Below are 72,089 nucleotides of genomic sequence, written 5' to 3'. Positions count from 1 at the left end.
AGATGATATGCATCCAGGAATTTATCCATCTCCTCCACATTTTCCAGTTTTGTGGAGTAGAGGTTTTTGAAATAAGTCCTGATGATTCTGCCAATTTCACTGATGTCTGTTGTGATCTCTCCTTTTTCATTTTGAATTTTGTTAATTTGGAGTCTCTCCTTTTTTTGCTTGATCAAATTGGCCAGAGGTTTGTCAATCTTGTTTATTTTTTCAAAGAACCAGCTCTTTGTTTTGTCAATTGCCTTAATTGTTTCCTTGGTTTCCAATTCATTAATTTCTGCTCTGATTTTAATTATTTCTTTCCTTCTGGAGCTCTTTGGGTTGGATTTTTCTTGTTTTTCCCCATGCCTTTAGGTGGATGGTTAGGCTATTGATTTGAGATCTTTCTGTCTTTTTTATTAAGGCATTGAGTGCTATGAATTTTTCCCCTGAGGACTGCCTTCATTGTGTCCCACAGGTTTTGGTATGATGTGTTCTCATTGTCATTCAATTCCAGGAATTTTGCAATTTCATTTTTTATTTCATCCACTATCCATTTATTGTTTAAGAGTGTGCTATTCAGTTTCCAGTTGCCGTTGGGGCTCTTGTTGGTTTTTTTGTTGTTGATTTCTAGGAATATAGCATTGTGATCTGATATCATGCAGGGAATTATGTCGATTTTCCTAAATATGTGGAGGCTATCTTTGTGACTCAGTATATGGTCTATTTTAGAGAATGTTCCATGGGCTGCTGAGAAGAATGTGTAGTCTGTGGATTTGGGATGGAAAGTTCTGTAGATGTCTGTTAGGTCTAAGTGCTCTATGGTTTTGTTGAGCTCTCTTACTTCCCTGTTGAGCTTCTGTTTGGATGATCTGTCTATTACTGATAATGGTGTGTTAAAGTCCCCAGCTATGATGGTGTTGGTGATTATTTCTGTTTTATTGTCAAGTAGGTTTTGTTTTATGAACTGTGGTGCTCCTGTGTTTGGTGCATACAGATTTATGATTGTAACATCCTCTTGATGGATTGTTCCCTTTACAAGTACGAAGTAGCCTTCTTTGTCTTTTTTGATTGTTTTTGGTTTGAAGTCAACTTTATCTGATGTTAATATAGCTACACCTGCTTGTTTCTTATTCCCATTTGCTTGGAATATTGTTTTCCATCCTTTCACCCTGAGGAGGTTTCTGTCTTTAGTGGTAAGGTGGGTTTCTTGAAGGCAGCAGATTGAGTGGTCTAATTTTTTGATCCACCCTGTTAGCCTGTGTCTCTTGATGGGTGAATCAAGGCCATTAATGTTTAGGGTGATGACTGTGAGATTTGATTTGATCCCTGTCATGTTGTGGTGGTAGAGGTGTGTTGGCATTTCCATGGAATTTAAATTTTTTTTTTTTTCTATCTACTCTGGGTTTGGTTGCTGTGATCTGCTTCTTGTAGGCATTTGTGTTTGGTTATTTGTTTCTTCTCTGTGGAGAATTTCCTGGAGTACTTTCTGTAGGTTTGGTTTTGTGTTCATATAATTTTAAAGCTGAGTTTTGTCATGGAAAGTTTTCCTTTCACCATCTATTATAAGGGAGACTTTTGCCGGGTAGAGTAGTTTGGTTTGGAAGCCATAGTTTCTTAGAGTTTGGAGAGTATCATTCCAGGCCCTTTTAGCTTTCAGAGTTTCCATTGAGAAGTCTGAAGTAATTCTGATGGGGTTTCCTTTGAAAGTGGTGTGCTGTTTTTCCCTAGCTGCTTTTAGGATTTTTTCCTTGGTGTCAATGTTTAGAGTCTTAATGATAATATGCCTTGGGGAGTTTCTCCTTTGGTCTAGTCGGTTAGGAGTTCTGTTTGCTTCTTGAATCTTGATGGGCCTTTCTTTTAATAGACGGGGGAAGTTTTCTTCAATTATTGTGTTAAATAAGTTCTCCATGCCTTTGGTCTGAAATTCTTCTCCTTCTGGTATTCCAATGATTCTGATATTAGGACGTTTAAGTGTATCCCAGAATTCTCTCATGTTCTGTTCACAGGAACTTTTGAACTTACTGAAATTTTTGTACTCTTGAACTGTTTCTTCCATCCTGTCTTCCAGATCAGAATTTCTATCTTCCACTTCGCTGACTCTATTCTTGAGAGCCTCTAGTTAATTTTGGACTTGTTCAATTAAGTTTGCATTTTCTACTACTTTCCTATGTATCACTTCCATCGCTTTGTCCAGCTCCCTTTTTGTCTCATTTTCTGATTTTCTTGCTGATTCTTGGAAGTCATCCTTGCATTTCTTTATGTTTTCATTTAGTGTGGCCAGCTGATTTTTAAGGTCCTCTTTTTTTTTTTTCACTCTCCCTCAACTCTCTTAGCTCTCTTTGAATTCCTTCCAGTGTCTTATCATATTGCTCTAGCTTAGTGATGGTAGCATCCATACGATTATCTATCCTTTGTAGCTTTCCTGTCAGTTCTAGCAGTAGTTTGGTCAGGGTTGCATTGTTCATTGCTTCCACTTGATGTTCTGATCCTAAACACTCTTCTATGTTTTGGTTAGTTGTGATCCTTATTGGACTGGGTGATCTGTCTGGATTTTCTTCCATTTTATTTTTCGTGTTATTTCTTTTGCGCTGTGGTCTACCCATGTCAGTGTATGGGCAGGTAGGTGGGTGGAGCAGCCTGGGATCTAGCTTAATGCGAATCCAAGGCAGCCTGGGGCAGTTGTAAGCAGCCTGGGTTTTTGCTCACTCTTGCTAAAGCCGCCTTCCTATAGCCTAACAGGGGCACCAAAGTTGCCTGAATTCTCACCCAGTAATGCACCTAAGCTGCCTGCCTTTGAGCTTGAAAGGGGACTGAGGTAGCAAGCCCTGAAGGTGCCTAGATTCTGGCTGGGTACACTGGGGTCTGTAAACAGTCTGTGCTCTTCCGCCTCAGGGGACTGGGGGATGGGTGGCGATGTACAGGTAGGGGATGGCAGCTGCGCTGGCGCTAGTGACTCAGTGTGGACTTATGTGGCTCTTCGTCTGGGGTGGGTCCGCTGCACGTGCAATTGTAGTGCAGAGGCAGATGATGTGGGTACGGTATCAGAACACAGCAGAAACTGACCAGCAGCAAGTGATGTGAGCACAGCAGCAGGGGATCTGGCAGCCACCTATTCATGGCAGGGGTGGCCCCCACAGGCCTGCGAACCGAGCACCATGTGGCTGGTCTACTTGCAGGATCAGAGAACAAGGGCGAGGTAGGAGGTCTCAGCTTCAGTGCAGCAGGCTGGCAGGCGTGACTGGTGGGTGCCCGATCAGAGCACAGCCATGTGGGATGTGCAGAGGGTGCGTGGGCGGGTGGGCGGAAGGGGGCGCAGGGTGCGATGGTGTGTATGGAGCGAGTGGGGCATGCGGCGGGGGGATCGGGGTGCGCCGGGGCACCGGGCAATCCGGGTGGGGTGTGCGGGAGGCAGCAGGGCTCAGGGGGCTCGGGGTAGGGTGCCCTGGAGGGGCGGGGGGTATAGGGTGCTCTGATCAGTCAGAGGGCGAGGGGCACGCTGTTGGTTTGGGGGGGTGCTCATGCAGGGGGGGGTGTGCGGGGCGCGGTGGGGTGTGTGGGGCGTGCAGGGGGTCACGGGGTGCACAGGGGGGCGTGGGGAAGCGTGCGAGAGGCGCGGGGGCTAGGGGCACAGGGCACGTGGGGGGTGCGCAGAGTGCGCGCGGGGGGGGCAGGGAGTGCTTCAGGGCGCAGGGGCTCAGGGCGTGGATGCTCCGGGGCGCGTGGGGGTGGGGGTGAAGGGCGCGCGGGGAGGGGGGGCGGCTTGGAGCGCGGGGCGCTCAGGTGGGCGCGGGGGGTGCGCAGGACGCTGCGGGACGCCGCGGGGTGCTCTGGACTCGCGGGGGGGCAGGGGGGCGGGTCGCGCAGGGGAGGGGGTCAAGGTGGTCACGGGTCACGCAGGGGGCATGGAGCACGCTGAGCTAAGATGGAGTGCGGGAAGCTGCGGGACTCTGCGGGACGCCACTGGGCACTCTGGACGCGCGGCGGGGGTGGGGCGCACGGGGGGGGGGGGGCTTGAGGAGCGCAAGGGTGGGGCGCGGGGGTCTCCGGCCACGCAGGGGGCGCGGGGCACACCTGGGCTCCTGGGCACGGGACGTTGCGGGGCGCTTGGAGCGCGCCTGCCGCGTGTGGGTAGGGAGCGTTGGGTGGGGTGGGGCGCGCGCGGGGGTCTCGAGGTGTGTGGGTGTGGGGCATGGGGGTCTCGGGTCGCGCAGGGGGTGCGGGTGTGTGGGGCACGCCTGGGAGCCTGGGGCGCGGGGCGCTTGGGGCGTGCCTGCCATGTGTGGATAGGGAGCGTGGGGCGCGCAGGGTGTGGCACACGCAGGGGGTGGGGCTCGCGCGGGGGGGTGGGGCCGGCGGGGGGTCTCGAGGCACGCGTGGGTGGGTCGCGGGGGTCTGGGGCACGAGGGGGGCACGGGGGTCGCGGGGCAGGCCTGGGCGCCTGGGGCGCGGGAAGCCTCGGTTTGCTTTGGCCAGGCCTGCCGCGTGTGGATAGGGAGCGTGGGGCATGCTGGGGAGGAGGGGCGCCCTGGGGGGGGAGCGGGGGGTGTGCGGGCGTGGGGAGCGGGGGTTGTGGGGCGCCCGGGGCCACTGGGGTGCGTGGGGCTGCACGGGGCGCCGGGCCGGTGGGGCGTCCGGCCGCGCCCGATGGGGCGATTCACAGCGGGCGGGGTGGCGGGGCGTGGGTCGCGGGGGTGTATGCTTCCCTCTTTTACCCCAATCTGTGCCCTCTCTCTTCAAAAAGTTCCTAATTTCCCTTAATACTTGCCTTTTTTCCCCCTTGTTTTTTGTAGTGCAGCTAGGCGGTCGCCATCTTGACCGGAAGTCCATCTATTTATTTTAAAGCAATCATTTAGTTTAAGAATATCTTGTGAAAACTATACATATTTAAAATTTATTATGTTTTTCCCTACTTGAGATTCTTTTTCTTTCAACATGATTACTGGATAAATTTTGTATTTACTTTTGTTATTGACAGCTTTAATATCATGCTTTTCTTAATCACATTTTTTCTTTTTCTTTGAAACCTTTTTGGTATACTTACTGATCTCATTGTTTCATTAGAATTTTGATAATTACATATACTATTTATGCTCATTGATTGGTTACCTATAAATTTTATTACACATTTGAATATATATGTTTCTATAATCAGTATCCCAATACTGTTATTATAATAATTTCAGTTATAGAAAAATTAGAAATATTTTAATAATATATTTTAACTGAATATTATGTATGAAATCATTTTTTAATATATTTCATAATTATGTTATTAGATTTTCAATTTTCTACTGAGTTGTTATAATATGAAATTCTAGCTGTATTAAATCTATTCTAATGTATTTATCATTTTATGTTCCACATTTTAGGTTATTTTTGATTATTTAAATGATATGATAGAAATGCTATAATGAATATTTGTATAACTTTATATTTTGTATTTAACTGCATTATTTTAGCACTACTTATTTGTGTTATGTTTATTTACCAGGACAACCTTCTTGTTAAGACTATTGAACATTTTAGCTTTCATGGATACCATTGCTTTCAGTACATAGAATAAAAAGTCAATGCAGATAATTCTGTGATTTGTATAAGGTGATAGAGTATGATAGATGAATGACAGGTATAAAGCAAAAAAGGCCTCAGAATGAGATCCAGAGAGATCAACAGGGGAAAATTCAATTAGAACGCATTCAGAAACATCAGGGGTATCAAGTAGAAACAGAAATGAGTACAAGATGTTAACAGATAAGTGAAGTCTTTTCTTCATTTATTTCTAGATGCCAAATAATAACACTATCAGTAGCTGTAAAAACTACTGAATTAATAAAAGGGTTATAGAACCTATCATCACAAATAGTATGCTAGTGTCTGGAGTCCATATAAACTGAAAGTTGAATTGAATTTCTTCCTGTATAAGTTAAAACAGAATATTTAAACAGATTGCATTAGATTATAGGATAAAATAAATTGGCTAGTGAGCAATGTGACATACTTACATACTTGTTTTTAAGTGTTTATTATATATATAACTTCCAATTTTAAAGTTTGTTTTAGGTCAGGTGTTTAACAGTATACACATAGAAGTCATGCATAGTGGCACATGCATATACTCCCAGCATTGGGAGACTAAGGTAAGGATATTGCAAGTTAAAGGCCAGTCTGGAGTACATGGGACCCTGTCTTAAAAAGTATATATGAATGTGTGCACACATATATACACACAATTTTCTTCAGATAACTACTTTTAACATAAAACTGTTGCAGGTTAAATTGTTCTGCTGTTAGTGTCACAGAATATAGACTTGTTTTGGATTCATTACTGATTTAATATGTTAATATGAGTTTATGCAAGAGTAGTATGGATCTTTAATCTAATATGACTGGTGTCTTTATTTGAGAAGAGACCCAGGCATAGACACATGAGTGGAGAGTAAACATGTGACAATTGAGGTAGATATTGAAGTGTTATACCTGAGAGTCAAAGATCTTCAAGGATTGATAGTCACCACCATAAGCCAAGAGGAGGAAAGGAGATAAACTCTCAAACCTTAAGAGTGTTGTCCTATGCGCACTTTGATTTCAGTCTTAAAACGTCAGAATTATGAGATAATAAATTTCTGTTACTTTAAGTATTGGTTAAATATTGTTAGTTTCATGTGGTTCACCACTTAAGAAAACATTATACTTAAAATTTCTTCTAGTATCTTCAGCACTTGTGGTTTTACATAAAGGGTTTTGACAGCTTTCAAATTGATCTTTGTGGAAGGTAAGAGATGAGGGTCTAATTTCATTTATTCTGCAGGTGGTTATCCACTTTTGCCAGCACCATCTATTGAACAGGCTTGCTTTTGTCCATTGTAAGTTTTTGATGCTGTTCTAGTCAGCTTTGTGTTGCTGGGACAAACACCTGACAATTTATTGGAGGGAAAGATTTATCTCAGTGTTATAAATCCAGGGGAACATCATAAATGGTGAAAGAAGCTAGCTTCTTTTCATAGATCCAAGCAGGGAGACACTATCAACACCCTGTACTATAAAACTTTCAGAACTCCAACTTTCTCTCTGCTCATATTAGGAGAAATAGACTTAAGACCTTCCACCAAACATACTTTAGGGATGGCCTCCAAGATCTATCCCCAGACATACCCTCTGTAGCAGGAATCTCCCTGCTATAGGCTCATGTTGTAATCTCAATGTTAATAAAACATCTGACTCTATGGGATCACACATTGAAACTATCACATTCAAACTACCATAGATGCCTTTGTCAAAATCAGATGCCCATAATTTTGTGAGTTTATTTCTGAGTTGGCTATTACATTTCATTTGGTATACATATCTGTTTTTGTGGTGGTGCTATGCTGTCTTGGACACTATGGCTCTATATTATAATTGAAATCAGGAATTGTGATACATCCAGCATATAGGCAAGACCTTTCTTAACAGAACACCAATAACACAGGAAGTAGTCACTAGGTCAAAAAAGGGAATGCATGAAATCAAAGTGTTTCTTCACAGCAAAGGAAACTATCAGCAGAATGAACAGAATTGGAGAATTACTTCAACCTGAAGGATGGAGATGATTCAGGAAGAGCCTGGCAATGAGTGGATACTGGGAAATGGATAATAAATGGACCAATTTCAATGAAAATGTAGGTCCACATGTTGGGTACTTTCAGGAGAGAAATTATAGAAGGGACCCTTGCAACTGTGATGATTTGAATGTAAAATGCCCCCACAGCCTCAGGTATTTGGATTAGGTTTTCTACTTATTCCTCTGCTTAGAACATTCGGGAGGTAGAGACCTGCTGGAAGAAGTATGTCACTAGGAGTGGAACTTGAGGTGGAGTCGAGCCCTGTGTGTGTTCAGAGTTAGTTAGTGTTTTCTGCATCGTGATGATGTCTCTGCTATGGATGTGTGATGGAGTGAATGCCTTCTGCCACTGATCCCCTGGAAGCTGTAAGTCTGAAATAAACCCTTTACTCCTGTAAGCTTTTTCTGTAGCAATGAGAAGGTAACTGTAGTAGAAACATATTAATAGGCTATTTTGTACCTGAAGACCCTCAGAGGAACAGTGAAAGGTTGTCTGAATAGACAAAATTGATGATTTAGGAAAATTACCCTGGCATGCATTTATTTAGAAAATATTTATTGAAGCTAATTTTTTATACAGGCAGGTTGGAAAGTTGCAACAGAGTAGGACTAGAAAGTAATTGTTGCAGTCCAGTTCGCATTGCTGGTAGAAATCACCCAACCAAGAGCAGCTCCTGGGAAAAAGATTTATTTTGGCTTACAGGCTCGAGGGGAAGCTCCATGATGGCAGGGAAAAACGATGGCATGAGCAGAGGGTGGACATCACCCCCTGGCCAACATAAGGTGGACCACAACAACAGGAGGGTGTGCCAAACACTGGCATAGGGAAACTGGCTATAAAGCCAATAAGCCCGTCCCCAACAATACACTCCCTCCAGGAGGCATTAATTCCCAAATCTCCATCAGCTGGGAACCTAGCATTCAGAACACCTAAGTTTATGGGGGACACCTGAATCAAACCACCACATTCTGCCCCTGGTCCCCATAAACTGATATCCATACATGATGTAAAATACAATGCATTCAGTCTAACTTTAAAAGTACCCATAGTTTTATCAATTCCAATGATGTTCATACATCCCCATAGTCCAAGATCTTTTAACTGAGCCATAATACCAAAAAATAACCTCCAAAATCCCCATAATGGGGCTGGAGAGATGGCTTAGTGGTTAAGCGCTTGCCTGTGAAGCCTAAGGACCCCGGTTCAAGGCTCGTTTCCCCAGGTCCCACGTTAGCCTGAAGACCCTCAGTTAGCCAGATGCACAAGGGGGCGCACGTGTCTGGAGTTCGTTTGCAGAGGCTGGAAGCCCTGGCGTGCCCATTCTCTCTTTCTCTCTGCCTCTTTCTCTCTCTGTCACTCTCAAATAAATAAATAAAAATTTAAAAAAAAAACCATAATGGCACAGAATAAATATTCACACTGCAAAAGATGGCATTGGGCAAAGCAAAGAAACATTCAACCAATACAAGATTTAAAACAACCAGAGCAAACATCAAACTATGTAGCTTCAAGTCCAAGAACTCTAGCCAGTGACAAATCTTCAAGTCCGATCATTCCAACCAGCAACAAGTCTCTGGCATTCCAATTCCGCCCCTCCAGCTAGGCTACTCACAGTGCTGGGAAACTTCATTGGGGCCGGCAGCTCTCCTTGGCAGCCATCTCATGGTCCCAGCCTCTCCACTGGGTCTCCACTGCAAGCCATGGTTCATCCTCATGGCCCCATGGGGTCTCTATGCAGGCAACCAGCAAACCTGTTTCACACTGCCCATGGCCGTTTCCAAAACACAAGACCGTGTTGCAAACTCAATGACCTCTTTCCAGCATTTCTTATACTCCACGATACCAGGTAGGATGCCAATTTGTTAATGTAGGGGGGAATAAAGCAGACTTTGAAGAACAGGACACTCCTTGAGTACTCAGGCCCCTTCAAAAGAGTTTATATTCTTCTTGTTGCCCCAGTGCAGGTCAGCTAGCCCAGTCTCAAAGGTTGTAATCTCTCAGTTGCAGCTGAATGGGCAACAGTTCAAAAGATTTTTCTTTCTGTGCCATATCCCTCTGCTCACACCAGTTCATTTCTATGCAAAGCAACCCTGCACAACTTCTCAGGACACGGGCATAAGAGCAAGCTTCTCACACAACCTGCTAGCCCAGTCCAAGCAAAGCTCTTTCTCACCCTCATAAGCCAAACCTCACAGTCCAGAGTTATTCCTGCACTTAGGTCTTGCAGCTCAGACCAGAACAGTCCATCAAGCTATACTTACAGCACTGCAAGGCATCTCTTAGGCTAAGGTTTCAACTCCTTCCACATTCCTCTTGAAAATCAGCTACAAAAGGCTGAAGCCACATAGTCCGGTGTCTAGCAGCAACCCCACTCCTCGGTACCACTTTACTGTTGCAGTCTAGTTCGCATTGCTGGTAGAAATCACCCAACCAAGAGCAGCTCCTGGGGAAAAGAGGTTTATTTTGGGTTACAGGCTCAAGGGGAAGCTCCACGATGGCAGGGGAAAATGATGGCATGAGCAGAGGGTGGACATCACCCCCTGGCCAACATAAGGTGGACCACAGCAACAGGAGGGTGTGCCAAACACTGGCATGGGGAAACTGACTATAAAGCCCATAAGCCCGCCCCCAACAATACACTCCCTCCAGGAGGCATTAATTCCCAAATCTCCATCAGCTGGGAACCTAGCATTCAGAATACCTAAGTTTATGGGGGACACCTGGCTCAAACCACCACCATAATCGAAAGATTAATGCATTATAATTATGACTTTTGTGCTTGAGCTATAGGGGCAGAAAGGGCAAAAGTGACTTACAGACAATTTGAGGAAATTTGGTAATTTTTAATTTTATAGATTGAAAGAGTCAAAGATATTTCCACGGTTTTGCATTTGTATGAAATTAAGAATGACATTTTCAGGGCTGGAGACATCTCATTGGTTAAGGCACTTGCCTTCAAAGCTGGGTTTGATACCCTAGTACCTACATATAGCCAGATGCACAAGGTGGCACATGTGTCTGAAATTCGTTTGCAGTGGCTAGAGGCCCTGGCATACTCATTCTTTCTCTTACTCTATCTGCCTCATTCCCCCCCCCCTCTCTAATTAACAAATAATAGTATATAAAATAAATAATAAATAAATTATCATAACAAAACTGGAATAGGCAAGAGAGAGCTACTTTAGAGATTCAGGTGAAACCTTTTTATTATTCTATGTCTGACTAATGGTAGGACATCTTAGTAGAATTATCTAACATAGCATAGAAAATAAGTGCTGTGGTTTGAGTATGGTTTCACCTATCAATACTGATAGTTAAATTTAATTTCTGCTGTTGTGATATGAGAGATGAGGCTGCTTATATGGTAGCTAAGATTTATTTTTGTGGGATTAGATTAATTCTAGGGAGAATGCAAAACCTATTGCTGTTACAGGATGGATTGGATGCCATATGAGTGGGTCATGATAAAACAAATATTTTCCTTGTGTGTTGTCTCTTGGCACATATCCACTTTCCCTTCTACTTTTCCATGATATTATGATGCTATATGGGTCCTTCCTGCATCCAGAGCTGTTACCTTTTCCTTTATAAATTACTACACCAAGTATTCTGCTTTAGCTACAGCTGAGGAACTGAGCCAATAAGGTTAATTCATAGCTCCTGAGAAAGAGTGTTGACATCATGAAAATGGAACAAATCTCTGAAGGAAAAATCTTATCAGAGTAAAACAGTAAGCAACATTTTTCAGAATGATAATGATTAGCCCAATGGAAAAGAATTGAAGACCAGACTTTAGGTTAAGTAACTACAGCTGCTTGATCATTGACAAAGGTGCCAATAATGTAGACTGGAGAAAAGGCAGCATCTTCAACAAATGGTGTTGGACGAATTGGATGACCATATGTAAAAAATGAAATTAGACTCACTTATTTTGCCATACACAAAAATCAAGTCCAGGCTGGGTGTGGTGGTGCACCCCTTTAATCCCAGCACTTGGGAGGCAGAGGTAGGAGGACCGCTGTGAGTTCGAGGCCACCCTGAGACTACATAGTGAATTCCAGGTCAGCCTGGACCAGAGTGAGACCCTACCTTGAAAAAAAAATCAAGTTCAAATAGATTAAAGACCTCAATATAAGACCTAAAACTCCTTAACTACTGGAAGAAAAAGCAGGAGGCACTCTCCATGATATAGGACTTGGAAAAGACTCCCTGAAAAAAATCCCCAGTAGTACAGGAAATTAAATAAGCACTCAACCAATGGGATCTCATGAAGCTAAAAAACTTTTGCACAAACATACCATAAGCAGAGCCAATAGATTACCCAATGAATGGGAGAAAGTCTTTGCCAGCTATACCACTGACAGAAGCCAACTATCTAGAATCTACTAAGAACACAAAAAGCTAAACAATAAAAAAATCAAACAAAGCTGGGCATGGTGGTGGACACTATTAATCCCAGCACTTGGAAGGCAGAGGTACGAGGATTGCTGTGAGTTCAAGGCTGCCTTGAGACTACATAGTGAAATCCAGGTCAGTCTGAACTATAGTAAGACCCTACCTCAAAAAAAAAAAAAAAAAATCAAACAACCCTCTCCAAAAGTGGGGCAGAGAACTAACTAGGGAGTTCTCAGAGGAAGAATTACAAATGGCTAACACACACCTAAGAAAATGTTTAGCTTCTCTAACCATTAGGAAAATGCAAATTAAAACAACTATGAGATTCTACCTTCCCACAGTAAGAATAACAAACATTAAAAAAAAAATGAAAACAAATGTTGGCAAGAATGTGGAGAAATAGAAACACTCATTCACTGTTGGTGGAAATGTAAGTTGGTACAACCACTGTGGAAAGCAATTTGGAGACTCCTGAAAAGGATGAATATAGAGTTACCAACAGACCCTGTTATTCTATTACTGGGAATACCCTCAAAGCTCCACATCTCAGTTAAGAGATATTTGCTCAACCATGTTTATAGTTGCTCAATTCATAATAGCTAAGAACTGGAATCAACCCAGGGGCCCATCATTGGATGAATGGGTTACCAAGATATCTACATGATGGAATTATACTCAGCAGTAAGAAAAACGGACACATTGATATTTGTAGAAAAAATGATTGAACTTGGAACAGATCATTCTAAGTGAACTCACACAATCACAGAAAGACAATTGTTACATGGTCTCACTCATCTTCCATTCCTAACCTGGATCAGTGAGTTGCTAACAGACTTGAATGGCATCTCAAGGCTTGGACAATAGGGTGGGTAGGGCCTGGGGGAAGGGTAAAGTTGGGGGATAGCACAAAACTGAACCAAAATTGTATTGGTACCATAGAATCTTATATCCTGGAAGTTAGACTTAAAGTTGGAACCCTCAAGAGGACCTTAGGGGGAGCACCTGAATCAAAAGGCCCTGGAGAGGGTGAGACTGAAAATTCATACTGGTTTCCATCTTATATCAAATGATATCTTCATACCATTCTGGAAGTCACATTAAATATTTTTCTATTATCATCACATGATTTTATACAAGGAAATACTAGTATTTGTAGTTTCATTCCTAAAACCTTTATATTCCAGAAACCTTAGGCTTATGAAGGGGGAAGTTTATCTTAACTCTGTGTTTTCAGCATTCAGCACAGCACTTACTACAGAGTAGATAGTTAATCCATGTTTCTCACACCAATAGAGTTTGGAGAAACCATAAAAGCAAGAATGCAAAATGAATTGAAATGCTTAGTAAGTGAAAGCAGTTGGCTCAAACATCTGAAATTCAGATTTTTTTTTTTTTCATTCTGGTGAGTCATAGCTTTTATCAAGTGAAAACCAGAGGGCTAAATGCACATGTAAAGTTTTGAGAGAACATCTTTATATTTCATACATTACACATTGTTTAATAATAGATTATCTGTTAAGCTTTAATTGTCAGGATAAGTTTTCAGGATTCCTCTTCCATCTCAGTAAAGTATATTGGGCCTGCTTTAAAGTTTCCAATATATATGCTTTTATTTTTCAACAGGGTTAGATACCTTTTTTTTCCCCTAGCACTTCAGTCACTAGAGACAAGGACAAATTGGGTCCTTTCACAAGGGTTCAGAGTGCTCTGCTTTAGGCAGCAGCAGGGAACATCAGGTAGTCTGATTGAATTCATTTCTTCTATGCACCAGCTGGCATCACATTCCAGATCTTGAAATTCCCAGGGTTTATTTATCTTTGCAATTTTTTTCTTGACAATGAAAAGAGCAGTGCCAAGCTGCTTCTGCATTTAATGTACCATAATGCCAATCTTGATACATTGTTTTATGAATTATAGCTAAAAGAGCTTTTATTGTGTTTGACAAAAAGACAATTCCCCACTTGTTTGTGAAGCTAGTTAATCATAAGAGCTAGGAATATGGAAAGCTATTTCCTTTCCATAAGCCAAATATGATTTTGGGATCACGTTCATAGAATTTGGATCTGCTAGAATCAAATTAGAAGTATTAATTAAAACTGGTGGAAGAAAATTAAATTATTTGCCTTTTCTCATTGTCACTTCTAAGGAACAGTGGAAAGACAGCCTTGTTTAGCAAATAAATTTTGAGTATTTACCTCATTATATTTTAGAATTAAATTTATTGTTTGATTTTATAATTAAATTTATAATTATACCTATTTGAATGTCAGAGTTTTGCTCTAAATAAAATATATATTAAAAAGTAAATAATGAGAGCTACAGAGGTGGCTTAGTGGTTAAGCGCTTGCCTGTGAAACCTAAGGACCCTGGTTCGAGGCTCAATTCCCCAGGACCCACGTTAGCCAGATGCACAAGGTGGTGCACATGTCTGGAGTTTGTTTGCAGTGGCTGGAGGCCCTGGCGTGCCCATTCTCTCTCTCTGCCTCTTTCTCTCTGCTGATAGCTCTCAAATAAATAAATAAAAATAAACAAAAAAGTAAATGACAGGTGAATCTGAATTATACTGGTAGATTGTCACCTTAAGTCTCATTTTAATGTCATTTGTCTGTAATGAGGACACTAACATTTGGGATAAAGTCATATCATTAACTAGTTGAGTAAAAGTAGGCAATTGTTTAGGAGTGCCATGACTGAGGTAATTTCTAAAGTATCTTTCACCTTAATTCTTATATACTATAGTGTAAAGTTGGCTAGTTATAGAGAATGAAGAGAGATGAAAATGATAAAAGTGAATTAAAACAAAAGGTAAGAGTGGTTAGGGAGACAGTATTCTCTTTCTGAAGCTCTCTTGCCATTTAACCAATTATTTCTTTTGGCTATTATTTTATTATTGTATACTAATTTTATAATTTTATGAAATTATGTATATATATGTATATATATATATGAATTTGATCATATTTACTGCCACTAACTTCATTTATTCCCCATATTTTCTCCATATATTTTCTAATACTTATTCTCCTACTTCCCTAACTCTTTTGTTAATTAGATTTTGCATATGAGAGAGAATATGAGATAATTGTCTTTCTGAGCCTAGTTTATTTTGGTTAACATGATCTTTGTTTCTATCCATTTTTTTTTTAAAATGATGTAATTTTATTTTTTACAGTTGGGTAAGATTTCAATATGTATATATACCACAGTTTCTTTATGCATTCATCTGTTGACAATTTTCTATGTTGATTTCATTTCTTAGGTTTTGTTACTAGTACAGTAATTAACATGAATGTGTAAGTATCTCTGTTGCTATAATTCTCAGGAGAGTATGGTAGTCCTAGTTTTAGTTTTTTGAAGAACTTCCTATATCAGCAACCATCTTGTAGATGAGACAAAAATAGAAACATAAGCAGCCTGGAAACAAAGAGTTTATTTTTAGTTTAAAGTTTTGAGGGGTAGTTTTGTCATGGCAGGGAAAGCGTGGCAGGCAACTGGGCATCACATCCTGTCACATCAGTTGGGAGGAAGCAGCAAGAGTTAGTTAGTTTGCACTGGCAAGTGGGGGGAATGGTGTGCAAATTATAAAATCATAAGACCCATCTCCAAGAAGGCTCTACCTCCCTAATGCTCCACTAGCTGCTGATCAGGTATGAAACTTAATCACCAACACATGAGGCTATGGGGGACATATTACATTCAAACCTCCACACTTCATACTGATTTCCATAGTGTGGTCACTAAGTTACATTCTCCCCAGCAGTGTGGAAGGGGTCCTTTGTATCCTCACAATAATTAGTTACCACTTATTTTCTTGATGATGTGCATTCTAACAGAGATATGATGATATATCAGAGTAATTTTGATTTGCCTTTCCCTGATAATTAAAGATGTTGAACATTTTTAATGTATTTATTGGACACTTGTGTTTTCTTAAATTTTATTTTATTATTTTTTTTGGGGGGGGTTCAAAGTAGGGTCTCACTCTAGCCCAGGCTGACCTGGAATTCACTATGTAGTCTCAGGATGGCCTCAAACTCATGGCGATCCTCCTACCTCTGCCTCCCAAGTGCTGAAATTAAAGGTATACGCCACCACACCTGGCTATTTTGGAAACTATTTATAAAGTTCACGAGCCCATTTATGGGTTGGGTTATTTGTTCTTTTTGTGTTTAAATTTTTGCATTTTTTATATATTCTGTAGGATGAGTAGCATAAATTTTCTTCTTCTCATCTTGTATGCTGTCCCTTCCCTATGTTGATTGTTTCTTTTGCTGTGTGTAAGTTCTTAAATATTATGAAATTTTATTTGTTGATTCATGGTATTATTTCCTGAGCTATTAGAATTCTATTCTGAAAGCCTTGGGTTATTCCTATATCTTTATGTGGTTTTCCTCTGTTCTCTTGATTATTTCAAGTTCCCAGCTCTTGTATTAATGGTTTTGATCTATTTTGTATTGATATTTGTATTGAGTGAGATATATAAATCTACTTTCATATTTTGACATGTGGACATCTGTTTTTTCTAGCACCATTGTTGAAGACCATGCCTTTTCTACAATGAGTGTTTATGACACTAGTCAGTAATCATAACACTATATGTGTGTGAGGTTTATTTCTGGGTTGTTTATTCTATTCCACTGGTCTGTATGTCCATTTTCTTTCTTTTTCATTGCCAGTATACTATGCTATACTATACTATGATGGTTATGTACTATAATTTGAAATGAGGTACCATGGATACTTCCTGCATTACTGTTTTTTCACAGGATTGCATTGGTTACTGGGGAACTTTTGTGCTTATATATGAATTTTGGGATTTTTTTTCCTAGTTTTGAGAAGAATGTAGTTTTTACCCAGGAGATGATGAAGTAATGTTTGGTAAATTCCAGAAACTTCAGAGTTGTCATGGCTTTTGGTCTGAGATAGAGTTCAGAGGGAAAGTGCTTGCATGTGTAAGCCCTAGGGTTTGATCTCAAGTAACATAAAAAATTGTTATGATTTTGGTATTTGTAACATATCTTCTTCTCTTCTCTTGGATAAAGAGTAAAATCATACATACATACATATATATTATATGTAATATATATATACTTTAATAATATGTAGAAACAGGTGTTCAATAGTTTATTTTGAAAAGAATGTGGAAATTGTTTTATTTGATATTAATTCTGGAGCACAGAAATTAATGTTATAATGTTATAATGAATAAGAACTTGCATATTGTATATTGTATATTCCACTGAGGGGGTCTAGCATAACTACTTAGGAAACACTAGATAATAATATCAAAGTAATTAATGTGGTCTCCAAGCATTACATAGTTTTGATAGCTGAAGGAGTAAACCTACTTCAGGTGGTAGTAGAGCCTATTGCAATGGCTTGAATATAATTTTTCCTTATAAAACTGAATCTGAGCCATAATTCTTCAATGTGACCATAATGATAGGTAAGGCATAGTGTAATGTATTTGGGTATAGGGTCAGAGCTCTTGTCAATGGATTAATAGGTTAAGTATTATGGAATTTCATTTACCCTTTACCTTTTCTACATGCCTTCTACTTTCTGCCATGGGCTGAAATAGCATGTGACCCTTACTAGTAACTGACCACATGCTGATCCCATGCTCTTGGACTTTCCACCCTCCAGAAAAATGAGACAAAACCCCCTGGTTTTCTTTTTATAAATTCCTTAGTCTCAGCCATTGTTTTATTTCAACAACAGAAAACAGAAAACTAACAACTAAAAAAGTTCTTCATCATAATAGTCATGATAGAGGTCACTAATATATAGATTATTAGTATTAGGATGATAGTTAATCTGCTTAGCAAGAGTGAGCTCAGGTCAGTTAGTGTAGGTTAACATCTTAGATCTATTTGATCTTACTGATGACAGTAAGTAACTGTGGTAAATAAAATGTCATATTGATTCATCATGTACTCAATATAGAAAATTTGGTATGTAGAACATGTACAGTGAACCTTCCATTTTCATGGCTGAGTTCTGTATATGCGAGGATGTAAGAAATGCTTAGGCTTCTCCCTTATAGAAGCTCTGAGAGTTAATCTTTATTCCCAACTTGACTGGATTTAAGTCCCATAAGAGTATTTCCAGAGAGGCTTAACTCAGGAGGAAACACCCACCCTGAATGTGGATGGCATCAGCCCATAGGTTGCAATCCTATACTTAATAAAAAAGGAAGCAGGCTAGAATTGACCTGCGTCTAATTCCTGACCTGAAGATGCAATGGTATCTTCCCGCCATGCCTTCTCTTCTATGATAGATTATAGTCCACACTATGAGTCAAAATAAACCTTTTTATCATTAAGAAGTAACTTCTTAGGCTGGAGAGATGGCTTAGCAACTAAGGTGCTTGACTGTGAAGCCTAAGGACCCAGGTTTGATTCCCTAGTACCCATGTAAGCCAGATGCATAAGGGTGGTGCATGCATCTGGAGTTTGTTTGCAGTGGATGACCCTGGTGTACCCATTCTCTGTCTCTATCTGCCCCTTTCAATCTCTCTCAAATAAAAAATTATATATATAATGAGTATATTCTTTTTTGAGGTAGGGTTTCACTCTAGGCCAGGCTAACTGGAATTTACTATGTAGTCTCAGGATGGCCTCAAACTCACAGCAACCCACCTACCTCTGTCTCTGACTGCTGGCATCAAAGGCATGTGCCACCATGCCCAGCAAGAAGTAACTACTTTTTTTAGATATTTATTTGGTTACAGCAATGAGAAAGTAAGTAATACATAAAATGATATTGAAATGTGTCTCTTCTTGTGAATACATTGACCATGTGCTTCATAGGCCTTTGAAACTGGTTTGCAGAAGGTATTTGAAAGAGTTTGATCATGTAGGGTAAAGAAGCAAAGGAGTGCTATAAGGAGATTAGTGTGCTTGTCTAGTAAGAGTTTGGAATACTAGAATGCTAACAGAAATCTAGGTAATGGAGACATGGCCCATGAAGTTTCAAAGGAGATCATGAACTCTATCAAACAAAAGGATAGAAACAATTTGTAGTGCATCCCAGCAAAAAATACCCCTAACTGAATTCTACCTATGTCCTTATAACTTAAATGAGGGTGACTTCAAAAGTAATGGACTAAAGCTGGGGATGTAGCTTACTTGGTAGAGTGCCAACCTAGCATGAATGAGACATTGAGGTCAATAACTATCACTTCATAAACCAGACATGATGAACCATGCTTATATCCCCAGAACTCAGTTGGTAGAGGCAGGAAAATCAGAAGTACAAGGTTATCATCAGCTGTATAGGGAGTTCAAGGCCAGCCTGGCCTAAAGATTCTGTCTCCAGAAAGAACAAACAAATCACACCCCCCCACACAAACACACACACCCCTCAAACAAACAAGTAGCTAAGATAAAGTTGTTTGTCAAAGGAAATTTCAAGACAACATAAAATATAAAACTCAAAGTATGGCATATATTTTGTTCATTGCATTTATTGAGGCTTATCATGAGAATTCAAAGCAGAAAAATAGGAAAATGTGCAGAGTTTGTAGAGGGGAGGAGCATGAGTGATTTTAAAGTTACAGGCAAGATAGATGCAGAAGTATGTTAAGGAGATTGAGGCAAATAAGGAGAAACCTTGCACTTTGAACTAGAAGTATAGGAAAGCTGCCCTCCCGGCAAGACACCAATTGAAGGCTCCTGCTTTTAAAAGTACAAATTCATTTGAAAGGCTAGAAACTGAAAGAAGAATGCCCCTGAAAGTGTTCTGTGCTCAGAAGCATCCCTGTGGAAAGTGTTTTCTCAGATTAAGCTGCCAAAGCACACAGAGGCTGTGGTAGAACTGGGCCAGGCTACATCTGGAGCTAACTGTGGAACTTGGCATCATAGTATACATGGTGCTGGTTTTGTGAGCATGCAAAATTCAAGTGTTGCAGAGTCCCAGAAAGACATGGATCTCAAACACTGTGTGACAGGGTCATATTCCCTGCAAGTAGGACCTGAGAGGACATTTAATGAATCTATGAATGCGAATTCAAGTTGTACTAGAAACCCCAGGATTTTGGAAATGTCAGAACCACTGGCTGAGGAAACTTGCAAGCATGAAGTAGAACCATCCCAAGAAAAAGGCTGCATATATTGCATGTGATGGAAGTGGAGAATGACCATCTCAAGCCCATTGGATCCCAGACAATTCCACCAAGACCCCCAGATGCTGGACATGGAGCTTCTGGATTTGGTATTTTGCCATGCTGCATTTAGCCTTGCTTTAGCCCAATCTTTCTTTGATAAGCCCTCATTGTTCCATTTGAAAATAACAATGTTTATTCCATGCCCTTATATATTAGAAATACATAACTCCTTTTATTTTATTTTACAGAGGCTCACAGCTAAGAGTCTGTATTGAGTCACAGAAGAGTCTAGAGCTTGGACTTAAAAAAATATTTATTTATTTGCGAGTGACAAACAGAGAGAGAAGGAGGCAGAGAGAGAGAGAGAGAGAGAATGGGTGCACCAGGGCTTCCAGCCATTGCAAACGAACTCCAGATGCATGTGACCCCTTGTGCATCTGTCTAATGTGGGCTCTGGGGAATGGAGCCTCGAACCAGGGTCTTTAGGCTTCACAGGCAAGCGCTTAACCACTGAACCATCTCTCCCACCCTAGAGCTTGGACTTTTGAATAGTGTTGGGGCTGTTAATACTGTTTGTGGTGGTTTGATTCGGGTGTCCCCCATAAACTTAGGTGTTCTGAATGCTAGGTTCCCAGCTGATGGGTATTTGGAAATTAATGCCTCCTGGAGGGAGTGTATTGTTGGGGGCTGGCTTATGGGTGTTATAGCCAGTTTCCCCATGCCAGTGTTTGGCACACTCTCCTGTTGCTATTGTCCACCTTATGTTGGACAGGGGGTGATGTCCACCCTCTGCACATGCAATCGTTTTCCCCTGCCTTCGTGGAGCTTCCCCTCAAGCCTGTAAGCCAAAATAAACCTCTATCCCAGAAGATGCTTTTGGTTGGGTGATTTCTACCAGAAATGCAAACCTGACTGCAACACTGTCAACTTTTACAAATGAACTAATTGCATTTTGCATTTCATAATGCCATCTTATAATGGCGATGGATCTTTGAGGATTATGGGTAGAGTGTTCTGACTTTAAAGGGACTTGTTTGTCTGTTAAATTGACAATGTGTAGACTATGTTCATTATCAACTTGCCTGGATTTAGAGTCACATAGGAGAGATATTTCTGGGTCTATGGGTGAGGTGTTTAACAGAATGTGGAAGACCCATCTTGAATGTGAGCAGGATGTGCTGGGGTATGAGACTTAATTAAAAGGGTAAACTGGGTAAAAAAACAGCAGTTATTTCTCTCTGCTTCTTTTGTACACATCTTGATCATCTGCTTCATGCTATTGTTGCCAGACCTTCACACTGTGGGGGCCTTTACCCTTAAACTGTGAGACAAAATAATCTTTTGATTCCTTAAGGTTTTCTTGTAAAGTATTTTATCACAACAGCAATAAAAGTAACAAATGCAGAAGTGAACTACATTTCTCTTTATATCTAGTACAAGTGGTCACCTCTTTAGTTCATGGCTGAATAAAATTCCACATATTTTCTTGACCCACTCATCTGTTGATGGACATTTAGTTTGCAGAACCAAATGAATCTTGTTTGGTTTCTTGGCCCTGGCTCTCATTACCTGTATGCCTTTGGTTATCCCTCTGACTTGATTCATTATACCTTCTGTATAATTATGATATAGAGATTTAATGATTAAAGAACATGATATGAAAAATAAACTATGGGATAAATTACATGTTTAATAAATACTGTTTCATTTCTCCCTTCTATTCATTCTGTTAAAATAGGATTATAATTCACCAGTGTCATGGATGTTTTGGACAGAACTTTAAAGGTTGCTAGATATGAATACCTTGTTTCAAAATTGTGACATTCCTTTAACTTGTGGTATTTGTATATGTCCACATGGAAGTCGTGTGCATGAATGTGTATGAATTGGAAATATAGGTGAGAAGATAAATTGGTGCAGGTCCTATCATACTAATTTAGGATCCAGTAACTACTGGCAACCCAATTTTAGCTGTCTATAGAAGTGGAGAGTTGGTTCCAACATTTGGATAATACATGAAAAAATAATATAGGCACAAAGGTAATTTCATCTAAGACAAACTGTCACATAACATCATATTTATAAAACATTTGTTCTCACGAGCTATAAAGCTGAAAGTAGGAGTTTAAAAGGTATATATTTTTTAAACTTGTAAATATCAATGATGGGGAAAAGATAGCTGTTCATTGCAGCTCCAGTGTGCCATCTATTGTGAAAATGGAGCCCTGAGAAGAAAATATATTTATGTCAATCACCAGGAAGAGAGTTTTGAGGCTGAATTATCCAGATAATTGCCCTAATTTTTCATCCTGTCCTGTGATCGTTACTTTTCTGCCTTATACTGTTTTTCCTTTATTCTTTGTCCTCATCATGTTGTACTTCCTGACATCTTCTATGTCAGCTGGCCATGTTATTGACTTCTATTTTTGCTGGGGTCATTTCTGTAGGAACATCTCTTCAGCATTTGATTGCCCTAAGTAGTGAGGAATTTGAATAAAAATGTATGACAGATGTTATTGCGATGGGGGAAGGGTTTGCTGGTAGAGAGGTGAATCACAATGTGAAAGCTGTAAAACCCAATCCCCCAAGCACCCACTCCAGTTTTGGCTCTTTGACAATGCTGTCTCTTTGAGAAAGAAGAACAGTTTGATCTGAATTCTTATTAGGTTCTGAGCCACCAAATTAGAATCTAATAAGCTCATTTGGAAGGGTTTTGAATTAGCTTAAAACAGACCCACGCTGAGCTCATAGAAGAGACCCTCCTACTCTTTCCAGGCAACCTGTGGTTTGTACACTTAATTTTTAAAGTCTCTTCTTGGTGTCTTTCTCATTTTATACTTTTGCTCTTTTTTCCTTTCAAATTAGCTACCTTTAGGTAGACCTGCAACAGCTCTTATTTGTGTTATGTTTTTAAGAAAACCATCAATTTAGACAGGAGAAAAGAGACAGGTTTCCTTAATCTGAGGGAAGCAGCTTTTTGACTCTTCCAGATTGTCATTCTTTAGTAACCCAAGTTTCCTTTGAATGAAAACAGTTTTGGTCCCTTGAATATTAAAGTATATGGTTATCTTGGTTATAGCTATAAACAAGTGTTCACTTGTTAAGGGAAATAAAAAAATATACAGGGAAATGCATTTGAGATCCTAAAATGGATAGGAAGGGAAAATTAATGTTACAATCGACTAATCAGGATTAGTTAAACATAGTTCCTATATCTGAAAATAGGGTCCCTGTTTCCTTCATAGCAAATATTCTGATGATAGGGATGTTGAATCCAACACCTATGTAGAGGAATCAGAAGTTATATGGCTAAATACCCTTTCATTTTTTAGAGTGTTCTGGTAGCTTGATTCCTGGGTATGTGGCCTTCCTTTCCTCAGTGTGCCCTAATATGAACTCAAGATACTATACCCACCTAGAAGGGTATTTTACTGAGCTCACAGTGTTGCATGTTGTGTTTTCCAAATGTTTTAATCTGTGTAGCAGATGTCTCAGTCATGGTTCTATGGATAAGATCAACTATTTTTTTTGCATGAATATGTATGTATGATCTGCATGCATGTATTCACATGGCTGTGGCTTTTGGTATTATCAGTTGTCTTCCACAGCTGGTGAGTCCCATGGATTCCCTATCACTTGTTTCCATTGCTCTAGGACTGGGATTACAGAGAGGCTATCATACCAACTGGAATTTCCCTTGGTACTGGGAATCTGAATTGAGGCCCTCCTCACACTTGCATACCAAAAGCTTTATCCACCAGCTATCTTCTCAGCCAGCTAAATTCAACTTTCCCCCATTCACTTAATTAATTGCCTAACTGTCCACCCACTGTTTATTTTATCATCTCCCAATGTTTCTAGTGTGGGATTATTTTAGCCTTCAGCTGGGAAAATTCACATTTCCATCCTTTTGTCTTGACAGCTTTATGATTTATTCAAGTGTTGTGCTTTTCTGTCAATCTGGGTAACTTTATGTCTTTCAGGATTTCTTTACTGTTCTCATCTTCTGGTGATACTCTTTCCAACTTTCTAGTACTAATACAGGTGCACTTTTGATGTATTTTCTTCCAGGATTTCAAATAGCATTTGAGAACATTCTGTGTGCATTGCATTCCCTATTGCTAGTGGAATAACTTTGTATTATTTAAGTTTTAGCTATTTTAAGAGAAATTCAGTATTTTTCTTGGGGGGGGAGGCACAGACTTGCTGTAGCCCAGGCTAGCCTGGGATTCACTATGTAATCTCAGGGTGGCCTCAAACTCACAGCAATACTCCTACCTCTGCCTTCCAAGTGCTTGGATTAAAGGTGTGCACCACCATGCTGGCAAGAAATTCAGTATTTTAAAGGCTCATCTGTCTCTTTGTAAATTCCTGAGGTAATTAAAGTTACTTAGGATTCCCTTTAACATAGATTTTGAAATTGATAATTATACAGAGGAGTGGTGATTTTGCCAAACTCTTTCTTTTATTTTTTATAGTTTAGTCATCATTGTTTAGATTCTCATTTCATAGTTGAGATGACAAAATTGAGAAATAATGTGTACTCTAGTTTTAAACTATGGTTTATGGGGAAACACCTGTTTCCTTGCTCTCCTTTACTCCAAGTTCCTATGAGACTTTGTTATTTGTCACTTACTACAACTTAGGCTGAGGGAAAAAAGAAAACAAAACCATGAGCTCTCTGACTCTTATTATCTCGAGATAATATTGGTCTAAGCCTTGATTTCAGCTTTATTAGAGTCCTATGCTCTTTTGAGGAATTGACCCACCTTTTTGTATAATGTAGGCAAAACCTCTTAAATCTATGAGTGATGCTAAAATTATGATTGATTTTAAAACCTCCAATCTTTTTTCTCATTTCACACTGGAGAAACATATTGACTTTTTTCATGGAGACGTAGGAACATTCATATTTATTTAACTGGAGAGAGAAGATTATGAATTTGAAATTTCAGAGCCATTTCTTAGTCAAAGGGTAATGGAATGTTGAAACTGATGGACATATTCAGATAGCTTTGTGGTGGTATATGAAGAACAGACAACTAAGTCAGAAAGCCTAAGGTCAGATTCCCACTTTCTGCTTCCTATCTGTGTGATTCAGATCAAATTGCATGTGCTCTATAAACCACATTTCCTCATCTGTGAAAGGAAGATAGCCACTGCCTGGTTATTATTATTATTATTTTGGTTGTTATTGTTTTGTTTTTTGAGGTAGTGTCTCACTCTAGCCCAGGCTGACCTGGAATTCACTATGTAATCTCAGGGTGGCCTTAAACTCATGGCAATCCTCCTACCTCTGCCTCCTGAGTGCTGGGATTAAAGATGTGCACCACCATGCCTGACTTGTTTTATTTTTTAATGTATGGATCAAGTAAGACAGTATACCAATAATATGATGAGGACTGTGAAATGTTGTTCAAAGAGTAATCTTTTATTTTTTTAGTTAGCACACAGAGTTTTAGGTATCATTCTTACATTTTCAAATACAATTTTTGTTGTCCTCCTCCCCTCTTCTTCCATTTCTTTTTTACCCATTCCCCAGTATCTTTCCCCTTTCTGTCACTCTTCCCTCACCCTTCCTTGTCATCTGTTTATTTGCTCTTGGTTACCATTCTAGTTTTTAAGATTATTTTTACCTACTTTTGTCCCCATTTATATACATACATATGGATACTACAAGTTAGGATCAACACATGAGAGAGAACATGGTGTTTTTTTTTTTTGTTGTTGTTCATTTTTTATTTATTTATTTGAGAGTGACAGACAGAGAGAAAGACAGATAGAGGGAGAGAGAGAGAATGGGCGAGCCAGGGCTTCCAGCCACTGCAAAGGAACTCCAGACGCGTGCGCCCCCTTGTGCATCTGGCTAACGTGGGACCTGGGGAACCGAGCCTCGAACCGGGGTCCTTAGGCTTCACAGGCAAGCGCTTAACCGCTAAGCCATCTCTCCAGCCCAAACATGGTGTTTTGTTCTTTGTGAATTTAGGTCATTTAATGTAATTCTTACCAGATCAAAATACTATGTTTTAAAAAGTTATACTAGATAAGAAACTGTTATTGATTCTACTATAGTCTAACTTTAAAAAATTTTGCTCATTTGCCTATATGGATGCCCAGAGAATTTACTAGCACCAGAAAGTGATTTGATTATTCAGAAAGTCATGAACTTCTTAATTTTAATAGTAGCTTTTCCTGGACAAGAAGAAATAATTGGTTTATTTTCAGTTATGTTGTTTTGTCTATGGTGGCAGGATAAATACTTAAATCTTACCTGTTTTTTTTATTAGTTGTGTTAGGATCAAAATCTCCCTGATTTATATACATTGTTATTTCCTTGCCTTAAATTGGCCTCTTATAGCTTTCCCACATGCTTCTCCTATGGACCACTATTAATTTGGAGCCAAGAATGGCAGAATTGGCTTTTACTTTTGTTTCTTCTTTAATAAATCATATAGAATTCCTCACCACATTTTTCTTTGCCAAATGACTGTAAAATTCTTGATTTGTTTCTTTTTATAGCTGCTTCTAAAAGTATATCAAACAGTTGGAGGATGACTTTCTGTTTCAGTCTAAGGGTCAACTGGAACAAAGTAGCTCCCACTCCCTTCCAGAATTCTCAAGTTAATTAAAAGAAGAGTGCTTCATATTTAATAGAACCATTTAGATGTATTAAGTAAAAGAGAGTAGGATAATGAAATTGAATATTCAGACTTAAAACACAACTAATTGTATCTTTTAATTGCTCATTTAAGCCCACGTGGGAAAATAGACAATAAGTCATGTTAAAAATGACAAAGTAAAGATTTATGTACAGCTGGAGAAAAAGTAATTTTACATACTTTCTAGCCACTTCATGTAATATTTTTAGGGACAAGTGTGATATAAATCAGAAACTAGAGAAACTATTAATAAGAATGTTCCACAATTTGGAGGAGCCACTATTATCATTATTACTAGTTTGCTAAAGGATAAGCTTTCTCATGTATCCATTTTCATTAATAAGGAGATGAGTTGACATGCACATGTTTTGGAAAGCTACCTACCGAGACTGAATTTTTGAAAAGATCTTTCAATTTTAGAATAAATTTTGGATTAATAGGAAATTTGCAATAATAGTACAGAGATACTTCAAAAGTAGTTTTTCCTATTGTTAATATCTCATAGTGATATGGTTCCTTTTGTTCCCTAATAGATGAATCATAGCATAATCTGTACTCTATTCTGATTTTCTTCAAGTTTTTAAAATTTAAATTTAATGTCTTTTTTATTTGGTTTGAAAGTTCTAATCAGGATACCCCACTGTATTTAGCCACCAGGTGTCTGCAGATTATTTTGGTCTGTGGTAGTTTCTCAGACTTACATTCAACGAGCTTAACAGTTTTGAGTGGGAGCTGTAAGGTATTTTATAGAACGTCCTTCAGTTGGCATCTGTCCAATGAGAAGATTAGGTTTACAGGTTCTTGTGAAGACCATAGGTCTGAAGTATCATTTCCTTCACATTATTTTGACAACATATAATTATCCTGACTTTCCACTGCTAAGAACCTGGCTGAAGTACTGCTTCTCCTGATTTTTTCTCTATAAAATTTTCCTCTTTTTAATTCTGTAGTCCTTGGAGGTCACTGCAATGTGTATTTATGGATTGGGGAAGAAAGATATAATTTTAACCTTAACAAAAATCATTAATATTGTAAAACATTATAATCTTAGAGTGAGAACTATCAAAAATGGCATATATGAAACATTTGACCCACAAATGTAGGGGTGTGTATTTTGCAACTAATGTATTGGTAGACAAAGCAAGTGGACATATTTCATCCAGGAAGATCCTGCTATGGGGGAACTTTTGTTATCCATAGATGGATGGAGTTGGCAAGAATTATAGGCTGCAAATCTTTACCACTGTTAATTTTTTTTTTCTGGTATATTGCAGGTCTTACCTGCACTCTTGTCAAATCAGCTGGTGTGTTAAAACACCAATTTCAGGACTCCCCCCAAAGTTTCTGAATTGGTACATTGAACTGGGGTCTTATAATTTATACTTTTCTGTGTTCTCAGGTGATGCTGTTGCTGAGGACCATACTTTAAGAACCATTTAGATAAAAGAGAGTGAAAATGCCAGAAGCAGATGATCTTTATTTGGGGAGGGGGGAGGCTGTATTTTTCTGTAAAGCATGTTGCTATTGGACACAAATTTCCTGGAACATAATCCGTGAAAGAGTGGTGTCACTTAAAAAAAAACAAAACAAAACATATTGACTCCTCTTGTTGTGGGTCCAGCTTTTAAATACTGAGGCCCCTTTCCCAAGATATTCAATCCATTTTAGTATTTATCTTGTATATAAGTGACATATAATTTTTTTGAAATTAATAATATCAACTACATATGTTAAGCACTAATTTAGTCTATTTCTGTATTGAATTGAATCTATTACAAAAGAGGAAATGGAAAATTGGGTTAATCATCTCTTTAAAAGTCACAAGGTCTCCTAACTATGAAGTAGTGGACCAGAGCCTGAAACCAATTTACCTCAGTTTCAGCTGGTGCCTCTCAGTTCTTTCGACTTTACTAAGAGGATTCTGAGCTTAAATAGAGAACAGGTGGCCATTTGCTGCATGTGTCACTGGAATGTTGTACATAACTTCTTCCAGACTCAGCTTCCCCATTCTTAGCATATAGGAGAATACTCCTTTCCTTATAGGGTTGTCTTAAGTATTGAGGAATGTCATGGATAAAAAGTGCCACATTTATGGTAAGCATTCAATAAGTGTGTGACCTGTTTTTCAAGACCACTGGCTTAGTGAGCTTATCATTCTACTTCAATTATCCATGCAATGACTAGTGCCTGACTTTTTAAGGATATTCTGTTTTTGAAGGAATAAAAAATGAGTGCCTTAAAATATTGCCAAGTGTGCTGCTCAAATTGTTACAAAGGTTTTTATATTTTTTAAGATTTATTTTTAGTTATTTATTAGATACAGAGAGGGGGGAGAAAGAGAGAGAGAGAAAAAGAGAGTGAGAATGGGCATGCCAGGGCATCTAGTCACTGCAAACAAATGACAGATGCATGCATGACTATATGCACCTGTCTTACATGGGACCTGGAGAATCAAACCTGGGTCCTTAGGATTTGCAGGCAAGTGCCTTAACTGCTAAGCCATCTTTCCAGCTCTGTATCTGTTCTTAAATTTTTTCATTTAATGTATTTTAAATTATTATATAAAAGACATAACCTTTATAAAGAATATAAAACTTAAAATAAAATATTGTCATTTTGTCTTTGGATAAAATGCTAGTGTGTAAAGAATGTAAGTAGAGATTGTATTCCTAAGATTGGACCAGGAAACTAAGTATAGAACAGCAGATTGAACTTGTTGATCTGCTGTCAACTTTTGGAGTTGTGTAGCTATACCTCCAGTTATCTGCCTTGTGGTTTTGTAAAAAAAAAAAAAAAAAAAATATATATATATATATATATATATATATATATATATTGTGGAATTCTTTGTATTTATCTTTAAAATTGCACGTGGAATAATCAAGTATATTAAAATGGATTACCCAATATACCTTTTCCTGTTAATTTTCTCAGTCCAGCTTCAAAATAATGTTTCTGTGTATTGATTTTCATTTTGCTATTTATCTTTTTCTTAATTTTTTGTTTTATTTTTATTTATTCATTTGAGAGCAACAGACAGAGAAAGAAGCAGGGGGGGGAGAGAAATGGGTGCGCCAGGGCCTCCAGCCACTGCAAACGAAATCCAGATGCATGTGCCACCTTGTGCATCTGGCTTACATGGCTCCTGGGGAATTAAGCCTCGAACCCGAGGTCCTTAGGCTTCAGAGGAAACACTTAACTGCTAAGCCATCTCTCCAGCCCTATCTTTTACTTATTTTTATTAAAACATATTAATTGCAAAAAATTAATAGGATTAACTATAATATTTTACTAGTCCTTACTTTGCTTATGCCCTAGCTTGGCTATATACTTTGTGATACTAAAATCAGATTTGTTTTAAGATGTTGGAATTTTGCTGTCACTAGTCCTTGATGTGGGCTGAGTTTAGAAGCAGAAGCTGGAATGGAAAATGCAATAAATAATGGTTTCCAATGCCTCTGAATCAGGTCTGTCTAACAGGGAACAATTGCTTTTTTAGCAAAATGTTTTTGGAGTTAATGTGTAGGAAATAAAACCTTAAAATAATTCAAATGAGAAAATAATGCTATCCAAGGTCAAATATAATTTTATGAGGATTGTATTTCCACATTGCTTGCATGTCAGCTCTGTTCTGTTAGTGTAAGCAATCCATAATTGACTAATGATGTTCAGTGTTCTTCTGCCTGTTTGTAAATCAGACATTTGCACTCATCATTCCTTATCTTTCCTTCTTGATTGGAGGAACTGGCTTATTTCAATGCTAAATATTCTGAGAGATTAAAATGCTGTCTCCTTTTTGCTGAGGCCCTTATTTGAAAACATTTTCTTGAAGTTTTGGTAGTTGCAGAAAAAGTAGCAATGAAGTAGGAAGAACATGTAAGGTTTGCAGGATGGTAACCTACTTCAAAGCCCTAAGAAAGTTTGTCAGATTATCTGTGTATATCTCTGTGTCTATATCCATGTGTGGGAAATTGTGGTAAGAGTTAAATGAAAAAACATACATATATGAGCCCAGGGTATAGTCAGGGGCATATTAGATGCACAAACGTTTATGTTTATATTATTAAATGTCATTGGTTTTATATAAAATACATCAACAAACACTGCCTTACAGAATTTTCAATCTGCAAAATATTGAAGAACACAAACAAGTCCTTTGTGAGAGTCAAAACATCTAACTGGTTACCATCATTCAGAATTGACAAATGACATTAAATGATAAACTGATAGGTACATTTCCTTTCACAAAATTATACTATCTAGAAGATTTCTAATAGCCTAAAGTCCAGTTGACACCTTATGAGTAATATTTAAAATAAATAATAGACAACAAAATTAATAGCTGGCATTTTAAGTGCTGCAACTTGTCACCAAATATTGCAGTTTCCTCAACCATTAGCTGCCACCTCATATAATTGGCAGAATAGTACTGTACTATACTGAATATCACAGAAATGCTCTCTAATATGCTCAGATCATTTTCTGGCCTATTTTTGGTGCTCCATTTAACTTTTTTGCCAAATCTGAATTACTGGGGTTTAAGCTATTCAAATGCTACCTCATGCTAGCTTTTAGATTGATCCTAATTGCATTAATTGGTAGTAATTTCCCCATCCAAAACTTTTGGGGAGTAATTTAGTCTTGGTAAGTCTCCTGAAGCTACTAAGGTGCCACCACCTGAAGACTTAGTGCACTGCAGAAACAAAAATGCATGCTAAGCTCTGAGTTTAGAAAAGAGACATATTTATACACCACATCTTTGATGGCAGTTGTTCTCTGAAAATTTTGAAAATACTTCTGTGGTTAGATATTAGAGGTGAGAAAAAGTTAACAAAAAGCTTTTGTTGAGTGTAGAATTTTCCTCAATACATTTTTTGGTGGTAGCTGGGATTAGGAACTTGTGTATGCCAGGCAAGTAAGAGATCTACCACTAAGATATTTATGAGTCCCCTACATATCTTGTCAATATTGCTTGCCTCTCTCCCATTTCTCCTGAATTTTCCATTAACTACCCACAAAGTCAATAAATCCAACAGGGTGAGCAATTTGTAAAGCATGTTTGTGTTGATGAGGAAAAGATAGAGATGGTAGAAAAGACAATGATTTGAGACAGAGCTCATACCTTCAAAATAATGGTATATTACTAATTAATATACAGTTTTTATGTATGGAATGGAGATTTTGTATATAACCTATGTATAGTCTTTGGTATAATTTAAATGATCTCTGGGTATTAATGAAATAATGAAAAGAAAATAACTCTTACATGTTCAGTATAGACACAGGCTGAACTAAATATTGCATGCCAGCAAAAATGCAATATTTTCTACCCACAGTTAGTTGAATCAATGTATATGAAAGTTCACATAGGAATATTCAACTCTTGTGATTATATTTGTATGTATATACATATTATATACCCATATATAATATAAAACTTATGAAACAGCTAAGCTTTAAGTTTTTAGTGGTATTCTTGCCAATACTATGTCAAAGAATTTGATTTGGAATAGAGATGGAGGGGAACCCTTTTATCATTATTTTAGACCCTTTACTGTTTTGATGCTTATATAATTTTACTATTTTATGACTCTAAAAATATCCAGACAAGTAATTAACAGATAAAGTGAATGTTTCAAGAGTGCAATGCAAAACAATGATGAGAGGCAGACAACCCTGACAAATAGAATCATTGATGATAAGTACTGAAGTAGCCAGAGTACCTGCTGAGCCAAAAACTGAATAGTTGACACATTATTACATTTAAGGTTTTTTGTTTAGTGTGTACATTTAGAATGTGTACAGTATGTGTATGCATATGTATGTGTAGATTATGCGTCCCATGGACATGCATGTGGAGGCCAGAGGGGGACAATAGTTATCCTCTTCTATTGCTTTTCTATCTTTGTCCTTGAGACAGGATCTCTCATTGAACCTGAATCTGGACCTCATGCTGATTTTAATTTAGACTGCCTGTCCAGGGAGCCTCAGAGATCCTCCTGTCTACACCCCCCTCAGCACTAGCATTATAGATGACTGTAGCTATATTTGGCTTTTTACATTGTTGCTGGGGATCAAACTCAGATCCTCATGTTTGTACAGCAAGCTCACTTATCCACTGAGCCATTTACTCAGCCCCTTAGATTTTATACTTGAAAGAACCAATAGCCTTAAAAATACTAATTCTTAAAAATATTGATACTCATATCTTATAGAAAGTAAAGAATTTCTAGGTTATACAACTTGACCCAAAACACAAATTAACTCAGTAAACAGTGGAGCTACGGCCATGCTCTTGTTAGCTGTTAAGCTATGCTTCTGTAGTCTCTTTACAGCATTCTCTGTGCTTCCAGTTGTTTAGAGTCAACTAATATTCCTGAACAGTGACAACTGTAATCATGTAATGGGACTGGAAAAATAGAAGGAAGGGGAATTTTACTTTTAGTATTGTTTTGGCATAGAAAGGAAGTCTTAATTCGACTGTGTTTTCTATCTAAAGCCATCAATTTTTATTAAGTGTTTTTGTATGTGCCAGAACATTGATATTTTAAGCTATTTGTAGCCATTTCTTAGCTTTCATAGGATTGATTTGTTTGCTGTATATACATGCTCATAATAGACCAGGAAGGCAGCTTGCATAGTTTAGGTAACACTAAGATTGAGGCTGAATGATAGAATAACCATGAATGGGTGTGTATTCACCTATATGTGGCCACTATATCATGACTGTTATCATTTCACATTGATATGATGAGTTAAAGAAAGTAAGCACTTTATTTTCTACCCCTGACAGCGCAACTGTGCTCTTTGATAAGACTTTGGAAACAGCATTCTCAGTCAGCATCCAGTCACTTTTCATTGCAGAGTGCCCTCTGCTGAAGAACAAGGGAGGCTCACCAAAAACTTGTATGTGAATGGCACTACATACCTTTTTTCCTTGCTTTGTTGCTCTGTTATTTTCATCCATATTAAAGAGTGATTAAGCTCATTAGGAATCTTTATGTGTATGTAAAATATAACACACATGAAACTTGCCCCAACACAAAGCCAACGCAAACCAAACCACACACAAGAGCCATCAAATCAGTGTTTATTATGGTTTTATACTAGAAACATTTTACTTTTGCTTGCCGGGAATCAAAAGCTCTTCCAAATACCTACTTTCTGTGATGTGCCACAAATGTATCAATGCTTCCTCTTTCTCACATGCTTTTCTGAATTCTTTGTAATTTCCTTCATCTTCCTTGTTTCTTGCCCTGGCCCGAAATCCTGTACAAATATTTACACATTTTCCATCTCATAGGTTTACATGATCTTTCATAAAGGAAATGGTATGTTGTAGCTGAGTTTATTTTGTTTCCAATCTCTCTCACAAAACACTGCAAATTTCCTTTGCTCTTTTGCATAACTTTTGTGAGTTATGTGCATTGATAACAAATCTAAACTTTCTTTAATACCAATCCAAATTTTTAAATTTTTTTTTTAATTTAAGAGTGACAGAGAGAGAGAGTGAGTGAGAGAGAGAGAGAGAGAGAGAGAGAGAGAGATAGCGAGAGAGAGAGAGAGAATGAGCATGCCAGGGCCTCCAGCCACTGCAAATGAACTCCAGACGTGTGCACCCCTTGTGCATCTGGCTAACGTGGGTCCTGGGGAATCAAGCCTTGAACCGGGGTCCTTAGGCTTCACAGACAAGCGCTTAACCGCGAAGCCATCTCTCCAGCCCACCAATTCATATATTTATCAACATTTAGTAAAATGTGTATAAGGTATTATTAGCATCATGAAAGTTAATTAAGTAAAAATGGGTACATTTAAAATATGATGGAAACATATGATGTACATTGTAATTTATATGATTAACATGATTGCATTTCTTTGGGCAAGCATTTTTTATAAAGCTAGATAATTTTACGTACCACACAACAAAACCCAAGCAAAGCATGTTCACATGCACATAAACCACTTAAATTCACTTACGAATGAAGGATGATAAGGCTGTGAATTTTTACTTTTATATTTTACTTTATATTTTTATCAGTACACCACCTCATAAAGTTACAATCTTCTCAACACACCAGTCAAACCCAATCTCTTTAAGTTTCACAATATGTCATATAGTGCAAGAAAGAAAATGAGTGCCTTGTATCTGTTACCTCATACAATAGTAGAGAAATTTAATTTTGCAACATTCTGGAGCGTTTGTGAAATAGGATTGAATAATTATAGGTCAATCAATTCATTTTTTGTAATGAATTTTCAAATTTTTATTTAATTGCCATAAGAGAGAGAAAAGAAAAGAAGAGAGGAGGGAAGAGAAAGGGAAGGAAGGGGAGGGGAGAGAAGAAGAATGTATGGGTGCACCAGAGTGTCTTGCCTCCACAAATAAACTCCAGAAACATGAGCCACTCTGTGCATCTAGTCTTACATGGGCACTGGAGAATTGAAACTGGACCAGCAGGCTTTACAAACAAGTGCTTTTAATTGCTGAGCCATTTACCCAGCCCTCAATTCATTTTTAAGATTAATGTTTTTAAATTTGTTTTCTGACATTTTCATACGTAGGTATGATATTTGGTATAACTATTCTTAAAGTTTTGTTTCTTGGCCTGCTGGTTAATTGCATTCATTACTTGATGTCCATTATTTTCATCAGTAAATTTACATTTAGAATGAGAGTGAAATGTCATTCATAGCTGTTTTGATTATTTGTATGGGCTCCTTTGAATTTGTTGAACACTGAACTATCAGCAAGACAAAATCGTCTGTGCTTGTGCTAATATCCTTTGTTTCTTTTAATTTTTAGTTATTTTTATGTCTTGGTGTTAATGTTGGAAAAATGAGGCTTGGTTGGATATTAAAATGATTTATTTTTGAAAATGTTTTTGTTGTTTTCTCTCTCCTCTTCATGAATACGTTTGTTCTAATTTATGGATTTAAAAAATGAGTGCTGTTTTGGGGAAATGTCAAAATATCTTCCATTATACTCTTTACTGCTTAGCTCTATTTTCCTCTTTGTTTCTGTTTGATTATTAAAAGGTTTTCTTTTACTTCAAGAGTTTGAAGTCTGTCAAAACAGTGCATTAACCAGTACTGCATTATCATGATCTAGTGTTTTATCTTCTTCAAAATGGGCAGCCTGAAATGCATGATTTCTGTGTCATTCTGACATATCTATAATTGTTTCTGTATATTCACCAAGAATCACCTCAAGATTCTAGGCTTAATCTATGGTTTTTGAATAAATAATTTGATAAGAATAGGTTAAGAGTTCTCTGGAAATCTTGGTACTTCTGATGTTTCTCTGGATTCATGCTATTGGATTTTCCTGCACATTTTTACTTTATTATTTAAGATTTTTATTTATGTTAAAGAGGGAGGGAGGGAGAGAAAGAGCGAGAGAGAGAGAGAGAACGAATGGGAACTCCAGGATCTCCAGCCATTGCAAACAAACTCCAGATACATGTGCCACTGTGCATCTGGCTTTACGTGGGTATTAGGGAATCAAAGCCAGGTTGGTAGGTTTTACAAGCAAATGCTTTAACCACTGAGTGATCTCTCCAGCCTGCCTGTGCTTTTTTAGGTATGTGTATGCAGAACATTAAATTCTCCTTTCCACAGTTGGCACATTGCTTTCAGGAAAAGAGCCAATGTCTGTTTACAAAATCTATATTGATTATCAATTCAAGTTGAAGACATATTGAAGGATATATAAATCATAACTGAGTTACTCAATCTGAGTGTGCTTGTATAATGTCATTCTTTTTGCAAAATCATTGAAGGGGAGAAGCGTCTATTATATTTTAACAAATATAACTGGGCTAGCAATGAGGCTAACCAAACTTTCTATCATTCCTATTAGAGGAATATTACACTGGAATCAGCTTTTAGTGTTGATATCTCACGGTGGCTAAGACGACTCCCTTGTATTTTATTTTTGCACCAGATGGTGTTGAATACATGCACATATTTTTGTGATCAATGTCAAGTTAAAGTCTGAATTAGTACAGTATGTAAGTGTGTAATGGCTACATAGCTGTAAAGTGTTAGAGATAGGTGTTAGATTAATTCATTGCCATCTGTCTTTATTTTGTGAATCCACTTCCATGGATAACATACAAGTATTGTAAATTCCTTTCCAAAAATCTTTCTCATTTCTTCTGTGTGTGTATGTGTGTATGTTCTTGCACACAAAATTCAAGAAATACCTACAATGCCTTTCTGCCCCCAGATTAAAAAGGAAAACAAAAATAAGAAACAAAGTTTTTATTCATATTTCTAGTGGTATTATTAATCTTTTGCTGGACTTAATTTTTTTTTTTTTGTTTGAGGTAGGGTCTCACTCTAGCTCAGGCTGACCTGGAATTCACTATGCAGTCTCAGGGTGGCCTCGAACTCATGGCTATCCTCCTACCTCTGCCTCCCAAGTGCTGGGATTAAAGGTGTGCCCCACCACACCCGGCTGGACTTAATTTTATTAACAGAATTTTCTCTATAGATACCGACAGAGTAAGTCAAATTCGGCTACAAGTATCAAAAGTACTTTAGCCCTTTATAAAATAGCTATGTTGATTGTTAAGATTTTATTAGTTCTTTCAGCATCAATATGCCAGAGTTAAATATTATCAGTGGGCAGTTTCTATAAATAATATCAGCTAGTTGGGAGGACCATGTACTAATAAAGAATACAAGAAACAATGGGCCTTAGGCACATCCTGTTAGATATATAATATATGAAGTATATAAGGAACTCAGAACTTAATAGCAAAAAATTCAAATTCAATTTAAAAATGGGTGATGTGAATAGACAATTTTCAAAAGAAGACATGCACCTGGCCATATTCAACATTATGACTCATCAAGAAAATGCTGGTCAATACCAATTTGAGGTAGCACCTTACTGCATAGAATAGTTATTAAAATATTATGTGTTAGGGAGTGTTAGTGTGGATATACAGAAAAGGGAACCCTTATAGGTAGGAAAGCAAATTCATACAACCATTATTGAAAACAGTATGGGTGTTCCTCAAAAAATTAAAAATAGATCTACCATATGAACCAGAAGAAAACAATTCCAGGTAAATTGTTAAAGGAAATTAAAATAGCACATCAAAGAATTATTTGCACCATTATTCACAGTAATTAAGACAGAAGTAACCTAAGTGTTTGTGTATAGAAATTTTAATTTTATTTTCCAAAGCTTTGAAGCCAGTTTTTTCACAGAAGACATGGGAATTGTTTGTGAGAGATTGTGTGTATTTACTATAATTCATGATTGAGGTTACATTAATTTTGGAGGAGAGTAATGACTTTTTATTAAATGTGAAAACATTTTAAAATTGTGTGTGTGTGTGTGTGTGTGTTTGTAGGCCATAAAACTACACAGGGGATTGTGAAAGGTGAAAAAGAGGTCTTAAGGGAAAAAAAAAAGAATAAAGAAAAACGAATAATAGAATACATGCAACAAGATAGCAGAAGGTGGGATATTGGGGTCAGAAAGATAACCGGCAGGAGGGAGATAGAAGATAGGGGAGTAGAATGGGAGAAGATCAACAAAAACAAAGCAGAGATGAAAGTGTCATAATGGAACCTATTCTGTATGTTAATTAAAAATACTAACATAAACTGAGCGTGGTGGTGCACACCTCTAATCCCAGCACTCGGGAGGCAGAGGTAGGAGGATTGCTATGAATTGAGGCCAACCTGAGACTCCTTAGTGAATTCCAGGTCAGCCTGAGCTGACCTTACCTTGAAAAACAAAAACAAAACAAAAAAAATACTAACATAAAAACTGCTTATAATTTGTATTTAGTATCATGTATCATAAAGTTTATCAAAGAACTCTAAGTATTACAATAAATAAAATTAATGATAGATAATAAATTTAATGATAGGTAATAAATTTAATTACTTCTGCTAGGACCTTTACTGACATACTTTATTTCTGCATTTTGTGTTAATATTTGATTAATTGCTATCTCAACCTTATAATCTTGAAATGCAAATATTTCTTTTACTCTAATGGTAACACTAGTGGCTCTATCTATCTATCATCCATCTATCTATCTATCTATCTATCTATCTATCTATCTATCTATCTATCTATCTCTCTATATATGTTCAATTTGTGTGTGTGTGTTGGAAGATTTCTATCAGAAATAGTACCAAAAATTCTATTCTACCATGGCTTTTAATATCCACAAATATTGAACTACTACCCTTGGGAAAATATCATGTGACATGATTTTTACATGAAGCATAACTATAGCTGATTGGTTTCAATCCACTACCACTTGATGTACCTTCAATCTGGTTTGTCATATGCTAATATTCTAGGACTGTGACTATAAATAAGTTAACATCAGTTGGCTTATATAATTGTCTAGGATTAGTTTTAGTGTATCTTGGTACAATGCTGTGATTTGATTAGACAACTTATTTTTTCTTATTTCCTCTGTTGCTAATACCAAGATACACTTGCTTCTTAACCCTTATGAATGTGGTGAAGAAAGTACACTTTATGTCTGGAAAGCTTGCATTCTTAGGATGAAAGATGCCTTCTAAATACCAAATTTTACATTTATTGATTTCTCACCACAGTAGGCTTTGTATGTATCCTGTCCAACCTAATTTTCTCACTAAAAACTTTGCCCTCTTGCCTGCTGAGACTTTCTTGCGCTACTTTGTATTGGCTTCTCTCCTTTCTCTGACCATGCTGTGATAAAATCACTGTGGTTAGAGCTGAAGTCAAACCATTTAAATACCTAATTAAGCATTGTTTCTTTCCTATCCATGACAAAATATCACTGACCAGGAATCTAATGAGCATCAGGGAAAGAAAGAAATAAATAACACTTCAAACTGTAAGGATGCACATCAGTAGAATAATTAAAACAAAACAACAACAAAACAACGAAAAAGCTCCTTGAGTCATGCCACTTTTCTAAGGTTCTTTCATAATGCTTACTTAAAAAGCAGTACTTTTACAGCCACTGGTCAGGACTATAATTGGAATGGTTATTGCTGGTAGTACCATTGTTATTATGAGAATCTCAAAAAAATAAAAATAAGAGAGGATCATGTATATATCTTTACCATAAACAGATACCACAACAAAAAATGGAATTATTCATAAATTTACCTGATTGAAAGTAGGTTAATTTGAGTTTCAGAGGCTGTAGGTCTTGAGCATTTTAGAAAAAAGAGCTTTCCAAAAGTTTAGACAATTTTGAATGGTGAAGTCCTTGAACTATTGTTGGGTCTATAATTTTTCAGGATGCTGGAAAATCACCAAGAAAATGACTAAGAAGACTTTTAATGCATTGCCATATAGTTGCTAAAGTTCAAGTGGTAAACAAATAAAGGATGGAAATGTCATTCTGGTTTCTAAATATACCATAATTTCTTTATGAGATTCCTCTTATCAGGAAACTTCCGCCCTTAGGATTTTTTGACATCTAATTTGTTGAAATGTTTATAAAACACAGAAATGTGAAGATGCATTAGATGTTGTTTACAAAATATTCATAGATGAAAGTAGAAAAAATTCCTTCAAACTTGTAACTGTTGACAGTCAATGCAGGGAGATAGTTTAGATTATGAGTTCTTGACTTTACAATGGTATGATACTATACCAATACAATACTAATAAAACTAGTGTATTTTTTTTAACTTTCAGTATAGTATTTGTGGTAGTTTGAACAGATCACCCCCAATATATTCAGTGTTTTATTAGTTTGTACATGGGATTTACAGCTATGGGACTGGAGGAGGTGTCACTGTGGATCTTAAGGTGTAGTGGTGGGTTTAAAATTCCAATCTAAAGACATGCAACATGCCTAGTTCCACCTGGACTTCCTGAAGTGTGCTGTGTGGCTTTTGGTTTATAGTTTTCTCTCTGTCTGCTTTGACCTGTAAAATCAGGGTCTGCTTCTTCTGCCATTATGGAACTTCCCCTGGATCTGTAAGTTTCAGTAAATTTCTTCCTCCATAACTGTGCCTGATCTGGAAGTTCATCTCAGCGATCAGAAGCTGTCTGCTACAGTATTCAATTAATTAAATGAAAAATTCAACATTTATGGGTTGTAGTAAATGATTCTTCCAGACTAACATTAAGTATACTGATGATGGTTAGCTCTATTAAATTCCTTCTTGACATAGAATATTTTCAGTTTAGGAAGAGTTTATTGAGGCACAATCATATCAAATATATAAGAGTATCTATAGTCTAATTATGACATGTTTTTGAAGGAGGAAGAGATTTTTCTCTGTTTTTAGGAAAAATAGATGGATTATTTTTGTCAGTGTGTGGCATGTTGTACAGCAAATAATCATTTTATCCCTCTTCATCTGCATGCATACTGTACTATCCCATTCATATTGGGCTTGGCCATATTACTTGCAGTGGCCAATAGGATACGATAAATGTGATATGAACAGAGGCTCAAAATATTCCTGTATCTTGGTTTAGTGGTGCATGTCTTTAATCTCATCACTTTTGAAGCTGAGGTAGGAGGATTGTCATGAGTTCAAGGCCGCTCTAAGTACATAGTGAATTCCAGCTAAGCCTAGGCTAGAGCAAGACCTTCCCTCAAAAAAAAAAACCATATATATATATATATATATATATATATATATATATATATATATATATATATATATATATAAATATGTTCCTGTGCAATTGGGATTGTTATTTATGCTTGTGCCTCTGTCATGAAATACTCAAATTTTCCAGCTCTCTGGCCCAACAGAGATCATACTCATGAAGTAGATTTGAAGCCAACCATCAGTTTAGAATTAAGTATGTACTTAGTCTAGATTAGTTGAAATCTACCCAATGCACTTATTTATGAGCAATAGATAAATATTTACTGTTTCATTTTAGGGAATCCAGGAGCAACTCAATTGTATAGGAAAAAACAGTAATACCATTAGCAACATTAACACCACACGTGATAATTTGTGCAAAAATTTTCTTGCTACAGTATGAAATTGAATTTTGTTTAGCAAGTGGGGGTACATTGTACATATATTTTATTGGGCAGACGACAGTGTTCTAAGGTGATAATGAAAAATTAACTTTTGTGATTATTCAATGTCTACCACACATTTAACCTTAGGATGAGTCTATGATTTACCTTATTTAGCTGTGTCCTTTCATTTTACATAGCAGATTATAAGGGCTCTATATCAGTATCTTTCTTCTTGCTAGGACAAAGTACCCAATAAGAGAAACTTAGGGAAATAAAAAAAAAATAGTTTCAGCTTATGGTTCCTAGGGGAAGTTCATCATGATGTGGAAAGCATGGAAGGAGCAGGAAACCAGTATCACATCATCAGAGACAAGTACAGAACAGCAAATGGGACTGGACTATATAAAACCTCAAGGACTGTGCCCAGTGATACATTCCCTCTAGCAAAGTTCCACCTCCTGAAGGATCCACAGCCTTTTAGAACAGCACCACCATCTAGGGATTAGGTATTTGAATACATGTGTTTATGGAGATCATTTTACATTCAGACCTCTGTAGGCTCATCTTTTTTCAATAATATGCATGATGAGGTGTGCATGTATAGGAACAGAGGGAGGATGGTGAAAGCAACAAAGATTGAGGCATAAAGTAGAACAACTTGAATTTATTGAAGTACATGAGTGTAAACAGCAGAGCAAGAGACCAGAGCACCTTTGAGAATATTTTTTCTAGTTAATTTTTACTCTTACATTATTTGCTTGGGCTGGAGAGATGGCTTAGAAGTTAAGGCACTTGCCTACAAAGCCAAAGGACCCAGGTTTGATTCCCCAGGACTCACATAAGCTAGATGCACAAGATGGCATATGTGTCTCGAGTTTGACTGTGGCTGGAGGCTATGGTGCACCCATTCTCTCTCTCTCTCTTTATCCCTCATTCACTTGTTCAAATAAATAAAAGTAAAATATTTTTAAAAAAAATTTAATTTATTTATTTGAGAGCAACAGACACAGAGAGAAAGACAGATAGAGAAAGAGAGAGAGAATGGGCGCACCAGGGCTTCCAGCCTCTGAAAACGAACTCCAGACGGTGCGCCCCCTTGTGCATCTGGCTAACGTGGGACCTGGGGAACCGAGCCTCGAACCAGGGTCCTTAGGCTTCACAGGCAAGCGCTTAACTGCTAAGCCATCTCTCCAGCCCAAAAGTAAAATATTTTAAAGAAGTTATTTACTTGTTAATTTCTTGAAAATCTTCCCACTCAGACCTCCATCCTTTCGTGTGTGTGTGTGTGTATTCATGGGCATGCTAAGACCTCTTGTTGCTGCAAATGAATGCCAGATGTTGTGCCACTTATTGCATGCAGTTTATATGACTAGTTTGGGAATTGAACTTAGGCCAGAAGTCTTTGCAAGGAAGCACCATTAACCACTGCACAATCATCTTAGCCCTACCCTGTTTCTTTTTGAAAATGTTGAGATATAGTGTACCAGATACAATTGGTATATAAAAAAACTAGAGCAGGACCCAGTTATTAATGCATATTTTGTTTGTTTTTATCCTTTAGTTAGCTCATCCCTATTTCACAATATATTCTGGTATCACCTTAAAAATAAACTGGATTTCTTAAATCCTTGTTTAGATTAGGGTCTTCTTTTAAGGAACCTTAAAATGCTTCTTAAAATGTTTATTATTATTATTATTATTATTATTAATATGTTCCATATGGATACATCATGTGTTGGTACCTTCTTTTCCCTTGTCCCTGCCCCCATTCCATTGGGAGCACTCCTCAGTAGGTCTGCAGGTATTCCCTATGAGGTTGTAGTTTATGCTTTGTGGAAGCAGTAGTTTGTTTTTTGTTGGTGGGGGGAGGAAATGCTTCTGGGCATGGTGTCTCAACCTGTGGCATATACAACCTTTCTTCCACCCTTTCCACAATATTCCCTGAGTGTGGTGGGTGAGTTTTAAGTCTACTTCAGTGATGAACCCTTAAGAGCCTCTTGGTCTCTGCTTTGGTAGGTGTTGAATATCCTTAAGGTCTGTCTCCTACATTCTGGTGCTGATTATAATGAACAGAATGGAAGCAGCAGTCTTGTTCGTCTCCCCAATTCCTCTGTGGAATTTAGCTGTGGCTTGGCTAAAGTGGGAGGGGTAATTTATCTCCTTTGGTCTTGCTACCTTCTGAAAAAGAAGAACAGGCTCTCCAGTGAAGAGTGAAGTCAGTATAGTTTAAAAGCATTATCAATTTTGGGAGAATTTGATGTATGTAACTTCTCTTTTAGTCAAAAACTAGTGAGAGCTTGACACTAGAGAGCATAATCTTTTGCGGCGAGCCCCTGACCAGCAGGAAAAGCACGACCAGCAAACGAAGATCCTTCTTGATCACACTTTATTGGAGAGCCTCTTGGTTAACAGGAAAGCTGATGGCGAGGGGCGAGGGGCGTAGGATTACAGCTGCTTTTATAGGGCCGAGCACTACGGGGCATCTACTGATTGGCTGCCAAAGCTCACCCGCCACCAGGAGCCACGGGATAGGCTTAAGACAAGGTGCATCAAGCGCATGCGCAACCTCAAGCAAGGTTGGCACCAAGGCGTTGCCTAAATAAGGAAATGTTTACCTCAAGACTGGCAGGAAGCCAGAGCCATCTTGTAATGGCGTTTGCATTGGCTCCCTACAGTTCCCCCTTTTTTATTAACTTATGGCATAGCTCAGAAAAATAGCCACCTTCCCGATCAGGTCTGCACCTCATGATGTGTTGACCGATCAAGGGAAGAAGTTCAACCTCCCCTTCCTCAGTGCAATGGGACAGATCCCCTGAGAGTGCAAAGGCGGTGGTCAAACGAAAGCTACCAGATCCCTGCCCATCCTCGTGCAATGGGTACTCTGAGACCCTGAGGGTGCAAGGGCCAGGGGAGCTATTTGCCTTTTAAAGCTGACAGCCAAATTTGGGGGGAGGAACCACTTTCCAAGGCAGCAAGCGCTTGAGAAATGACCACCTTGTCCCTCCTGGTCTGGGCTCACAAGCGGCAAACCAACCAGAGGCAAAGTACGCATCCTCCCAAGCAGCACACCAGGAACATTCCCACTCCTACCCATTCCTTAAAATAAGAGAACACTCTTTAGATGGGAATTTAGGGCTGTCTGAGTCTCCAGAGCCACGGTAGTGGAGGAGGCCAAACTATTCAAAGTTTCAGCAGTCTGTACCGAAGTGGCTATGGCCACACCGGCTGCTGTGGCAGCAGCTGCTATTGCGGCCACAGCCGCTATCACCGCTGCCGTGATACCAAAATCTCTTTTTTGTCTGAATAGCGATAGCGTGCTGGGGGCCTCTACAGGCACGGGGACCCACCAGGGCACCCTAAGGACCATAGCATACTAAGAACGAACAGAAACGGTGGATGAACACACGCCGGCGCAGGGGCAAAGGAAGTATTCCTCCCACAGCCATGTCCAATGTCATTAACACCCTCTTCCACTTGATTCTCCGTATGGAGGGTCCCGGGCACATTATTGCAAGCTACAAGTCCTCCTTGCAACAGTACAAAGGGTGTAAAGTCCGTGCAGCTGCCATTTGTTCCACATAAAATCCACTTTGAAAATGGAGTTGTAAAGAAGCGAGGGAAGACCATGGCAGAATGGAGCACCAGCATAGGTTTGGGAAAGGTTGACAGAATACCCCAACGTGGCTCTCCTTTAATGGATTCCAGGCACAAGAGGAAGATTGTCCACAAGACCTTTATCATCTCCGCCCTGATGGACCTTACTGTCTTCTGGACTCTCCTCTGGAGATCGCTTGACTGTCCTCACCAGCCAGGCTGGAACCCAATGAGGAGAATCCTGTTCCTGTGGAAAAACACAAACAGCTCACCTGGATCTTATTAACAAGATCCGGTCCTTTTTATTTATTATCTAAGACATAGAAAGGGCAAGTTCACTGCAAAATTAAAGACTGAAGTTGTAAAAGAATATTAGACACCAGACTAGCAGAGCGAACAGAAGCAGCAGTCTCTAGGCCAGCAACCGCATTAGCCACATATAAGGAATCCGTGAACAAGTTAAAAGAAATAGAGAATGTCTGAAAGGCCTCCAAAACAATTAGGCATTCAACAATTTGAGGGGAATCGGGTCTAAACATTCTTACTATAGGCTCTGAGCCCTGTACCAAGTAGGCCCCACGACCAGACTTTGAACCATCAGTAAAGATGGCAGGGGCTGATGTAGTAGGCTCTTGAACAGTGATTTTAGGAAAATACACCAAATTATTTTTAACAAAAGACAAAATAGGGCTCTTTGGATAATGATTATCTATGACATTTGGGAAAGCGCACATGAGAATGCTCCAATCATCCACAGTGCCAGACAAAACTTCTACCTGTTCCTTAGTATAAGGAATGATAAGTTTGTCAGGCAACTTTGTAAAGTGTATTAATCAATATTTAAGCCCCAAACAAGCCTGTCGGGCTACCAGCTGTGGAAAATATTGGAGAGTGCGGGCTCCCAAGGAGTTTTTTTCCCCCCTTTTTTTTTCTCTTGAAGCCATAATAGAAGCCCCTCCTAGCGGAGGCCAGCCGCGACCAGGTTTTTGTTTTAATGAAGCGGCATGTGTCCCCAGGGGAGTTATAGGGTGGGGGTGCGGAAGGCTGTATCGACTGTAAAGGACCACACCCTTGGCCTTTTGACCCCTTTGTCAGTAAAGGGCGTCTAGGCGGGGACCTATAACGCTCTTTTCTATAACAGGCGGTGGCCTCCTTTAGTCTTTCCTCTTCCCCTTTAAATAATTTCTTTTCTTCCTCCTCTGCAGAATCGGAGCTAGCCTCCTCATCTGTGTCAAGTACATTTGCATGTGTAAGCTCCTCAAGGGGAGGATAGAGCCTGTTAAAGGCTCCTCTTTTCCCCTCGGGGGGGGGGGGGGCAATTATAGATTTCACCTGTTTCTCTGAGCTCATCTTTTAAACTTTTATCTTTGTTTAATCCCTTCTTTTTTATTTTTTTTCTATTTCTAGGCCTAGTTTTTGACTCCCCATTTGAATCTGACTCAGAAAGGCTATCCTGATGCCTTGCGAGAACTTCCCGTCCCCTTCTAATAAGTTCCATGTGGTTTTCCTTACTTAAGCAAGAGTGAATCAGCCGCCAAAACGGCAGTGTACCCTTACCAATTCTGTCCTCTGAGTTGCCCATGTTGCGCTCACAGCAAACGGCAAAGACAATAAACCACACAGGAATGAAAATAACAAGGATCAGGTAGGGATCTAAGTGAAAAAACATTATGACTGGGGATGACTTACCGACGTCTTCCTCTCCGACGTCTTCCTCTCCGTGTGTCAAGTTCTGGATCCTCTTCGGCCCCTCGCCCGGTGACCACAAAACACCTGGCGTTCCCGGGTTTCGGCACCACTTTGCGGCGAGCCCCTGACCAGCAGGAAAAGCACGACCAGCAAACGAAGATCCTTCTTTATCACACTTTATTGGAGAGCCTCTTGGTTAACAGGAAAGCTGATGGCGAGGGGCGAGGGGCGTAGGATTACAGCTGCTTTTATAGGGCCGAGCACTACGGGGCGTCTACTGATTGGCTGCCAAAGCTCACCCGCCACCAGGAGCCACGGGATAGGCTTAAGACAAGGTGCATCAAGCGCATGCACAACCTCAAGCAAGGTTGGCGCCAAGGCGTTGCCTAAATAAGGAAATGTTTACCTCAAGACTGGCAGGAAGCCAGAGCCATCTTGTAATGGCGTTTGCATTGGCTCCCTACAATCTTTGTCTCCATAAGATTCTGATCTGGTTCTTAATTCCATATATGGGTTCCTTTACACTGAGAAGATCTCTTAGCCAATGAAAAAGCTATTGGTTACACACTGAGGCTGTGTGCCACTATTGCACTGGTGTTTATATCGTGTAAAGGTGTTTGCTTCTATGTAGTTTAGATCTGTGGTGGCTCAAACTATTGTTGGCCATGTTCCCCTAGTTGGTACTATAGTGATTTCCAGCACTAGACAGGACAACTGATTGGCTTTCTTATGAATTCCAGCCAGAAACCTAAAATTTTAAACAACATTCCAGTGTGTCTTAAATTCTAATTGATGTCATAGTAAGATGCTCTCACAATAGCTTGAGAACTCCTACAGGGACCTGGAAGTAGATACTGAGGAGACTCAAACCCCATCAGAATCTGCTGACAGCTCAGCAGTACAAGCGACTTCTAAGATGCTCTCTATGTCTCAGGGAACATTGCAGAAGAGGAGCTGGAAAGAATGTAAGATTCACAGGATAGGAAGGTGTTATCCTTCCCACAAGAATGGCCAGGTGTGTTCATGAACCCCACAGTGATTATAGACACTCTTACTGAGGAGGGCTTTCAGTGGAATACAGGTGGATGAGAGTGTACAAAAGAAGAGAACCCAATGACAACATGACCAATTACTAGTAATTTCTTATATTAAAGTTCCCAATATTTTAAAAAAATTGTTTATTTTTATTTATTTATTTATTTATTTATTTGAGAGCCACAGAGAGAGAAAGAGGAAGAGAGAGAGAGGGGGAGATAGATAGATAGATAGAGAGAGAGAGAGAGAATGGGTGCACCAGGGCCTCCAGCCACTGCAAACGAACTCCAGACGTGTGCGCCCCCTTGTGCATCTGGCTAACGTGGGTCCTGGGGAACTGAGCCTCAAACTATGGTCCTTAGGCAAGTACTTAACCACTAAGCCATCTCTGCAGCCCAAGTTCCCAATATTTTTTAAAGGAATGAATTGCTGCCAAAAATAATAGTAAGGGTTTTAGGGGAGTAATAATGTTCAAAAAAGCATCTATAAAAATTAAAAGATAATAAAATAATAAATATTATGCATTTTCACGACATTTTTTGGCTTATGTGGATGTGGGTGTTTGTTGTGTCTGTTGTATGCATGTGTATGTGCTCATGTGGTACCCCATGTACTCAGGTGTGGTGGGATGCTCTCAGTTGTGGAGGCTGGAGCTGAGTATAGGGTGTTCTGTTCCATTGCTCTTCTGCAAATTCTTATTTGTGCTGCAGTTTCTTACTGTTCCTAGAGCTTGCCATTTTGATTGGCAAGCTCTGGATTCTTAGGTTCAGCTGGAGTTAAATGGTCATACCTGTTTATCTAGGCTCTAGATAGAAATGCAGGAGTTTCTTAGGCCTCTTCAGGCATCCATGCTTGCTCAGGAAGCATTCTTAGCTATTAAGCTGTCTATCAAGGCCACAACATATGTTTTAACAAAAGCAAGAATATTGGAGATATATGGAAATTCTGCCTAGAAGAACTTGTAGATCACCTGCAATTGGACACCATGCCACTGTCATGTAACTCTTATCTATGAAACATGCTTTTCCCCTACTCTGTAAGCAGATTTAGCAGGCCAAATATTTGAAGAGAGCAAGGTGGCTTCTAACAAGGTGATTTCTAGTACTTAACAGGGTGAGTGATGTTAAGGTCAATGCTACTGAAAGATATGTTATTAAATAGGTTGGAAATGCTGGAAAGAGTGATTGAAGTGATTCTTCATGGACTTTAAATTCAATAGGGAAATATGTGGGACTGAAAGAACATGGTGACTTGGGGAAAAAGAAATAGTGATGTATTTTTAGCTGTCTGGCAAAATTAGGAATTATAGTAGAAGGATAGCTGTTTCAGGCATTGGGAACTTGGAGTTTGGTGTATTTCACATGAAAATACTTCCTAGAGAACTAAAGGTCCAAGTTATATCTCAGGGGATAGTAGCTGCATCCAAATGAGATTCAAACAATCATTAAGGTTTATGGCTACAAATTGTATGAGACATCATCAGGGATGTTGAATTTGTATGGAAGGCAAGGTTCAAGACTGAAAGGACTGTAAGTTCCCAGTGAGCTTAAGTGACTGAAGACATTTGTGTGATGTAAAGTATGAGATGTAGATAGAATAAATGGAGTCAGTTAAAGGCAGAAATTTTTTTTTGATTTTTTTATTAGTTTTATATTCAGCAAATACAGGCAGTTTGGTACCATTATTAGGCTCATCCGTGACCTACCCCCACCCCACTGGCCACCCTTGTTGAGGTATATGGGTTGTGCATTGTGGAGTTAGCCCACAGTTATGGGTAGGATAAATGTCTCTGCATATCATGACCCAACATGTGGCTCTGACATTCTTTCTGCCCCCTCTTCCGCACAATTTCCCTGAGCCATGTTGGGTTCATTTTTGGTCTGCTTCAGTGATGAGGTGTTGGGGGCCTCTGGGGCTCTGGTTCTCTGATTTGGTAGGCATTGATTTTTCTCTGTGTTGGTCCCCTTCCCCCTTGTGCTGGTATCTGGTTCATCAGAAAAACATCACCCTTGCTTGTTTTGCCAATTTTCCTTAGTTTCAGCTGGGGCCCTTTTGAGGTATGATGGGGTGGCTCTCTCCTTAGGATCTGCATCTATTTGAAAAAGGAAGAAGATTCTCCAACGGAGAGTAAGTTAGCACCAGGAAAAATGAGATAGCCCTTACTTTTTTTTATAAAGAGTTTGATAGGTGTAGGCCCTCTTGTAGCCCATGATTGATGGTAGCTTGATATTGGAGAGTGGGCTTATGTTTGGATATGGTTCTGACTTGTTTCCCAGCTCCAGATATGGGTTCCATACCACTGAGGGGATCAGTTAGCCAAATCAAGAATAGTTGGTTCCCCACCATGGCTTTGTGCCACTATTGCACTTGTATGGGCATCACAACAGGTTATTTGTTGCTAAGTAGGTTAGACCATGAGTTGCTTGGACAGATATTGGTCATTTCCCCCAGTCGCCCATGTAGCATCTTCTGGCACTAGACAAGCTGACTGTCTGTGGACTGACTCTCTCCTGGCTTCCAGCCATGCCATTGTGTCAACTGCATATGGTGTCTTCAGCAGTAGGGTCTTACCACTAACCATTGGTGAGTCATCAAGTACTCTGACAGAAATCTGTCTTTCTTTTAGGAAACCTTGTAGGTCTCTCTGATCAAAAGCTCATTGTGGATGATAGCCCCATGTTGGTACTGGGAGTTACAGGTCAGTGCCCACTAAGAAAATGAGGAAAAAGATAGCTAATATACAAGAGTTAGAAAGGGGGGGGGAGGGAGAGGGAGGGAGAAAAGATGTAGAAGATTTAGGTTAGACTTGATCCTACCCTATCCAGTGTCTTGTGGTTCAGGCATTTCCTGTAAGGGCCTGGTGAAGGTTCAGTCATTTGGTCTAAAGACAGAAATATTTTTATAGGAGGATAATGAGAGCAATGGCTTTCAAAAGCAATAGGAATTAAGACAAATATTCTGGGGTAAAGACTAGCTAACTAGCTAAGTAGTTTTTAGGAAGGTAGGTAGGCTGATGCATAACAGCATGTGGGAAGACAAATAATGATAAGAATATACATTAGATATTATAATGCTAGAAAGGAAAATTAGCACTCAAATATAGTGCTTTAAAGGGTGCCTGAGGTATGTTACAGGAATATGATAAAATGAACTACTTATACTTGAACAGCTTTAAGATAAGAAGTGAAGTCTTGGAAGAACCATATTTTAGTTGATTAAAAATAGGAATGAAAATTAGAAGCTACTTTTGTGGGAGGATGGAGAATTTTAAATATTTTTTGAGTCAGAATAATTTTGTGCTTGTTAATATTAAAAAAATAAAACTGGGGCTGGAGAGATGGCTTGGTGGTTAAGGCACTTGCCTGTGAAGCCTAAGGACTCATGTTCAACTCTCCAGTCCCACATAAGCCAGATGTAGTGATGCAAGTGCACAATGTGGCACATGTACACAAGAGGGTACACGAGGGTCTGGAGTTTCACTGCAGTGGCTAGAGGGGCTGGAACACCAATTCTCTCTCTCCTTCTCTACTCTGTTGGGCTTTATTCAAAAAGAAAAAAAAAACCTGACTCTCCATTTGAAGAATCCTTGATCTTTTGTGTTTTATGTTTTCCATGGTACAAGCAAACCCTCCCATTAAGGCTGATCTAAAGAATATGACAACAAGAAATTATTTCATAGTGATAGAGTTGCAAGCAATGAGGTAAGTTGGTGAATAGCATATTGTTTTTAGTCAAGGTTCCTTATCACAGTCTAAATTATACAAAATATTTATTCACATGTTTGCCTCTTGTTCATTGTTTTCTTTTGGCTCAGTAAAGCTAACCAACTCCAACTACAAACCAAGTCTCCTTTTTGTGCTTATGCACACAGAAAGTTAGTATTTTTTCCCAATATGGAACCAAATATAGTCATATGGAAATACTGCCTGATTTCAATGTTAAATGCTGCATGCATGTATTAAAACATCATACTATATCACATAAATACATGAAATTTAAATAATTTAAGAGTATTTATACTAGTGGCTGGAGAGATTGCTCAGTGATTAAAGGTACTTGCTTGTAAATCCTGATGACCTGTGTTTGATTCCTCAATACAGACATAAAACCAAATGCACAAAGTGGTTCATGTATCTGGAGTTCATCTGTTGTGGTAGGAGACAATTTCATGCCAATTCTCTCTCTCTCAAATCAATAACTCATTAAAATGCTTAAAAAGAATTCATACAAAATAAAACAAAATGTAAGCACAATGTTTCCCGTGAAAATTTCTGTAAGGCAATGACCTAAAAATTTAGATGAGGTAAGCAGTATATTTGAGAACTATTCATTGCAATATAGAAACTCTGATTTTGTAGAGTTCTCTTTTGTTGACATTTAAGAAAGCACCAGTGCATGTTTCTCTCTTGTGGTTACTGCACTGATACCTCTTTGATTGATCTTTGCTTAGAGAGGTTAATCAAGTTTGCCTTACTGCACACTGAACCTTAGGATGTACCAAATTAAATTGGATATTGTCTTGGCTGGATTATTGAGTGTTACTTTTTTATTTCCTTTGAGATGTCTTGTTTCAGTAGAAATAAATTCAAACTCAATTATGACCCTTGTGACATCTGCACTTCAATACTTCTAAAGCGTGTAATGATAATAAAATTTTTAAAAGATTAAAAAAAAATATTTTATTTACTTGAGAGAGAGAGAGACAGAGAGAGAAGAGAGGGAGAGAATGAGTACCCCAGGGCTTTCAGCTGCCACAAACTCCAGATACAAGTGCCACCTTGTGCATCTGGCCTATGTGGGTCCTGGGGAATCAAACCTGGGTCCTATAGCTTTGCAAGCAAGTGCCTTAACCACTAAGCAATCCCTCCAGCCCATATAATCCCATATTTTAAGGTGTAATTAAATCTGATTAAAAGATTTACCTTGTTCCTTAAATCTTATTTTAAATTAAATTCCACATAAGGCTTATGTGTTCTCACCAAATACACAGACATTCTTGGCTTCCAAATAATAAGTGTGTTCAATGAAGAAGATATGGAGCGTGTGTAGTTCAGGTGAGTTACAGGGCAAGGTAATCTCTAAAGTGGAGTAGTTAGGTTGTTGATTACTTTTATTTGTGTTTGAGGAAAATGAATTGTCTATCTACTTATTAAGATTAATAATGTATTCTAAGAGCCAGGAAACACATTTTCTGCTTATGCAAATAAAGGAAACATTAGTATAAAATATTTGATTTCTAAAATTTGACATTATGGAGTAGAACTAGTGTAAACTATAGGCCTGAAGGATGAATATGGCAGGGTTTATTTATACTAGCAATGACAAATACTCACAGTTTACAATAAAAAATTTCATTGTGATGGAACTGTCCAAAATAGTTGGCTACTGACAAATATTCACCTAGTGCTACCAACAATGCTTTTCATTTTATTATTTATTTGACACAGAAAGCGGGAGAGAGAGAGAGAGAGGGAGGAAGGGAGAGAAAGAGAGAGAATAGGCATGCTAGGGCCTCCAGCCACTGCAAACAAACTGTAGACATGTGCACCCCCTTGGGCATCTAGCTAATGTGGGTCCTGGGAATCAAACCTGGGTCCTTTGGCTTTGCAGGCAAACACCTTAACTGCTAAGACATCCCTCCAGTCCAATGCTTTATCATTTTAAAGTAATGCAAATATAATACATGAAATTATAAGAATAATGAGTTTAAGATACTTTCAGATGTAAGCTACTGTAATATACTTTTTTTTTTTTTTTTTGATTTTTCAAGGTAGGGTTTAATTCTGGTCAAGGCAGACCTGGAATTCACTATGTAGTCTCAGGGTGCTCTTGAACTTACAGTGATCCCCCTACCTCTGTCCTCCCAAGTGCCAAGACAGTGAAAGTAAGTTTTCTGGTGGTGGGCTTTGAAAGATGGGGCATTGATAGTCCGCAAAGAAGTTTGGAAGACATCATGAAAAATGGATGGCCCCAAAACTTGGTTGTGTGTGTATTCTTGGCTGAGAAATGTCCGTCCTTTGATACTTTACATGACTTCCAGGGAAATGCATAAGGAAGAAAGAGAAAACACCTCCCCTATAAGCCAGTAGATTTTCCATATCAACTCTGCAACCTATGGAGTAGTTCATGTGGCATTCATATTGTTTATAAATCTGATTTTCCTGCTCTAGGGACCATGTTACATTAATAATATGCACTAAAATTCATATGTTTTGTGTATAGATGATCTGTTAACCTAGTCGTATGCTTGCCAATGTTGTTTTCTTTAGGCCTTGAAGAGTTCAGATGCAGTATGCATTCTTTCCTGGTAAGCCTGTTTTTTTGAAAAAAATATTTTATTAATTTATTTATTTGAAAGAGAGAGAAAGAGAGAGAGAGATAGAGAGAGAGAGTGCAAGCATGCTAGGCCCTCCAGCCACTACAAACGAACTCCAGATGTGTATGCCCCTTTGTGCATCTGGCTAACGTGGGTCCTGGGGAATCAAACCAGGGTCCTTTGGCTTTGCAGGCAAATGCCTTAACCTCTAAGCCATCCCTCCGGCCCCCCAAAGCCTGTTTTTTTTAATTGAACTTCTTTTTATGGATTTCTTACTTGATGGTACTAGGTTTGCTTATAAAATAGCAATAACTGAACTCAGAGAAATATCTTTTTGCACCCTACCTTCACTTTTGTTAAGTCTGTTATAGGAAGCTCTTAGGGGAAAATGATTGTTAAGTCTCCCTCAAAGGAACTGGAAAATTAAGCCATATTTGTACTATGTTACATTTTCTTTATTTCTTTATTTACTTATTTATTTTTATGAGAGAGAGAGAGAGAGAGGTGGCACATCAGTCCCCCAAGCTACTATAACAGAACTCCTGACATGTGCACCATCTTGTGTGCATGTGCGACCTTGCATGCTTGCATCACATTGTGCGTCTGGCTTACATGGGACCAGGATAGTAGAACATGAGTCTTTAGGCTTCACAGACAAGTATCTTAACCACTAAGCTTTCTCTCCAGCCTTCTATATTACATTTGCTGTGTAGCCTGTGAATCTAAAAAAAATACAGGAATGTTTTAAACTACATCAATACTGTTCCAGAAACATAATTCTCCAAATCCACTACTGTTCAGACAGGGTGACCCTGTGAAACATGGGCCAGGGATAATATATGGATTTTTATGTGCATAATAAAACTTGTATTTCAAGATTGATGGATGTTTTTCATTTCTAAGAAAGTCAATTTCCTGTTATATGGGGAAGGGGGACCTTTCAGTGGCAGTAAGTAATTGAATGGAATAAAGATCTAGAAGCTCATGATAGTTCATCTAACTATGGATCACATTCTAACCTGTTTATAGGGGGAATATTTTCAGTTCAATCATTTTCCTGCCTGACTAAAAAAGGGAAGATATACTAAGTTCTAGGAAAATATGGCAGAGTAGGCATTTTTATTTCTATTTCAGTATTTCTAGATATGTGCAGCATAGTCTTGTTTGTTTCTCCTCCTAACCACATCTGTCCTAACAGCAACACATTTTAAAGTATAATGTCCTCTTTCAATCACTGTGACTGCTAATTTTATCTCTGCAAAAGCTTTCTTAGAGGTTAGTCTCTTCAGAATGAGAGATTTTTCTTAAAAGATCTATTAAAACTTTTTTTTTTTGATCAGAGGACTTGTTTTAAGAACAGAGATGTTTACAAGCAGTATCCTCTTTATATACATTCTAAGTAGTATGGAATTTGTCTCAGCACATTTCTCCCTTACTTTTGGGTCATTTTAGAGAGGTATAACAGTAAAAGTCAAGTTTCCAGGGGGCTACAAAGACTCAGAGTCAGTGTAAGTCACTTTTGTTATTTATATTATAAAATGGTATTAGAAGTCAGTTGTAGAGAAAAATTCTGCCCCGATTGTGTTGCAATTCTGCCATTTCCTTAAAAAAAGAAAGAGCAGTTGGGGTGATCTCTTCTGCATATATATTTTTTTTCTTTTTTGATATTTGAGAAGGAATCTGAATAGTAGATGTTGCAGTCAGGTTTGCATTGCTGGTAGAAATCACCCAAATAAGAGCAGCTTGTAGGAAAAGGAGGTTTATTTTGGCTGGCAGGCTCAAGGGAAGCTCCACAATGGCAGGGGAAATCGATGGCATGAGCAGAGGGTGGACATCACCCCCTGACCTACATAAGGTAGACAATAGGAACAAGAGAGTGTGCCCAACACTGGCATGGGGAAGCTGGCTATAAGAACCATAAGCCTGCCCTCCACAATACATCATCTCCAGGAGGCTTTAATTTCCAATCGCCATCAGCTGGGGAACTTCGCATTCAGAACACATAAATTTATCGAGGATACATGAATCAAACCACCACGTTCCACCCCTGGCTCCCATAAACTGATAACCATAAATGATATAAAAGGCAATGCATTCACCCAACTTAAAAAGTCCCCATAGTTTTTATCATTTCCAATAATGTTCATACATCCCCATAGTCCAAGATCTTTTAACTGAACCATAATACCCAGAAATCCCCCCCAAAAAAACTCATAATGGAAGAATCAACATTCACACTGCAAAAGATGGCATTGGGCATAGCAAAGAAACATCAAACAGATACAAGGTTTAAAACAACCAGTGCAAACACCAAATTCTGTAGCTTCAAGTCCAACAACCCTAGTCAATGACATATCTCCATGTCTGATAATTCTAACCAGCAACAGGTCTCTGGTATTCCAATTCCTCCCCTCCAGCTAGGCTACTCACAGTCCTGGAAAAGATCATTGTGGCTGGCAGCTTTCCTTTTCAGCAGCATCTCGTGTTCCTGGTATCTCCACTGGGTGTCCACTGCAGTCCCCGGTTTACCCTTGTGGTGGTTTGATTCAGGTGTCCCCCATAAACTTAGGTGTTCTGAATGCTAGGTTCCCAGCTGATGGAGATTTGGGAATTTAATGCCTCCAGGAGGGAGTGTATTGTTGGGGGTGGGCTTATGGGCTTTATAGCCAGTTTCCCCATGCCAGTGTTTGGCACACCCTCCTGTTGCTGTGGTCCACCTTATGTTGGCCAGAGGGTGATGTCCACCCTCTGCTCATGCCATCGTTTTCCCCTGCCATTGTGGAGCTTCCCCTGGAGCCTGTAAGCCAAAATAAATCTCTTTTTCCCAGAAGCTGCTCTTGGTTGGGTGATTTCTACCAGCAATGCGAACTGGAGTGCAACAGTAAAGTGGTACCGAGGAGTGGGATTGCTGCTAGACACCTGACTGTGGCTTTGGCCTTTGGAGCTGGCTTTCAAGAGGAATGTGGAAGGAGTTGAAACGTTGGTCTAAGAGATGCCTTGCAGTGCTGTAAGTACAGCTTGATGGACTGTTCTGTTCTGAGCTGCAAGACCTGAATACAGTAAGAACTATGGACTGTGAGGTTTGGCTTATGAAGGTGAGAAAAAGCTTTGCCAGGACTTGGCTAGAAGATTCTGTGAGAAGCTTTCTCTTGTGCCCATGTCCTGAGAAGTTGTGTAGGGTTGCTTTGCGTAGAAATGAACTGGTGTGTGCAGAGGGATATGGCACAGAAAGAAAAATCTTTGGGTGAACTGTTGCCCGTTCAGCTGCAACTGAGAGATTACAACCTATCAGACTGGGCTAGCTGACCTGCACTGGGGCAACAAGAAGAATGTAAACTCTTTTGAAGGGGCCTGAGTGCTCAAGGAGTCCTGTTCTTCAAAGTCTGCTTTAATCCCCCCCTGGATTAACAAATCGGCACCCTACCTGGTATTGTGGAGTATAAGAAATTCTGGAAAGAGGGTCATTGAGTTTGCGACACATTCTTGTGTTTTGGAAGTGGCCATGGGCAGTGTGAAGCAGGTTTGCTGGTTGCCTGCATACAGATCCCATGGGGCCATGAGGATGAACTGTGGATTGCAGTGGAGACCCAGTGGAGATGCCGGGACCATGAGATGGCTGCCAAGGAGCTGCTGGCCCTGATGAAGTTTTCCAGGACTGTGAGTAGCCTAGCTGGATGGGCGGAAGTGGAATGCCAGAGACTTGTTGCTGGTTAGAATTATTGGACTTGAAGATTTGTCACTGGTTAGAGTTGCTGGACTTGAAGCTACAGAGTTTGATATTTGCCCTGGTTGTTTTAAATCTTGTATCGGTTTGATGTTTCTTTGCTATGCCAAATGCCATCTTTTGCAGTGTGAATATTTATTCTGTGCCATTATGGGTTTTTTTGAGGTTATTTTTTGGTATTATGGCTCAGTTAAAAGATCTTGGACTATGGGAATGTTTGAACATCATTGGGATTGCTAAAAACTATGGGGACTTTTAAGTCAGACTAAATGCATTGTATTTTACATCATGTATGGAAATCATTTATGGGGGCCAGGGGCGGAATGTGGTGATTTGATTCAGGTGTCCCCCATAAACTTAGGTGTTCTGAATGCTAGGTTCCCATCTGATGGAGATTTGGGAATTAATGCCTCCTGGAGGGAGTGTATTGTTTGGGTGGGCTTATGGATATTAAAGCCAGTTTTCCCTTGCCAGTGTTGGGCACACCCTCCTGTTGCTGTGGTCCACCTTATGTTGGCCAGGGGGTGATGTCCACCCTCTGCTCATGCCATCGTTTTCCCCTGCCATCGTGGAGCTTCCCCTGGAGCCTGTAAGCCAAAATAAATCTCTTTTTCCCAGAAGTTGCTCTTGGTTGGGTGATTTCTACCAGCAATGTGAACCGGACTGCAACAACCCTCATGGCCCCACAGGGTCTCTGTGTAGGCATCCAGCAAACCTGCTTATACTCTAAGATACCAGGTAGGGTGCCAATTTGTTAATCCAGGGGGGAATAAAGCAGACCTTGAAGAACAGGGCTCTCCTTGAGCACTCAGCCCCTTCAAAAGACTCTATATTCTTCTATTTGTCCCAGTGCAGGAGAACTGGCCCAATCTCAAAGGTCACAATCTCTCAATTGCAGCTGAATGGCAGCAGTTCACCCAAAGATTTTTCTTTCTGTGCCATATCCCTCTGCACACAGAAGTTCATTTATATGCAAAGCAACCCTGCACAACTTCTTAGGACACAGGCATAACAGCATGCTTCTCACACAAACTGCTAACCCAGTCCAAACAATGTTCTTTCTCACCCTCATAAGCCAAACCTCACAGACCGTAGTTCTTGCTGCATTCAGGTCTTTCAACTCTGACCAGAATAGTCTGTCAAGTTGTATTTATAGCAATGCAAGGCATATCTTAGGCCAAGGTTTTAAAGCCTTTTACCTTCCTCTTGAAAATCAGCTCCAAAAGGCCAAAGCCACATAGTCAGGTGTCTAGCAGCAACCCCACTCTTGGTACCAATTTACTGTTGCAGTCAGGTTCACATTGCTGGTAGAAATCAGCCAACTAAGAGCAGCTTGTGGGAAAAGGAGGTTGATTCTGGCTTACAGGCTCAATGAGAAGCTCCAAAATGGCAGGGCAAAATGATAGCATGAACAGAGGGTGGACATCACCCCCTGGCCCACATAAGGTTGACAGTAGAGAGTATGCCAAACACTGGCATGGGGAAGTTGGCTATAACGCCCATAATCCTACCCCAATGATACACCATCTCCAGGAGGTTTTAATTTGCAATTGCTATCATCTGAGAACCTAGCATTCAAAACACCTAAGCTTATGGGGGACACCTGGATCAAACCACCACAGTAGGGCTTATTGATAAATTTACTTTTCTTCATATATAAGTAATATAATGGACAGGAGTTTTTTTCAAGTACAGCAGCACTAAAAATATGACTCAAAGGGTATGTTGTAGAATGAATGGGCCCTTAGGCTTTGTAGGCAAGCGTTTTAACCACTAAGCCATCTCTCCAACCTGGAAAACTTTACATTTGAAAGGAGCTGCATAATAAATATTGTAGGCTCTGAAGGTTTTACAGTTTCTACTGCAACTATTCAACTGTGTCTGACATAGATATGTGTACTTACATATATTCATATGTATGTATGTACATGCATAATTGTTAGATAAGTGGGTTTTGGAGTGCTAGAAAACTTGAATTAATCTCAGTACTATCACCACAATTCTGTAATCTTGGATAAGTTATTGATGACATTTGTATACCAGGAACAATACTAATTGTATGGTACAGAAAGATACCTATATACTCTTTGCCTTTGAGAATTATATAGTTTATGAGGAGATGCCAGACTCTGATAGCTAATTATAGAGAAATAGGAGCAAGTATTGTCATAGAGATATAGAAATATTTCTTGGAAATAAGGAACTCTTGTAATAGATACCAAGATTTGAGCTAGATCTTAGGAGAATATATTTATTGGAAAAATAATGTGGAAGAGGATTTTCAAATAGAGGAAAGCAGAAATAGACACAATAGTTCAGGTAGACAGGGATATTGATAAGTCTAGTCTTCCTCTGTCATCAGTCTCCTTTCTCAAATATATTTGGCTTCTGAGATTCATGTTTATAAGCTCATGTTTGCTTCCCATTGTGGTTTTATAATGAAGGTCACAGCAGACTAAACATCACTGGTTGTGGCTCTCATTAAGTAATGAGGGTTCTGTGTTCACTTATATTAAAAATGGATGAGGTTTGTAAATATTTTCACAAAAAATAAACATGAGTACAGTAAAGTAGTTTCCCTTCCTTGGCCCAGGAGTTAAGAGACTGGCTGTTTGTTTCTTGGACAATATTATCATAAGGTACTCCCTCTTATAACACACTTATGGGATGTTCAGGACATTTGCTATTCAATTTGACAGCTCCAGGTGTACTCTTAGCATTAATTAACAGTCATGTGGTTGAGTAGTCTTGAATTTCCATTCCAATTGATTGAAGCTTCATATAAGCTGTAGCCTGAGCCAGTGTCTGACTGCAATGTCATAGAGCTCAAAAAATAAAAGACCAAAGGTAAGCCAGTCAAATCAAGGAAATAGTGCAAATAAAATGAAGCAGAAAGAAATAAGGCAGATAAAAATTGTTTTAAAACACTGAGTTCTGAGCTGGATTGGTAGGCAATAATAGGTAACTGATAGAACTTGGCTTAAATTTGCCACTGACCTGCTCTTAACTAACATACCATAGTAATCCTACAAGCACATTATTTCTGCAAGTCTCCTTACGTGGTGAGATTTCTTATGACTGGATATTGTTTTTATGGTGCTGTGCCTTGTTCTAAATATCCTTCTTTTACACCTGGAATATCCTTCACCACTCAGCTCATGTCACTTCTATGAGAATATATTATTTTCCTCTGGGTACAATAGTTATTATTTTCACTGAGATACAATTTTACTTTTGATATCCTGGATCTTACTATGATCTATCATAATTGTTCTGTGATTTTATTCCTTATTTCCTTCTGGAGGGAAGAGATTATGTCTTATTTAATGCTGTATTCCTTGAATATACCAGAGCTGTGACCAAGAGTGGATAGAGTATCTCTGCATGTCTTTATGTGATTGAAGTGACACTGTGTATTTGTAGGTATGGTGCAGGACAAAGTTACATTTAACTTTTCAGGGAATGTTAGATTTTCCCTTAAATTTTCTTTAAAGGCAAAACATGATGCAATGAATTTTATGTCTGATGCCAAAAATTAATTGGGGTAATACTAATAGCTCTCCAAATTAACTTTCAGGCAAAGTAAATTATTTTAGAGACTTGTTTTGAATTAGATTAGGAGGCATATAAATTACGAGGTATAAAATATCATATATATATATATATATATGTATATATGCTATCAAATTAACTTAGTGACTTATTAGTCTAATGATTACTTTTGTGAACTCACCTTTAATAAACATTTTTTGACATTGGGAACATTCCTGTCGTCCTTCTGAGAGGGTGCACAATACTGTGGCAACAATAATAACAACCAGAATATTTCCTCTACCTCTTAATAGGTTATTGTTTTACTCATATGATATGTGCTTAAGTTCTTGAAATTTCCCAGGGAAGCGTCCTTCTAAGTACTGAGTGACTCAAGAATCCAAGTAAGGGCTGGAGAGATGGCTTAGTGGTTAAGCGCTTGCCTGTGAAGCCTAAGGTCCCTGGTTCGAGGCTCGATTCCCCAGGATCCATGTTAGCCAGATGCACATGGGGGCACACACGTCTGGAGTTCATTTGCAGTGGCTGGAAGCCCTGGTGTGCTCTCTCTCTCTCCCTCTTTCTGTCTGTTGCTCTCAGATAAATAAATAAAAATAAAAAAACAAAAAAAATACTTTCAGCTCCTCTCCTTTCTAACATTAAAAAAAAAGAATCCAAGTAAGTAGCATTTTGTGATTCTACCTTTGTAAAATATAGACTAAATATTTTCGTTGAAATCAAGTGTTTTTTTTTTTTTTTTTTTTTTTTTTTTTTTTTTTTTTTTTTTTTTAGGTAGGGTCTCACTCTAGCTCAGGCTGACCTGGAATTGTCTCACGGTGGCCTTGAGGTCATGGTGATCCTCCTACCTCTGCCTCCTGAGTGCTGGGATTAAAGGCGTGGTTAAAATCAAGTTTTTTAAAAATTATTTATTTATATTTATTTATTTTAGAGTGACAGAGAAAGAGGCAGGGAGGGACGGAGGGAGGGGGGGAATGGGCACGCCAGGGCCTCCAGCCACTACAAACGAACTCCAGATGTGTGTGCCCCCTTGTGCATCTGGCTAGTGGGTCCTGGGGAATCAAACCTTGAACTGAGGTCCTTAGGCTTCACAGGCAAGAACTTAACCACTAAGCCATCTCTCCAGCCCTAAAATCAAGTTTTAAATAATTATTTTTTAAAATTTATTTGCAAGGAGAGGAGAGGAAAGAGAGGAGAGGAAAGGAGAGGAGAGGAGAGGAGAGGAGAGGGGGATATTGAGAGCCTCCTGTCACTGCAAAGGAACACCAGATGCATGCATCATTCTGTGCATCTGGCTTTATGTGGGTACTTGGAAATTGAACTGAGGCCTTTAGGATTGGCAAGCAAGCACCTTAACTAATGAGTCATTTGTCCATCCCAGACTATATATTTTCTGAGTGTAGACACAGGAGTAAAAAGATTGTATGTTTTTCTAACTCTCTCATTGTGGAAGTGGAACATGTCTCTTCTATTCCCTTTAACCTACAGTACATATCCAAGAATGAAGCACATGGTCTTACCTACCCTTAAGAGGACCAGGTACATAAGAAGAAATGAACCAGTTTAGTGAGTACTAGTAATATCTCCTCCTTCTATTTATCACTGTGGTTTACTCTGAACTTATCATTGTAATTGCTCTTTGGCTTAGAAGTTTTATAAGAACTTTGTCATGATGTAATACCAATTTATTTCAATTCTAGATATGCTAGACTACTTCTAAGACTCCTCAACCAAAATTTTATGGTAAGACGGAAACTTGTTAAGAAAAATGGAAGTGATTTATGATATATCTGTACTGTAGAAGATATATATGAGTGACCAGTATAATCAGCCTAAAAATAGATCATGTTTGTATTATCTCTGCAGAGCTCCCTCAGTGTGGACTTCCTTCTATGAGTAGCTTGTGAGGGATGACCTTGCTCTTGATTGAGTGTGGGTTTCTCATTAAGATTCAGTTTTACCTATTACCACTTTCAATTATGAAGTTTGGCTTTTTTATTCCACTAAATATTGCTGATACAGTGTTAAGTAGCATATGAAATCTGGTTTATGACAAAGTGGTGTTAAGAGTTTAGTCCTTAACCACTTATGTAGTTGAGTCTTATGTAAAGTTTCCTGACTGGCATATCTGTGTTTCATTGTAGTAATTGTAGGGAAAGAGAGGAAGTGATAAGTATAGAAACATAGCTACAATCAGTGCCACCTTTGATATCTTCATCCTTATTTACTAAACACAGCAAGTTCAATAAGAGTAATACAGCAATCAAAGTTAAGAGGCAAAGTTAATTGGAATCCAGCAGTCTTCCATATTCTCTGGCTTAAGTTATTGCTCTGTGTTCTACACATGATCTTTTTTTTTTAATTTAGAAGGGGAGATTGAAATAAGTACTAAATGAATATAGATTAGGAACTTGGAATTTCTTTAAATTATCCTTTATGTTTAGAACTCCAAACATGTAGCTAGAGGAGAAAAAGGATCAGGGGTTCCCCTGAGTTGCTTTTCTGTTCTTCTCTGTGAGTACAGAGACAATGCAATACCTTTCTGTCCAGTGCAGAGAAGAGGCAAGAGAATGAGAAGGCATGAAGCCTGATATTCTTCTTAATTTTATCTCTATTTCATGCATATATGTTGAACTTTTAGACTTCATTGGGCAGAACAGCCCAGAGCTGACACCTCTAAAGTGGGAATCAAGTCAAGGGCTCTAGATGCCCAGGTCTAAGGGAAATACTGATAACCATATTACACTTTGAGGCATCTCAGATGGGATGAGCAGGTAGTGATTAAACTAGTTAAAGACAAAGATGGTAGAAAAAAGTGGTTCTTTTTTCAGGCTGGAGAGATGGCTTAGTGGTTAAGCACTTGCTTGTGAAGCCTAAGGATCCCAATTTGAGGCTTGATTCCCCAGGACCCACGTTAGCCAAATGCACAAGGGGGCACACGTGTCTGGAGTTCATTTGCAGTGGCTGGAGGCCCCAGTATGCCCATTCTCTCTCTCTCTCTCTCTTTCTCTCTCTCTCTCTCTCTCCTTCCTTCCTTCTGTCTGCCTATAGCTCTCAAATAAATAAATAAAACAATAAACAGAAAAATTTTTTAAAAAGTGTTTTTTTCTAATTTTGTATAAATTGAATTTAAAATAAAATATTGAGGTTACATTCTTAGAAGGTCATTCCATTCCTTGAAACAATGAACAGTTGCTCATATTCTGCAATTTCATACTGCACTGGTTGACCTGTATTTTCTTGCAATTTTAAGCAAGTATAAAATAATATCCTTTGTCGTCTTATATATTTATATTGGATTACAAATTAATCCCTTAGAGGATTAGGTAGACTTATATAGTTAGAAGAGGTATTTATATTGTCATCTAAGAACATTTTCACAAGTGTCACATGTTATGGACCTATGAGATTTCCTCTGTATTATGAAGACTACAAAAGCTGTATCCAAAACAGAAGAATATAGACATCTTTCAGGAGATTGGTATCTTTAGCTATTATGGGGGAAAAGTCTGAATTTATAGCATTATAGAGACTTCTCAATGACTATAAATGTTTCAGGAGCTATGGCCCACTAATGATGGAGAATATGAGCTTGTGTTGAGGCTATTGGCCTTTTCTGACATGCTCCTTAATTGTGAAAACATTATAGAACATCATCAGTTATTTAATACCTTTTATTTATCTTATATTATTAATGAAATAATCACCATCCTCCATTCATTTTGTGAACTTTAGCCATTCATTTTAATATGATAGTACATTTTCATTTTTGTTTTGTAGATTCTTTTCCTAATGAATTTCGATACTTACTCCTTCAGCATTGTGCATAAAACCATGAAATATTAGATTTGGAAGGAACTCAGGATTTTATCTTGCCCAATACATTAACTAATACAAATTTCATCAGATAAGAATATTTAATTTCCTTCTCTGCTAATAGTGGATACTCACAGTCTAACAAAGGTAGGCGACTGAGGAGGAAACTGGGAATTTTCTGGAATTTGAGAATTTCAAGCAGTGAGAATTGCATGTACCCATATATTCAAAAGGTCAATCCTTTGTTACTGTCAGTTCCCATTATCTACACATAGGAAGTGACAGAATTCAGGTAGAGTAAGGGAAAGTAGAGAGCTCCACAGAGTGGAATTAAGAGATCACAAAAGAATCTCTTTCAAGTTTTTAGCTGACTTCTGATCAGTACATGCTTGTGAGAGAGATACTAGAGGCTATTGAAGGAGTCACTTGAAGAGATTAGAGAGAATAATTCTGTGTTCACACAGGGCCAGATATATGTACAGTTTCCACTTTTAAATGTGAAAAAATAATGAATGGGACATTGAGTATTCAGAAGTGAGAAATAAATAGCTCTACACTAAATGATGCTCTAGTGTTAGCTAAAAAAACATAACATAATGAAAAAATTTGGTCAAGAAGAGTAAGTGAAACAAAAAAAACAAGTAGAAAAAAACACAAATAAAAATCAGAATAGAAATCAATGACCTAGAAAATGGAAAAATCCACAAAAAACAAAACCCACTTCTGTGAGTCAATTATTCTGCCAAAACTCTCTACTTTTTTTGTATCCTTTTTATTGATTGATTTTCTTTCTTTATTAGTCATGTGCATACTCAGTGTGTAAATATCCATGTTGGTATGATTTTAGCCTCTTTCCTGTCCTGCCCCCCTCTGAAGGGACCCTTCTTCTTGGGAATTGTGGGTCATGCATTATAGGAGTATACATTAGTTATGGAAAAGAGGCAATGTCTCTGTACATATTGTCCCAACTTTGGGGTCTAACAATCTTTCTGCCCCCTCTTCTATGAATTTCCCTGAGTCATGTTGGGTTAGCTGTAGGTCTACTTCAGTGATGAGGTCTTGGGAACGTCTGTGTCTCTGGAATTCTAGTTTGGGAGGAGTTGAGTATTCTCTGTGTCTATCTCCTTCACCCCTGTGTTGGTATCAGGTTCATCAAAAAAGCAGCACTCTTGCTTATTTCCCCAGTTACTCTTGGCTTCAGCTGGGGCTCTGGTTAGGTATGATGGGCTGAATCTCTCTTCAGCTTCTTTGTCCATCTGACAAAGAAAAGCAGATTTTCCAATGGAGAGTGAAGTCAGAATCAGATAAATGGGATAACCATTATTATTTTAGAGGGAATTTAATAGATGTAGGCCCCCTTGTAGCCCAAGATTGGTGGGCGCTTGATATTGAAGAGTGGACTCTCTCTTTGGATATGGTTATGATTGTTTTCCAGTTCCAGCGATGAATTCTATTCCACTGAGTGGATTTATTAGCCAATTTAAAAACAATTGGTTAATCACCATGGCTGTGTGCCATTATTGCACTTATCAGGTTGTTTGCTGCTGAGTAGCTTAGACCATGAGTTGCTTGGACAGATGTTGGTCATTTTCCCCCAGTAGCTCATGAGGCACCTTCTGGCACTAGACAAACTAACTCTTTGAGATCTGGCTCTCTTCTGGGTTCCAGACAGGTCTCTCCATGTTCTGTACCAACAGCATATGGTGTCTTCAGCAGTAGGGTCTTATCATTAATCTTTGGTGGATAATCAAGTGCTCTGACAGAAATCTGTCTTCTTTTGGGAAACCTCATAGGTCTCTCTGATCAACAGTTCATTGTGGATGTTAACTGCATCCTGGAACTGGGAATTACAGGCCAGTGCCAGGGGAAAAGAAGGAAGAAATAGATAGGTAATATAAAAGTGAGAGAAAGAAAAGAGAGAATGAGAGAGAAACAGGAGAAGATTAAGGTGAGTCTTCATTATCTACTTATACTCAAATGACCAGTATCAAGAATAAGAGATAACGTCAATATAGAATCTACAGATAACAAAATGACAGAGGATTTCTATGAAGAACTGCATGACAGTTAACTTGTTGGTTGATATTCTACAGATAACAGTAGATTCAGTAGTCTCCACATTCAATCACTCTTTCCTAAGATTTGATTCCTATATATCTGTAAAATTTTTTTTTTGATCTTTCTCCATCTTTTACCATTTATAGTTCTGTCTAGGTACCAATCTTACCTTACTGTGTAAAATTCCTAGCTGAATCCACTGACCCTCCCTACTCCTTCTATTTTTAAATTATGGAGCTGGGCGTGGTGGCGCACGCCTTTAATCCCAGCACTTGGGAGGCAGAGGTAGGAGGATCACCGTGAGTTTGAGGCCACCCTGAGACTACATAGTGAATTCCAGGTCAGCCTGAGCCAGAGTGAGACCCTACCTCGAAAAACAAAAGCAAAAACAAAAACAAAAAAAATTATGGAAACCTGTTCATATCACTTGCTTAATTCCTGAACAAGTAATTTTTATTACTCTACAAATCTCAATCTTCTTGACGTAATTAACCTCGTCCATCTGTTTTTCTCATCTATACTTCATACTTTAACAAAAATGTGTATACCATTGCTTCTAAACCACATTATTTTCCTCTCTGCTAATAACTTTTTCTCATTCCTAATAATTGGTTAACATTCATTCTATGTTGTACTTTGAATATGAAATGCCCCCAAGGATCAGATGTTAAGGGATTGGCCCCTACCTGGTGGCTCTAAGGAGAGGTAATTGGACCATATGGATCCATTGACTAAATCATATTGAGCAGGCTTTTAGGAGGTGCAATCTGGTTAAGGGAAGTAAGTCACTGGGGATTTCTTTGAATAGCACATCTGACAAACAGTCTGATTCTTGAGCATGTTCTCTCTCTCTGTCTCTCTTCATTAAAAGGTGAGACATGTGGTTCCACTTATATTGTTCCTGCCATGATGTTGTGCCTCACCACACATGGGCACAGGAAGTCAAGAAACCATAGACCATAACATGTCAAAGATATAACATAAATATTTCCCCCTTTAAGTTTCTTTTTCAGGAATTTTACAACAACAATACAATTCATACACATATGTTATAGATTATACTCTTGTACATCTCATCTTAAAGGTCTATATTTTCAAGGGCTAGAGAGATTGCTTAGTGGTTACAACACTGCCTGCAAACCCTAAGGATCTATGTTCGACTCTCCAGATTCCACATAAGCCAGATGCACGAAGGTGAGGCAAGTGCAAGGTTTCACATGCCCACTAGGTGGCACAAGCCTGTGGTGTTGAATTGTAGTGGCTGAGGCCCTGGCATGCCAATTGTTTCTCCTCTCTCTCTAAAATAAAAACATAAAAGGTATATATTTTTTCAGAAAAAAATTTTTGACCACTCATGTCTGAGATAAACAGTCCTTATGTTTATTGTTACTGTCTATTGCATCCATTGCAGCACTTATTACACTCTAAAATTCTTGCTTGTTTAATTTTCTGTAACCCTTAATGGATTGAGATACTTATCACAATGGGGCATACTTGTTCTGTTTATTGTATTGACAAAGGAACACAGAAAGTTTTAGTGATGACTTAAATTTTACTCTATTCTCAATACCAAATCCAATTATGTTAATTTTGAACACAGGTTATTTAGGACTGGATACATTTTTTTAATTTAGAATTTTAATATATGAATATATTGTTCTTTGGTTGTATTCCCATTGGTAATAGTATCATATGCCCTTCTCCCTTCCCCCATTAAACTGTGGCCCTCTTCAGAGGGCTTAAGGGCAATTATATGGGGACACAAATGCACCAGTCTCTATGGGGGCAGGCAATGGCTCTTATATGCTTTCTTCCCTCTCTTCCACAGTGTTCCCTGAGCCTTGGAGGGCATGTTAGAGGTCTCCTTTAACAAACTCTTAACAAACATTCTCTAATTTTCAGTTTTGATGAATATTGAGTGTCTTCAGTGTCTACCAGCATCTCCCTGGAGGATGTTCTTGGGTTGTGAGAGCAGCACTCTTATTTAGTCTGCCTTTACCTCTGTAATTTTTCAAGGTCCTGGAAGATGAGATAGTGATGGCTTGTCTTGTGCTAGGCAGTTGGTTTTCTTTTCTTGTACTGATAGATCTTGGAGTTCCTGAGTTGCCATGTATAAAATCGGGTTTTCTAATAAGTGAACAGCATGGTTCAGAGGGTATGAACATAAATTGAGGAGACTTTTTTGATGAGAATAACTCTTCTTTTAGGCAAGAACAGTAGAAGCTTCCCTCTAGGTTCTATGACCTTCCATTCCCTAGGCTTCTGACTTGGTTCTCAGTAGCAGGCATCAATTACCTCTCCCACTAATCAGGCCTCATATTCAGAGAGAAATTAATTACCCCCTAACTTATGTGCCACTATTGCACTGGTTTGTACAGCTAGCCTGGTTGATTGTTTATGTAGATTTCAGGATCCACTGCTTGATTCATGCTGTTAGTGACGTTTATCCCCTAGCAGTTCACATAGTACTTTTGGGGAGGAAATTGGCTTCCATCTTAGTTCTAGCATCATCTGTCAATGTCCTTTGACCATAGGCTGTGGGGTATCTTTGTCAATATGGTTTTACCATTTAGGTTTATTGGATAGCCAAGTGCTTTGACAATTGCTTGCATAATTTTGGGGACCTGATAGGCCTCTCTGACCAAAAGATCACTGTGGATGATAACCCAGTCTGGCACTGGGATTCACTAGCAGTAGACTATGGTTTTAAGCTAAAAATTTTTAACACTTCTGCAGAGCACTTCTGCTCTATCTATCTTTGATCTATCTATCCATCTATCTATTATCTATCTATCTATCTATCTATCTATCTATCTATCTATCTATCATCTATCTATCTATCAATCAAACTGTTATCATTATCATTTATGTCTTTTTAAAGAGAGTTGTATCATTTAATTAGCTAATCAAAAGATAGGTTTCTATGATACTGAATTATACCATCATTAGTTTTTATTCCTTCCCCTCCCTCTCTTACCCTTGCCCCCTCAGTTGGAAGGCTTTCATTTACTCATTTAGTCTTGTTAGATGGTATTGCTCTATTCAGATACTTTATCTCTTCTGGGGTTAGCTTTGATAGATTTTATGAGTCAAAAATAATCCATTTCTTCCAGATTTCCCAATGTAGTAGAATATAAGTTTTTGACATATGTCATTGTTATTCTTCCAATTTCAATGGCATATGTTGTGACATTATGTTTTAATCTCTAATCCTGATGATTAGACTTCTGTCTTTTTTCATTGAACCAATTTGCCCATGGGTTTATCAATCTCATTTATTTTTTTTTAAAGAACAAGTTCCTCATCCCATCCATTTTTAAAAATTGTTTTCTTCATTTCTAATACATTGATTTTGTCCTGATCTTGATTATTTCTTTTTGTCTTGTACTTTTGGTTTGGATTCTTTTTGCTTTTCCAGTGCCTTCAAAGGGGTTGCTAAGTTATTTATTTGATATCTAGTTTAGAATGTTGGCATTTAGAGCTCTAAACTTCCCATTTAGGACTGCCTACATTGTGACTCATAAGTAGTTTTGGTACAATGTGTTTTCATTTCCAGTATTTCTTTTTAATATCCTTCTTGATTTCTTCAATTACCTATTCATTGTTTAACAATTTGGTGTTCAATCTATAGAAGTTGGTTGGTGTATTTTCTATGTTTTTGTTGTTGATTTCTAGTTTTATTGCATTTCATATATAATACAAAGGGTTAGGTCAATTTTCATAAGTGTGCAGACCTGATTTATGTCCTGATGTTATGATCTGTTATAACAAATTTTTCTAGAAGCTTCAGAAAAAAAGGTGTATCTAGTAAAATTTGTATTGAATATTCCATAGATCTCTGTTAAGTTCATTTGTTCTGTGGTATTTTGTAAACCATGGATTTTCTATTTTGATGATCTATCTATTGATAATTGTAGGGTATTAAAGTCACCCACTATTATTGTGTTGAGATTTATTCATGATATGATATCTAATAGATTTTGCTCTATACAATTTGGTAGACCTGTGTTTGTTTCATATATGCTTATGATTATGAAATCCTCTTGTTGAATTGTTGATGAGTACAAATGGCCTTTTTATCTCTTTTGATTGCTTTTGGCTTAAAGGCTATTTTTTCAGATATTAGTATAGTCACACCAGCTAGCATCATACTTCCAGTTGCTTGTATTATGTTTTACTATCCTTTCAACCTAATAGTGGCCTTCCTTTCATGCTAACATTGGTTTATTTAAAACAGAAGATGGAAGGATTCAGCCTGTTAACTTGTGTTCTTTTTCTTTTTAATTTCAACAATCCTTTGTTTATATTCTTCTCAACTTAAACACCATCTTCACTGTATAGTTTTCTTTGTCAAATCCTCCTACAAGTAGAGTTCTCAGCATAGAAGGCCTAGTGTTATGGCTACAGAATGGATCAGCGAGTGCTGCACAAACATGAAGATTTGAGTTTTGATCCTAGAACCCTTGTAAATACATAAGGCATTTGTTTTGATTGGAGAGTTGAACCCATTTATGTTGAGTTATAAATGAGATGTGTTCAGTTAATTCCTGTGAAGTTGAAGACTATGTGGAGTTTTGTATTTAATTTATCTTCAT

Source organism: Jaculus jaculus, chromosome X (genome assembly GCF_020740685.1).
Source record: "Jaculus jaculus isolate mJacJac1 chromosome X, mJacJac1.mat.Y.cur, whole genome shotgun sequence".
Taxonomy (NCBI): domain Eukaryota; kingdom Metazoa; phylum Chordata; class Mammalia; order Rodentia; family Dipodidae; genus Jaculus; species Jaculus jaculus.
Note: the sequence above shows the minus strand (reverse complement) of the source record.